The 72,089-nt window shown below is 39.3% G+C and overlaps 1 protein-coding gene across 1 annotated transcript; it reads right to left on the bottom strand.

The window, feature by feature from the left end:
* Positions 1 to 44,849: 44,849 nt before the first annotated feature.
* Positions 44,850 to 46,723, bottom strand: LOC141627786 (uncharacterized). The gene is made up of 3 exons (XM_074441007.1): positions 45,919 to 46,723; positions 45,467 to 45,820; positions 44,850 to 45,400 (listed from the first exon to the last, which is right to left on the bottom strand). The coding sequence occupies exons 1-3, from the start codon at positions 46,721 to 46,723 to the stop codon at positions 44,850 to 44,852; spliced, it is 1,710 nt and encodes a 569-aa protein (XP_074297108.1).
* Between the last annotated feature and the right edge of the window lie 25,366 nt (positions 46,724 to 72,089).

The following is a 72,089-nucleotide window of genomic DNA, read 5'->3' as shown; positions in this document are numbered from 1 at the left end:
ATAGGAGCATAATCAAGCTTAATACCTGTCCCTATGCATGCATTTAGGATATTAGTTGAGTCGGAGCCTTAAGATTACTATTTTGAGATGCGCAAAGAAGTAACTTAGCTAGGCGAGCAAAGGAAGAACTTCAAATTACTAGTGCCTAATTTGAAGAATCATACCTTGTGTTCTACAATGGATTTTCAGGTGATTCTAATTGGAGATGAATGCTTGTCCTCTTAGCTTTCCAACGCCACTGGAAACGCCCTATTTGCCGAAGTAACGAAGAAATGGCAGCCGTTTGAAGTTCAGTGCGCGAAGTAGGAATTGTGCGCTGGAAAGTACTCGATCGAGTATAATTGTGTTCGATCGACTCCTTTTTCTACTCGATCGAGTAATGCCTATTTAATAAGTGTTCGATCGGGTACTCGATCGAGAGGTTTTAGCTTGGATTTGCTCGATCGAGTGATATAAAAGTCCTCGATCGAGTATTTAGCTATTATACTCGGGATTTTTATCCCGTGATAGGTTTTGTTTTGTTAATTTTCACTTCCCTATATAAGGGAGTCGTAACTAGGTTAATAAAAACTTATTCTTTGACCTTTTAAGACTTCTCTTAATACACTTTACTCTCTTAATCTTTCCCTTAAAATTTCTACTGTAACTTTGCTCTTGGATTTCTTTGCTCGGATTTGGGTTGTTCTTTATGCCAAAATTCTTGTGATTGTAATCCCTTGTGTCTCTTATCATTAATTTCTGCCCTAATTTCATTTATACATTTTTATTGTTATTTCATCATGCTTTCAATTAGTTCATTTACTGTTATTAATATTGACAACATTAGTAATATGAGTAGCTAATTTCTCTTATGTTAGGACTAGAGAATCCATGGTAAGATTGTGACGATCTAGCGAATAGACTAGATGGTTTACTTGTAAGAATCTGTCCCCATAGCAATATAATTGTACACCAATTTAGTTGAATGCATGCTTCTAAATTACATTAATCTGGTTAATTTTGTTCCTCGATCGGAAGATTGGAATGAACAGACCTGCTATGAACAGTAGACTACCCTAATGAGGACAAAAGTTAAGTTAGCGGAAATCTAGGATAGAAACTGGACCGGAAGGACCTTTCCTGTATCCTTCTCACAGTAGATTGTCTAGGCTATTTGCAGCTGAGTCGATAGACTACCATGGTGAACCGAAATCCTGACATACCTCTTTTATCTGATCACTTGTCTACTATTTTTCTGCCTTATTGCTCTTTCCCTATTTCTCTTTCCCTTAAACATTTAGTAGTTTAAAAAATCAATTACAAAACCCCCATTTGTGACTTAGATAGACGGACTTTCAGATAGATACCTTGCCTCCCTGTGGAGATCGACCCTACTTATCACTAGCTTCCGTTAGTATATTTAGGTTTATTTTTGGTACAGAAACGATCGTATCACGGGTCTCACTCCGCCCCTTTAACTCATAATAAGACATCCATGAAGTAAGATGCCTTCTTGCAAGGCAAGGTGGAGCTTGCCAAAATGGCGATACATCCAAGCATTAAACACACAAAACAAGTAATGGATGTATCTATAAAAGAATAGCCACTTTCCTCATCTAAGTGGCGAAAATCGCTTAAGGGGGAAGCAATCTAAGGGTACACACTCCATCATAGATATGGTTTCTTCAAACTACTAAGCCTAGAAGGATACCAATAAATTAACTCAAAGTTATGTCAAGCTAGGGTACCTTTATCCTCAATTGTTAAATGCTTTCATCAAGAGTAGACTCCCTATGGAGTTAGAAACAATAGAGGATCACGGAATTCCCCTTCTTGCCTAGACAAGAAGAAGGGTCGTCCCTACTCTACCATGCACAAAAGTGGATTCGTTGGAAAATGGTCAATAGATTTTGAGTTTCTTATGGGAGGTTGCTTTTGTTGTTATTTATCCCCCCAATTTCTTGTGGTATTTGGCATTTTGAGAACATTTCTTTGCCATTTCTTTTGATGTTTGGCATTTCAATACTTGACAATTTCAACTTTTTCTTGCATTTTCTTTTGAACATTTTCAAGGTCACCCCATTTGTAACGAGGGTGCTTATATTTGAAGCATAGGAGTTTTCATTTTTGTTACTCCTCTTTTCTTTTGATGCAATTTCAAACTTTTTGACTTTCATTTCAATACTTGAACTGAAATTTGAACAATTTTTGTGCTCATTCCCTTTTTGATGACAAAATGTGGTATAACATGGAATATGGTTGCATGGTTTCAAGGGTCACCTTGGAATAAACGGTAGCCAAGGAGTTATCACACCACCAATCCATGGGTCAAAGGATACTAGCATGACACATCTTAGGGTGTTTTACAAGTATTCTAATGAGCAAAGTCTTAAGAAGAAAAAAGTATCTACAAGGGCCTTATATACACTTGTCAAGCTTCCCAAATAGATGTTTTCACAAAAAAAATTCCTAAATGCAACTATATGCCATGATGCAACTATCATTTATACAACCTAATGCATATGCTTCTACCAACTAGTATACCAAATAATCTAAATGCAATCCTATAATCACATTGTTTATACCGGATCAATCAAAAATAGCCACATTGTCATTAACGTATAAAAAGGAGGAAGGAGATTTGGAAAGATCATACCATGCGGTGTTCTATTTCCTTCATACCTCGAATATGGCATAGTCGAACCAATGGGATAAGAGTTACTAACAAGCAAACAAATATATAGAATATATACAATTCTACACTATAAAGGAAAGAACATGTTTTTGGAATTTTTAAATGTTCAAATTTTTATCGGTTTTATTTTTATGAAATTGAAGAACATATTTTTGGGATTTTTTAAAAATTTTCAATTTTTTTTATGCATTTTTGAATATAAATTCCCATCCCCCACTTTATTCTGGACATTGTCCTCAATGTACATGTAGGAGTAGGAATTAAAAATAAATACATGTTTTTGATTTTTAAAGTTTTATGGAAATTAAAGTACAAATGCAATGATATGAATGCATGATCTAACTAAATGCAATTCTATATGACATATATAACAAATGAATGCAATCTAAACTACACTATATGATGCATGTTTTCTATTGAGCTATGGTCACCTATGATAAAACCCGCCCAAACCGGTTTAAGCACTATTTCTAGTGTAGAAAGGAATAGGTTTGGTCATTAGTGACTATGTATGAATGCAACTATCTATATGAATCATGTGAGATATATATTACAATGCAAAGTATACTATATGAACTAACTAATTTAAATGCAATATGAAATATTTCACAAATGCAAGCTAAATGTATATGTATATATCTAAATAAAAGTGTAAATGTAATGCAAAGTCAAAGGATAGGATATCTTACAAATGGTGGTTTGAGAGGGGACTCCACCAAACTCATTCCTTGTTGCCATGGTTATTGATGTTGTCCATGTTTCTCAATGCTCTCAATAATCTGTCAAAGGCTTGAGCACAATCTACAAACACGCATGGATACGAATTGTTCCAATTCAATATGAAGCTTGGCCTAGGGAGCTTGTCACTTATTCTGTCTTTCACCTTGTCCTTGGCACTTGAATATTTGCAATTCTTCAAACCAACATGCCCATGATTCTTGTCAACACTAGGTATGAAGTATGGTTCATTTTCATCCGTAGACTTCCACTTACCACCTTCTCCTCTAAGTTCAGTGATGATTATATCACTTTGATTTGTCAATCCTTCCAAAGTAGAAGGAGAATTATCATAACATTGATGATCGGATACCTTAGGAGTTGAGATTGTCGGTGCCAAATCTCCACAAGCACGTTCATTTGCAAGTTTGTTCTTGAGCTTTTTCACCAAGTACCCTTTATATGATGTTTTGACCTTTTGGAGAAGGTGCACCATATCATCTCCAACAATCATAGGCTCCATGGTGGGTGCGAAAAGGTCTTCATGGTCAATAGGAAAGAGACATTTATCTTCCTCGTGGAAGCATACCTCAAACTTCTCAAGGATGGGTCCTCAAGTGAGGCAATATCAAAAATCTATTCCTCTTCTTCATTCCATAAGTCCTTGCAAGACACATATTTCGCATAAGCTCCTTCCTTAGGCTTGTCATCATCGCTATCTTCATACGAATCATAGATAGGGGCTTCACTCTTCTTCATTAACTCTTTCTCCAACACCTCAATGTTCACATAAAATGATACACTCTCATACTCACAAAGGCTAAGAGTATTTGGCTTACTCAACCTCATATCTTATTCATCAAATACCACACTTTCATACTCACAAGAGCTCAAGGAGATTGGCTATTCCCACTTCACATCTTCTTCATCAAAGGTCATTACCTCAAATTAACATTCATGGTCAATGCTCAAGGATTGGTGGGGGGTGGTTGGTTGGGTGGTTTCTTGGGTTGCATCTATTTGGGAAACTCGAAATGCCGACTCCTCACCATAGGTAACAATGCTTTGGAGAACATTGTTCCTATTTTGGCTCTCTTCTAGCATTTGTGTGAAGAAATTTTGTTGGTCTCCCATCATTTGGAGGACCACATTTTGAATAATAATAATAATAATAATAATAATAATAATAATAATAATAATAATAATAATAATAATAATAATAATAATAATAATAATAATAATAATAATAATAATAATAATAATAATAATAATAATAATAATAACAATAATAATAGTAATAATAATAATAATTTAATAATTTTAATAATAATAATCATAATAATCATCATCATAATAATAATAATAATAATAATAATAATAATAATAATAATAAATATTAATAAAAATAATAAAATAAATAAATAAATAAATAAATAAAAATAATAATAATAATAATAATAATAATAATAATAATAATATTAATATTAATAATAATATTAATAATAATAATAATAATAATTTTAATAATTTAAATTTAGTAATTTTAATAATAATAATAATCATAGTAATAATAATAATAATAATAATAATAATAATAATAATAATAATAATAATAATAATAATAATAATAATAATAATAATAATAATAATAATAATAATAATAATAATAAAAATAAAAATAATAAAAATAATAAAAATAATAAAAATAATAAAAATAATAAAAATAATAATAATAATAATAATAATAATAATAATAATAATAATAATAATAATAATAATAATAATAATAATAATAATAATAATAATAATAATAATAATAGTTTATCCGAAAGAAAGGAAGAAGAAGAGAGAGTGAGGGAAGGCGATTTTTGAACGATTTGCTGCTGCCGACGTCATCGCTCTGTCCCTCATCTCCGGCACCGTTGCTCCTGTCTCACAACGGCCATCATCATGTCCGCTGTCAGGTTTCCCGGTGTTGGGTTTTAGGTTGTCTTGTTACGGGTTCGCGTGATGGTTTTTTGGTTTTTGGTCATTACCCTACAGTTCCTTCTGCCGCTATACGCCATCAACAACCACCCCGGGTCGACCTTCAGACCGCACGTCGCCGGTCAAGGTTGGTCGTTTGTTGGTTTTCTGTGTGGGTGTTGTTAGGGATCTGCGACGGGTGCACGTCGACGGGGGTTGTCGGTTTCGAGATCTTTTTTTTTCGGCTACTGCGTTGGTTGTTGCCAGCTTTCTTGCTCAACGATTTCTTGGCTGTCGCTGCCGTCGATCTTCACTGGATGTCGTCTCCGGTCAGGTTCGTTGTGTCAAGGCTTTCCTTTTGTTTTTTCGGCATTTCTGTTTTCCTTTTCCTCTTTGTGTATCCTCGGCTACCTTCTCCGGTGGTGGTGATGCCTTCTGCCCGCTGCTTTTCCTCGGTCTGTTTGGGCCGTGGTGTTTAGGGTCCAGTCTGTGATGGCCGCTTCTGGTTTAAGGGTTGCTTGGGTTCGGTGTTTTGGTGTGTTATAGCGTGGTGCGTTTAAGCGTGGTGCAGGTTAGCAGGGGTCTTCATGCGTGTCCGAATGATTTTGGTAAGGGCCTTACTAAGGCTGCATGGGAGAAGCATTTTCAGGACCGACATTGTCATGAGGGGGCGTTGGAACTTACGCGTTAGACTCTTACTGATAGTTTAACTGTTTATTCTAATGCCGAGAGTTCTTTGAGACGGATGGGGCTCTGGTTTTGTGCGGTATGTTTTAAAACCCGTACTACTCGAGCTAGATGTCGGCATAGTCGGGGTGATATTGCGAAGCATCCGGAGTGTGTTGATGGCCTCTACACCCTTCATATTTATGGTATTCCGAGACCTTTGGGTCCTTCTACTTCGGTTTCTTCTGATGATAGTATTGAGCTTGTTCAGTGGTCTATATCTTCGCTTGATCGTTTATTGTCGTGAAGCCTTCGCACCGTGAAATATATTCCTCCTAAATGTCGTCTTGGGTTTGCTCGGGCTTTGAAAGGGGCCATGGATGATGTGGCTGGATTACCTAGTTGTTAGGCCCAATTTAGTCTGGTCTGACTGTAACCTGGCCTGGCCTTACAAGGCTGATTGGGGCAAACGGAGACCGGACAGTTCTAACCACTGTCAGGCAGATGGAGAATATTACAGGATGAATAGGCTACTTAGTCCTAGAAGAAAGGCCGAAAGGTAAGAACGGAATAGCCTGGCAGTACACCTAAACAGGCTGGATTAAGCTGAAGAGCAACAAAACGATTATATGAATATGAATGTTCATGTCCTATTCTCAAGGAAGACTAAGTCTAACCATGAAGCTATATCACCAATGAACCTGGACATACAAGAGGAGAATGAGTTGAAGAAATAATCAAAGGAGAACGAGTCAACCGAACTAATAGGGAATGTGCCCTATTAATCCGGTAACAGCTCCAACAAAAGAGGAAGACGTTGAAGATCAATGTAACGTTTATATTTGTATAACTATAAATATTGTAGTCTGGCATTTGTAATTTAATTCTTCATTCATCAGTGTTAAACCACTTCACTACTTATTTTTCATTATTTTACGAGCACACAGTTACTTAAACAAATTTGTATCCAGCTTATCTAAATAAGATAAACATTATTCTTTATACTTAATCTTTCCCTGTTATTCATTTACAATATTCCAAACTTATAGAGCTAGATACCCAAATTATTCTTTAATCAAGCCGGACCTATTCAGGGAAAATCCTGCTAAAACAATTGGCGCCCACCGTGGGGCATCTAGTTCTTCAACCAATAAAATTCCCTTTATCATTTTTTCGTTTAATATTCACACACAAAAATGGTGGAACTCACCCCAGAACAACAATTAGCGGCTACCTTGGCTAAAATCAAAGAATTAGAGGCAATTCAAGAGAAGGTCAAGCGAAGTAAGTCAATAGTGAAGGAATCGAGTCTAGCTCGAGGAAAAATTCGAAAATCGGGCCTCGGGCTCCGGACCGATTCGAGCCAGGAACCCCATTCTCATCCATTATCAAAAACATTGACTTCTCCAATTTTGGAACCCTGGAGAAGGATACATTATCCGGTACCCCAACCATTTCCAATGATGAAACAAACAAAACCGGCAAAGAATAATGATGGCTATGCTTCAGAAATCCAAAAACTCCACAACAAAATAGAAAATATACTTGAGTACCGGACCCTGCGGCTGAAGTGGAAATTGATAGCTTTGCTGACTCGCCCTTTGCAGATGAAATTGCAAAGATCGATCTCCCCAATAAATTCACCGTCCCATCCATGAGAACCTATGATGGAACCTCTGATTCACAAAATCACGTTGCTATATTCAAACAGAAGATGTTGGCTGCCTCAATACCCACCGAACTCGGCAGTCCGCATGTGCAAAGGCTTTGGTACAATCCTGACCGGAGCAGCATTACAATGGTTCATTAATCTCCCAAATGGAGGTATCAAGAATTTTGCAGAATTGATCAATGCCTTCAATCAACAATTCGCAAGCAGCAGAGATATGGCCAAGAGACCCAGCAACCTGTTCAGGGTAAAGCAACTTCCTGAAGAATCTCTCAAAGAATTCCTGGCCAGATTTGTCAAAGAGAAGGTTGCCATTCCCAGGTGTGATGAAGAAACAGCGGTAGAAGCTTTCAGGCAAGGAGTCCTGCTTGACAGTGACATCTATGCAGACTTGACCAAGAAGGCATGCCCAACCTTTGCCACTGTTCAATCCATCGCCCTAGAGCATGTCAGATTGGAGGAAGATCTCAACTTCAGGATAAACTCGTCCGGAGGAAAGCAAGGCTATGGACACACTAACAGGAAAAGCTCCTACCAGAAAGGAGGCAACCCCAGATCAGCACCCTATTCCAGGCCTGAACGATCTGAAGTAAACATGGCACAAGAACACAAATGTAACCTTTCTAGCCTACCAACTATTCCTGAATATAACTTCTCTATTAATACTGCAGGATTAATCAAACGCCTGGAAAGCCTGGGAGATACAGTCAGATGGCCCACGAAATCCGACAACCCTAGGAAAGATCCAACGAGATGGTGTGACTTCCACCAGGACATTGGGCACACTACAGAAGAATGCATCCAACTTAGGAAACAAGTGGCATATCTTCTAAAGAAAGGCTATCTGAAGGACTTAATCCAGCAGCCAAAGAACAAAGATGAAGGACAAAACAAAAGATATTCAGGGAACGCCAGTGATCCACCTCCTCCTCCCCACATCTATGAAGTCAAGTTCATAAATGGAGGATCAGAGATCTGTGGTCTAACCAGCTCGACTACCAAAAGAATATCCAGGGAGTCTAGACTTCAGCCCCTTTCCAGGTCCAAGTCATTGCCCGCTATTACTTTTGATGACTCGGACCTGCAGGGAATATCATATCTACACCATGACAGCTTGGTAATCACCATGCAAATTGGCACAGCTAAGGTATCAAGAATCTTGATAGACGGAGGCAGCTCAATCAACCTGGTGATGCTTGACGTCCTAAAAGCTATGATGATAGATGAAGGAAAGATCATAAAGAAATCCAGCGTCCTGGTTGGATTCAACGGAGAAACAAAGAACACCCTGGGAGAAATCAGTCTGCCAACCTATGTGGAAGGCGTGGCTTCATATGAAAGATTTGGAGTAATGGATTGCCTATCCTCATATAACATAATCCTGGGCAGACCATGGATCCACAATGTCAAAGAAATCCCATCAACATACCAACAATGTGTGAAAATTCCAACAGAATGGGGGATAACCACCATCAGGGGAGAACATAGGACGGCTCAGGAATGCTACACCCAGGCTTTGAAACCTTCAAAGTCAGGAAAGTCCCTTGCATAGCAATTAAAGTCACCTGTCAGGGAAGAATATATTGCACAAACACAGATGGAAACAGGAGAGGTCATTTTGGATTCGAGTTCCCGATAGGAAGGTACTTGTAGGGTCCGATGCACGGACTCGGTCGGACCCGATCCGGTCAAAGCATTCTTAAAAACAAAATGTCTGTTTTGCTTGGTCGCATTTTGATATGATCGGCATAGATGCCGATATAATAACTCATAAGTTGAATATTGACAAATCATTTAAGCTCATGTACAAAGAAAAGAGGAGAAAATTTTTGCAGAGAGGCATGAAATCATCAACCAAGAGGTTGACAAGCTCTTTTGGACATGGGAATGATCAGGGAAGTAATGTACCCGATGGCTTGCAAATGTAGTAGTCGTCCAAAAGAAAACGGCAAATGGAGAGTCCGTGTAGACTACACCGACCTAAACAAAGCCTCGCCCAAAAGATCCATTTCCCGCCACACATCGATGCAATGGTGGATGCCCCGCAGCGACGAGATGTTAACATTCATGGATGCCTCGGGATTCAATCAAATAAAGATGCACCCTGCGGACCGGGGAAAAGCACGGCTTTCATCACCGAGAGAGGAATATATTGTTATCTTTGCTATGCCCTTTGGATTAAAGAATGCAGGTGCAACCTATCAAAGGCTAGTCAACATGATGTTCAAAGACCAAATAGGAGATACCATGGAAGTCTACATAGATGATATGGTAGTTGTTAGGCCCAGATTAGCCTGGCCTGACCATAACATGGCCTGACCTCACAAGGCTAACTGAAGAAGACGAAGACCGGACAATTCTAGCTGTTATTGCAATCAGCCGCCTTATCCCGGAAGAGAAGCCCGATGGTAAAAATCTTTGAATAGCCTGGCGAGTATTAAAGCAAAGCTAAATTAAGCCGAGGAAGAAGCAAAACGGTTATATAAAGATATATATTTGTGTCCTATCCTCAAGGAAGACTAAGTCTAATTATAAAACCATATTGCCCATGAACCTGGACGTGCAAAGGAAGAGGAAGTTAAGGATCAATCAAATAGGAACGAGTCAACCGGATTAATAAAGAATATGCCCTATTAATCCGGTAACAGGTCCGACAAAAGGGGAGGGCGTTGAAGACCAGTACAACGTTCGTTTTTATAATTATAAATATTGTAATTCTAGCATTGGCAAAGATATTGATTATTCATTAGTGTGAAACTATTCTATTACTTATCTTTTCATCATTTTACGAGCATTCACTTACTTAAACAAAATTTGTATTCAGCTTATCAAAATAATATAAACACTATTCTTTTCTCCTAGTCTTTCCTGATTATCCATATACAACATATCAAACTTATAGAACTAGATACCCAAATTACTCTCTAATCAGGCCGGATCCATTCAGGAAAATCCTGCTAAAACAATTGGCGCCCACCGTGGGGCATCTAGTTCTTCAACCAATAAAATTCCCTTTATCATTTTTCATTTAATATTCACACACAAAAATGGTGGAACTCACCACAGAACAACAATTAGTGGCTGCCCTGGCCAAGATCAAAGAATTGGAAACAATCCAAGAGAAGGCAGACAGTGGCGGTAAATCAATAGGCTGAAGGAATCTGAGTCTAGCCTGAGGAAAAGATTGGAAAATCAGGCTTCGGGCTCCAAGACCAGATTCGAACCAGGAACCCCATTCTCATCCATTATCAAAAACATTGACTTTTCTAATTTTGGAACCCCGGAGAAGGATACATTATCCGGTACCCCAACCATTCCCAATGATGAGACAAACAAAATCGAAGCAAAGAATAATGATGGCTATGCTTCAGAAATCCAAAAACTCCACAACAAAATAGAAAATATACCCGGAGTGCCGGACCACGTGGTGAAGTAGAAGTTGATGACTTTGCAGATTCACCCTTTGCGGATGAAATTGCAAAGATTGATCTCCCCAAGAAATTTACTGTTCCATCCATGAGAACTTATGATGGAACCTCTGATTCACAAAATCATGTTGCCATATTCAAACAGAAAATGTTGGCTGCCTCAATACCCAGTGAACTCAGGCAAGTCTGCATGTGCAAGGGCTTTGGTACAACCGACCGGAGCAAAGACATTACGGTGGTTCATCAATCTCCCAAGTGGAGGTATCAAGAATTTTGCAGAATTAATCAATGCCTTCAATCAACAATTCGCGAGTAGCAGAGATATGGCCAAGAGACCCCAAGAACTGTTCGGAAAAAGCAACTTCCGAAGAATCTCTCAAAGAATTTCTGGCCGATTTGTCAAAGAAAAGGTGGCCATTCCAGGTGTGATGAAGAAAAACGGTGGAAGCCTTGAGCAAGGAGTCCCGCTGACAAAGTGACATCTATGCGGACGACCAAGAAAGCATGCCCAACCTTTGCCATTGTTTAGTACATCGCCTTAGACCATGTCGATTAGAAGAAGATCTCAACTTGAGAACGAACTCATCCGGCGGAAAGCAAGTCTATGGACACACTAACAGGAAAAGCTCCTACCAGAAAGGAGGCAACCCCGGATCAGCACCCTATTCCGGCCTGAAAGATCCAAGTCAACATGGCACAAGAACACAAAGGTAACCTTTCTAGCTTACCAACCATTCCTGAATATAACTTCTCTATTAATACTGCAGGATTAATTAAACGCACTGAAAGCACGGGAGATACGGTCGGATGGCCCAAGAAATCGACAATCCCGGGAAAGACCCAACGAGATGGTGTGACTTCCATCAGGACATCGGACACACCACAGAAGAATGCATCCGGCTCAGAAACAAGTGGCATATCTCCTCAAGAAAGGTTTCTTGAAGGATTTAATCCAACAGCCAAAGAACAAAGATGAAGGACAAAACAAGAGAGATCCAGAAAACGGAGAGACCCTCCTCCTCCTCCCCCATCTATGAAGTCAAATTCATAAATGGAGGATCGAAATCGTGGTCCGACCAGCTCACCTGCCAAAAGAATATCCAGGGAATCCAGACTTCAACCTCCTTCTAGGCCCAAGTCATTGCCCGGTATTACCTTTGATGACTCGGACCTCTAGGGAATATCAGATCTACACCATGACAGCCTGGTAATCACTATGCAAATTGGCACAAAGAAAGGTATCAAGAATCCACGATAGACGGAGGCGTTCAATCAACCTGGTGATGCTTGACGCCCTTAAAGCTATGAAGATAGACGAAGGAAAGATCATCAAGAAATCCAGCGTCTGGTTGGATTCGGTGGAGAAACGAAGAAGACCCCGGGAGAAATCACCGCCAACCTATGTGGAAGGCGTGGCTTCATATGAAAGATTTGGAGTAATGGATTGCCTATCCTCGTATAATGTAATCCTGGGCAGACCATGGATCCACAATGTCAAAGCAATCCCATCAACATACCATCAATGTGTGAAAATTCCAACAGAATGGGGGATAACCACCATCAGAGGAGAACAGAGGACGGCTCAGGAATGTTTCACTCAGGCTTTGAAACCCTCAAAGTCAGGTAAGTCCCTTGCATAGCAATTAAAGTCGCCTGTCATGGAAGAATATGTAGCACAATCACAGATGGAAACAGGAGAAGTCATATTAGACCCAGAATTCCCTGACAAGAAAGTACTTGTAGGGTCAGATGCACCCGACTCAATTAGGCCAAATCTGGTCAGCTTTCTCAAAACTAAAATGTCTTGTTTTTCTTGGTCACATTATGATATGACTGGTATAGATGCTAATGTTATTACTAATAAGTTAAATATTGACAAATCCTTTAAGCCCGTACAAAGAAAAGAGAAGAAAATTTCGCAGAGAGGCATGAAATCATCAACCAAGAAGTTGACAAGCTACTGGACATGGGAATGATCAGGGAAGTAATGTACCCTGACTGGCTTGCAAACGTAGTAGTCGTCCAAAAGAAAAATGGCAAATGGAGAGTCTGTGTAGACTACACCGACTTAAACAAAGCCTGTCGAAAAGATCCATTTCCCCTGCCACACATCGATGCAATGGTAGATGCCACTGCAGGCCACGAAATGCTAACATTCATGGATGCCTCCAGCGGATTCAATCAGATAAAAATGCATCCAGCAGACTAGGAAAGCACAGCTTTCATCACTGAAAGAGGTATATATTGTTATACTGCTATGCCCTTTGGATTAAAAAATGCAGGTGCAACCTACCAAAGGCTAGTCAACATGATGTTCAAAGACCAGATAGGAGACACCATGGAAGTCTATATAGATGACATGGTAGTCAAGTAAAAAAAGGCAGAAGACCACGTCAAAGACCTGGAAGTAGCCTTTTAAATACTGGAGAAATTCAATATGAAGCTCAACCCACAAAAATGCCACTTCGGAGTCTCAGCAGGCAAATTCCTGGGCTACATGGTTACAAAAAGAGGAATAGAAGCCAGCCCTGAACAGATCAAAGCTATTCTGGAGCTAGAACCACCAAAGACAGTCAAAGACATACAAAAGCTGACTGGAAGAATAGCGGCCCTGAACAGGTTCATTTCAAGATCATCAGAGAGGTGTAAATCATTCTACAACCTGCTAAGGAAAAACAAGGACTTTCAATGGACCCCTGATCATCAGACCGCCTTTGAAGACCTAGAGATATATCTATCCTCTCCTCCCCTGCTGGCAAAACCAATCAAAGATGAGCCACTGACAGTATACCTGTCAGTCACAGAAACTGCTGTCAGTGCAGTCCTGGTCAAAGAAGCAGACGGACAACAAAGACCTTCTATTATGTAAGTAAAAGTCTCTGGATGCGAGAGATCGGTATGGCCTACTTGAAAAATATGTTTTAGCTTTAATTATGAGTTGCACAAAATTAAGACCATACTTTGAAAGCCACCCTATAATAGTCGGAACCAATCTTCCTATCAAATCAGTACTTAGGAAGCCGTAATTATCCAGGACGAATGTGTAAATGGTCGGTCTGACTAAGCACATACAACATAACATTTGAACCAAGAACAACAATTAAGTCACAAGCACTAGCAGACTTTGTGGCTGATTTTAGTCCGACCCTAGAACCCGACCTAATAAAAGAAGTAAATAAACCGACCGGCGACTGAGCGGACCTAGAATGGACCCTATTTGTCGACGGTGCAGCCAACATGAGGGGCACAGGCCTGGGGGTAGTACTAAAATCACCACATGGGGATAAGATAGTACAGGCTATAAGCTGTGCATTTGAAGCCACCAACAATGAAGCAGAATACGAAGCCCAAATAGCTGGACTAAAGGTATGTATTGACCTTGGTGTACAAAACCTGAAGGTATGTACTGATTCCCTCCTTATTTCAAATCAAGCGAATGGGATATATACAGCTAAAGACTCAAAGATGATGCTTTATTTGGATGTTGTTCAAATGTTAAAATCAAAATTTCGCAATTTTAAAATTGACCAAATTCCCAGGGACTTGAATACCCAGGCCGATGCTCTAGCGGGCCTAGGATCCAACAGTCCCTAGACTTCGACAAAATACCCATTGTACATTTACTAGAACCTGCAATAAATAAACAAAATGAAAGCTTCCCAATTTATATTCCCAATTCTTGGACAAAACCCTACTATGACTGGCTACAACAGGGAATCCTTCCCCTAAACAAGCAAGATGCCAAAGCACTAAAAATAAAAACTGCTTCATATACTATTATTGACAACGTGCTTTTTAAGAAATCGCAGGCCGGGCCGTACCTCAGATGCCTGGAACCACAAGAAGCTGAGCATATATTATCAGAAATCCATGAAGGATACTGTGGAAATCATAAAGGTGGAAGAAGCCTGGCAAGCAAAGTACTTAGAACAGGATATTATTGGCCTACCTTGAGAGCTGATTGCCTGGATTTCAGCTCTAAATGCAAAGCTTGTCAGATTCACGGACCGTATATCCATCAGCCATCTGAGGAACTACATTCCATATCCGCACCCTGGCCATTTATGAAGTGGGGCATGGATATAGTAGGAAAACTACCTCAAGCACCCGGACAGAAAGTTTTCATGCTAGCAATGACTGATTACTTCTCCAAATGGATAGAAGCTGAATCATATAGGCAAGTCAAGGAGAAGAATGTCATAGCATTCATCAAACACAACATCATATGTAGATATGGCATCCCCTCTGAAATAGTATGCGACAATGGCACGCAATTCGTGGGAAAAAGAACAACAGCCTTCTGTGCTCAATGGAACATCAATCTAGTAACATCCACACCAGGATATCCAAAAGCTAACGGTCAGGCAGAATCCAGTAATAAGGTGGTAATCAGCTGCATAAAGAAAAAGCTGGAAAGAAGAAAAGGCAGATGGGTCAAGAACTCCCCTGGTCCTTCAATGGCTGAGAACCACGCCTAAAACATCTACAGTGCCAAACCCCTACTTCTTGGTCTATGGATGTGAAGCAGTAATCCCAGCTGAGGTGGACATTCCATCAGCCAGATATAGCCTGAACACAATAACAAGCAATATACCTCTGATGGAGGACAACCTGGACTTAACAGAAGAGCTAAGAGATGCAGCCAACATCAGATTAGCAGCATATCAGCAAAGAGTTGCGAAAAGCTACAACTAGACTGTCAAAGCCAGGGTATTCAGGGTAGGAGATCTTGTCCTCAGGAAAGTCTTCCAAAACACAAAAGAAAAGAATCTTTGGCAAATTGGCGCCAACCTCGGGAAGGTCCCTATCGATTGATTCAAGAATCGGCCGGGGAGCTTATAGATTACAAACCCGGACGGCGAAATGATCCCAACAGCTTGGAATATCGCACATTTAAAACTATTTCACATATAAAATATATCTCTCAATCCAGGTATAATTTTTCACCTTGACATTTCTTGCCTGGAAACTACATGTATGATACTTGCAATTATATGAATAAATGCCGTATATGATTTCTTCAAATTATTTGCTCAAGTACTTATCTATGTTCTCATATTTACTTAGTGAAATCTTCAATACTTGTTTTACATATTGCATTTTATTTAAAACAAATCTTAAAGATTGGGGGCCACCCCCACCAAATATCCAACTGATATCCAAATTTCAGTTGCAAAAAAGGCCTTTAAATATTCAGCTCTACTTAAACATACAAAGCTGGAAAACTCCTTCCTGACTTGTATAACATAGATGAGTCATAAGCCCTCCAGACAGGCAGGGGACGTAAGCCCTCCAGACAGGCAACAACCCCACCCATAACATACAATAAAAATGAGGACTGGCCAGATCCAGCACAAAAACTGGCCCGATCCAGTCAAAACACTGGTCAAATCCAGTACACATCCAACATTTCAAAAGTACCTTGTCAAAACACAAATAGAAACAAACAAAGACCAAATATTTATTCATCCAAAATAATTGGCCTTACCACACACCTAATAACCATCCATTCCAGGGACATCCCCCCTGGATGGGCCAAAAAATCTTTCTTAAATATTCATTTCAGGGACATTCCCCCAGGATAGACCAAAACCTAAAAGAAAAACAAAACTAAGTTATCTTTGAGCCAGTGACCGACTCACAACCATCCGCCATTTCCTGGTCATCAGACTTTGCCTTGGAAGGAGGAGAATCCACTTCTTCTTCTTGACCCATATTGGCCAAATCAGGATACTGAGCGTCCAAAGCTATCTCATCCCGGTCCGGATTCCAATTAGCCGGTCGATTAGGATCCCTCATAGCATCGACCCGGCCTTTCCCGAAGAAGTATTGAAAAGATCACCAACCTCGCCTCCACCAATTCCTTTTCAACAGCAAGCTCCTCATTTTTTCTCAATCGATCCTGCATTGCTCGCTTCTCAGCCTCCAACTCTTGCCTCGACAACCTTCTCAAGCATTTTTGCAAAGCGACCTCACAAACTATTGCGGCCACGGTTGCCTCCTAGTGTCCCCAACCGAGATTGAAGTACTACTTCATTACCCCGGATGTGGGCAGGTCACGGTTAAGTTTATCCAGTTTTTCCTTCAAACTAGAAACCCTGGCCTGGGCATCCCCGAGTGACAAGCGAGCCAACCCGGCATCCAATCCCTACATATATATAAAATCAATCAGCCAAATACAAGGCAAAACAAAAAGCACATGAACAATTAAAAATATCCCTTTACAACTAACCTCCCTAGCCTGGGAAGCAAGTTCAGCAGCCTTTGTCACAAGAGAAGTCAGAATAGAAACCACTCTGGTAGACGACTGAAGGGTACTAGCAGACAATAGCTGGCCGCTCATTTTTGCAGAAAACTCATCTATCCGTGCCCGGGCATCATCCATGTCATCAACCCTAGTAGGCACTTGCCTTATACTCCGATTGGCCGAGCCGGATAGGCTCTTTCTCTCCCTCCTCCTCTTCCAGGATAACATCTTCCCTCTTCCTTTTTGTGCCTCGGACGACCTCCGGTGACGCTACCCCGGGTGGATCTTGAGAAGGTGGACATCGAAACCAGGATATCAAGCGTTTTGTCACTCCCACTAGCCTCCTGGCTCTTGGACTGTTCAGCAATCTTAGCCACCCCAGCCTTCAAATCCTTTGCAGAAAAGCTGGCCAACCTAGCAGAAGACCTAAATACTGAATATATAAAAAATATAGGTTAGTATCAAACGAGAAATGACATAAAGATAACAGTTAACATAAAGACATACAGAAGACGTACAGGAAAGAGCAGTAGAACTAGGCTTGCCTTTGGGTACTCTGACCCCAGTCAGCATGGTCTTCATATACCGGGGCAACAATTCCCTGCCCAAACTAGCTGGCCAGGTCCTCTCTTCCTCAGGAATAGCAAGGAAAGCCTCTATCCTGGAAATAGCTTCCTCATCAAGAGGATCAAAACTCCAATCAGGAGCTGCAAAAACCGTCAAAATTACACAGGTAAGAATCAAAATCCATTAATCTCATGTAATATATATTGCAAAATAAAAGTGCAGGGAACCTACCACTCTCCAAGGGAGGATATCTCAGATAATCAAAGCCTGATCCCAGAGTCTCAGTCCGGATAAACATGAAAGTCTTTGCCCAACTTTTATCATCTCCAGAGTCCAGGTTAGTGATTAGTGGAGACATTTTTTACTTGATTCTCAAATTAAAACGACCGTCGACAGGATTTTTCATATGATATACTGCCTTGATATCATTAATAGTAATTACAAGATTGTGTTTAGCACATAAATTTTCAATAGAATGGACAAGTTTCCAAACCATTGGCATAATCTGAAAAGGTGATACCTCCATAGCACGAATGGTGTCAATCATTAAGGGAGTAAAAGGTAACTTACTGACCGCTTTGAACGCCCATTCAAAAATACAGAACCAGCCAGGTGACACCCGTTAGCCCCGATGGACAAGACTCGTGAATCCATACCTCGGTTGACTCAGGAATTATTTTCTTCTCCCTTAGAATCTTGTCATAGTTCGTTTTTAGTAAGTTTTCCTCAGGAAAAGAAGAATCCAGAGATTGAGGGCAGTGAAAATAGAATCCTGGTACTTAAAAGCCACAGCACGAGCAGGAGGATCAATTTCCCTCACCTCTTCCTCCTGAACATCTGAGGGTTCAGGCTCAGCAGCTGCCCTTCCGAGGTGCGGCGGTTTTTCTGGGGAACAGAACGTTTTTTTGGCTCCCATATCCTTTATTTTTTGATCTACTGTAATGGATGTTAATTATTGAATAATTGTAAGTTGACAAGGGAAGAATTCTAGAGAGAAGTTTAGCAAAGAAAGTGGAAGAAAATTGGTGGAAAACAAATTCGTCCCAAATACCGTATTTATAGAAGATGTATAACGGTATGAAAACCCTAGAAATTGCAAAACTCTCAGCATGACATCACCTAGCCGTTACAGTGTTCACGGTAACTAGGAGTATAAGAGTCATTGATTAAGTATAATTCTCTTTATTATTCAACCCGGTAAAGTTGACATCTCACCCCTGGCCTGATCCAGCATGGGTAAAATTGCAAGGGGCAATTGTTAGGCCCAGATTAGCCTGGCCTGACCATAACCTAGCCTGACCTCACAAGGCTGACTGAAGAAGACGAAGACCGGACAATTCTAGCTGTTATTGCAATCAGGCTGCCTTATCCGGAAGAGAAGCCTCGATGGTAAGCTGAGAATAGCCTTGTGAGTATTAAAGCAAAGCTAAATTAAGCTGAGGAAGAAGCAAAATGGTTATATAAAGATATATATTCGTGTCCTATCCTCAAGGAAGACTAAGTCTAATTATAAAACCATATTGCCCATGAACCTGGACGTGCAAAGGAAGAGGAAGTTAAGGATCAATCAAATAGAACGAAGTCAACCGGATTAATAGGGAATATGCCCTATTAATCCTAGAATAAATTCCCGACAAAAGGGGAGGGCGTTGAAGACCAGTACAACGTTCGTTTTTATGATTATAAATATTGTAATTCTAGCATTGGCAAAGATATTGATTATTCATTAGTGTGAAACTATTCTATTACTTATCTTTTCATCATTTTACGAGCATTCACTTACTTAAACAAAATTTGTATTCAGCTTATCAAAATAATATAAACACTATTCTTTTCTCCTAGTCTTTCCTGATTATCTATATACAACATATCAAACTTATAGAACTAGATACCCAAATTACTCTCTAATCAGGCCGGATCCATTCAGGAAAATCCTGCTAAAACATTAGTCAAGTCAAAAAAGGCAGAAGACCACGTCAAAGACTTGGAAGTAGCCTTTCAAATACTGGAGAAATTCAATATGAAGCTCAACCCACAAAAATGCCACTTTGGAGTCTCAAAGAGCAAATTCTTGGGCTATATGGTGACAAAAAGAGGAATAGAAGCCAGCCCTGAACAGATCAAAGCTATCCTGGAGCTAGAACCACCAAAGACGGTCAAAGACATACAAAAGCTGACTGGAAGAATAGCGGCCCTGAACAGATTCATTTCAAGATCATCAGAGAGGTGCAAATCATTCTATAACCTGCTAAGGAAGAACAAGGACTTTCAATGGACCCCGATCATCAGCCGCCTTTGAAGACCGAAAACATATCTATCCTCTCCTCCCGCTGGCAAAACCAGTCAAAGATGAACCCCCGACAAGTATACCTGTCGATCACAGTAAACTTTGTCGGTGCGGTCTTGGTCAAAGAAGCAGACGGACAACAACATCCTATCTACTACGTAAGTAAAAGTCTACTGGATGCAGAGATCAGGTATGGCCTACTTGAAAAATATGTTTTAGCTTTAATTATGTGTTGCACAAAATTAAGACCATACTTTGAAAGCCACGCTATAATAGTCAGAACCAATCTTCCTATCAAGTCTGTACTTAGGAAGCCAGAATTGTCCGGACGAATGTGCAAATGGTCACCCTAAGCACATACAACATAACATTTGAACCAAGGACAAGCAATTAAGTCACAGGCACTAGCAGACTTTGTGGCTGATTTTAGTCCAACCCCAGAACCCGACCTGATAAAAGAGGTAAATAAATTGACCAGCGACCAAACAGACCTAGAATGGACCCTATTTGTCGATGGTGCAGCCAATATGAGAGGCACAGGCCTTGGGGTAGTGCTAAAATCGCCACAGGGGGATAAGATAGTACAGGCCATAAGCTGTGCATTTGAGGCTACCAACAATGAGGCAGAATATGAAGCCCTAATAAATTTGGATTAAAGGTATGTATTGACCTTGGTTTGCAAAACCTAAAGGTACGCATCGATTCCCTTCTTATTTCCAACCAAGTAAACGGAATATATCGCAAAAAGACTCAAAAATGATACTCTATTTGGAAATTGTTCAAATTTTAAAAGCAAAATTCTGCAATTTTTATATTGACCAAATTCAGGGGACTTGATTACCAGGCCGATGCCTTAGCCGGCCTAGGATCCAACTTTAGTCCCCTTGACTTCGACAAAATACCCATCGTACATTTATTGGAACCCGCAATAAATAAACAAGATGAAAGTTTTCCAATTTATGTTGCTAATTCTTGGACAAAACCCTACTATGATGGCTACAACAGGAATCCTTCCCCTAAATAAACAAGATGCCAGAGCACTAAAAATAAAAGTTGTTTTAATACTATTATTAACAACGTGCTTTTTAAGAAATCGCAGTCGGGCCATACCTCGATGCCTGGAGCCACAAGAAGTCGAGCAGATATTATCGAAATCCATGAAGGATACTTGTGGAAATCATAATGGTGAAAGAAGCCTGGCAAGCAAAGTACTCGTAACAGTTATTATTGGCCCACCTTGAGGGCCGATTGCCTGGAATTTAGCTCTAAATGTAAAGCTTGTCAGATTCACGGACCATATATCCATCAGCCATCTGAGGAACTACATTCCATATCCGCCCCTGGCCATTTATGAAGTGGGGCATGGATATAGTAGGAAAACTACCTCAAGCACCGGACAAAAAGTCTTCATGCTAGCAATGACCGATTACTTCTCCAATCGGATAGAAGCTGATTCATATAGGTAAGTCAAGGAAATGGATGTCATCGCATTCATCAAACACAACATCATATGTAGATATGGCATCCCCTCCGAAATAGTATGTGACAATGGCACGCAATTCGTGGGAAAAAGAAAAAGAAATTTCCTTCGTGCTCAATGGAACATTAACCTGGTAACATCCACGCCAGGATATCCAAAAGCTAACGGTCGGGGCGCAGAATCCAAGAACAAAGTAGTAATCACTGCATAAAAAAGAAGCTAGAAAGAAGGAAATACAGATGGGCTAAAGAGCTCCCCCGGTCCTCCGGGTTTGTGAACAGTGCCTAAAACATCCACAGCAAAACCCCTACTCCTTGGTCTATGGATGTGAAGCAGTAATCCCGGCTGAGGTCTACATTCCATCAGCCAGATGCACCCTGAACACAATAACAAGAAATATACCTCTAATGGAGGACAGCCTGGACATAACGGAAGAGTTAAGAGATGCAGCCGGCATTAGATTGGCAGCATATCAGCAAAAATTCGCAAAAAGCTACAACAAGACTGTCAAAGCCAGGGTATTTAGGGTAGGGGACCTTGTCCTCAGGAAAGTCTTCCAAAACATAAAAGAAAAGAATGCTGGCAAATTGACCCCAACTTGGGAAGGTCCCTACCTAATTGACTCGATAGTCGGCCAGGGAGCATATAGATTACAAACCCTGGAGGGCGAAATGATCCCAAGAGCTTGGAATATTGCACACTTAAAACTGTTTCACATATAGAATATATCTCCCGGTCCAGGTATAATTTTCATGTTCATATTTCTTGCCTGACCTAACGTGAAACTAAATGTATGATACTTGCCATTATATGAATAAATGCCTTATATAATTTCTTCTATTATGTGCCCAAATACTTGTCAATATTCGTATACTTATTTTTACCAAGTAGAATCTTTAATGCTTGTTTTACATACTGCATTTTATTTAAAACAAATCTTAAAGATTGGGGGCCACCCCACCAATATCCAACTGATACCCTATTTTCAGTTGCAAAACAGGCCTTAAAATACTGAGCTCAACTTAACATACAAACCTGGAAAATCTATTCCTGGATTGTATAACATAGATGGGTCATAAGCCCTCCGCATGGCAGGGGACGTAAGCCCTCCGGCATGTGCAATAACCCCACCCATAACACAATAAACGGCCAGGTCCAAAGACAAAAAAATCGGCCCGATCCACCGAATAATCGGCGGATCCGAAGACATTCAATACTACAAATGCCTTATCAAAACACAAAAAGAAACCAAGGAAGACCAAATATTTATTTACCCAAAATAGCTGGCCTTGCCACAAACCTAATTATCCATTCCAGGGACATCCCCCTCTGGATGAGCCAAAAAATACCTAAATATTCATTCCAGGAACACCCCCCTGGATGGGCCAAAACAAAAAGAAGGAAAAAAATAAAAACTCCAAACTAAGTAGGTTTCTCAGCAGTAACCGACTCACAACCATCCACCATTTCCTGATCACCAGATTTTTCTTTGGAAGGAGGAGAGTCCACTTCTTCTTCCTGGCCCATGTTGGCCAAATAAGGATACTGAGTGTCCAATACTGTCTCATCCCGGTCCGGATCCCAATTAGCCCGGTCAGATTCCGGATCCCTCATAGCATCAACCCGGCCTTTCCCAAAAAAGTACTGAGCAACATCAGCAAGTCGCGCCTCCACTAATTCCTTCTCAGCATCAAGCTCATCATTCTTCCTCAGCTGATCTTGCATTGCCTGCTTCTCAGCAGCCAACTCTCCCTTAACAGCCTCTTACTTCTGCCTAACAACCTTCTCAGCATTCTTTGCAGCCACCTCACAAACTATAGTAGCCCTGGATGTCTCTCTAGCTGTCGTTAGCTGAGATTGAAGCACTACTTCATTACCTCTGGATGTGTGCAGCTCACGGTTAACCTTATCCAGTTTTTCTTCCAAGGTAAGAATCCTGGCCTAGGCATCCCCGAATCGGCAAGCAAAGAGCCAACCCGACATCCAATCCCTACAAGAAGCAAAATTAATCAGCTCGATACAAAGCAAAGACAAAAAGCACATGAACAATCGAAACATCCCTTTACAACTAACCTCCTTAGCCCGAGCAAGCGAGTTCAGCAGCCTTCGTCACAAGAGAAGTCGAATAGAAACCACTCTAGTAGACGACTCAAGGGTATTGGCAGACAAAAGCTGGCCGCCCATCTTTGTAGAAAATTCATCTATCCGTGCCCGGGCAGCATCCATATCATCAATCCTGGTAGGCACTTGCCTGACACTCCTGATGGGTTGAGCCTGAATAGGCTCTCTCTCTCCCCCTTCCTCTTCAGGAATAACGTCTTCCCTTCTCCTTTTAGAAGCTTTAACAACCTCCGGTGATACTAGCCTGGGCGGTTCTTGGGGAGGCTGGACATCAGAAACCAAAATATCAATCGTCTTATCGCTCCCACTAGCCTCCTGGCTCTTGGACTGTTTAGCAATTCTAGCCACCCCAGCTTTTAAATCTTTTGCAGTAAAGCTGGCCAACCTAGCAGAAGACCTGAACACTGAATATATAAATAATGCACATAAATATGAGAAGAGAAGACATAACAAGACAATAAACAAACACAGAAACATGCAGAAAACATACAGGAAAGAGCAGTGGAACTAGGCATGCCTTTAGGCACCCTGACAGCGTTCAGCTTAGTCTTCATATACCGGGGCAATAATTCCCTGCCCAGACTAGCAGGCCAGGCCCTCTCTTCCTAAGGAATAGCGAGGAAAGCCTCTACCTTGGAAATAGCTTCCTCATCGAGGGGATCAGATTTCCAATCAGGAGCTGCAAAAATCATCAAATAAAAAGGTGAAAACTCAGAACATCCTAATTTCGTATAATATATATTGCAAATTAACAGTACAGGAAACCTACCACTTTCCAGAGGGAGATATCTCAGGTAATCAAAGCCTGACCCCAGGCTCTCAGTCCGGACAAACATGAAAGTCTTTGCCCAGCTTTTATCATCTCCAAAATCCAGGATAGTGATTAATGGAGACATCTTCGACTTGATTCTCAAATTAAAACGACCAGGAGAAGGATTTTTCATATGATAAATTGCCTTGATATCGTTAATGGTAATTGTGAGATTGTGCTTAGCACATAAATTTTCAACAGAATGGTTAAGTTTCCAAACCATTGGCATAATCTGAAAAGGTGATACTTCCATAGCACGAATGGTATCGATCATTAAAGGGGTAAAAGGTAACTTAAAGCCTGCTTTGAACGCCCATTCAAAAATACAGAACCAACTAGGTGACACCCAGTTAGCTCTGACTGGACAAGATTCAGGGATCCATACCTCAGTCGAATAAGGAATAATATTTTTTTCCCTTAAAACCCTATCATAATTTGTTTTCAATAAGTTCTCTTCAGGAATGTATGGATCCAAAGATTGAAGAGCAGAAAAGATAGAATCCTGATATTTAAAAGCTATAGCACGAGCAGGAGGATCAATTTCAACAATCTCCTCCTCCTGCACGTCTTTAGGTTCAGCTTCATCAGCAGCTTTCTGGGGTGCCGGACGTTTTTTGGCTCCCATATCCTTTTCTACTTTAGTTTATTATGATGAATTTTATTTTATAAGTTAGCAGAATAAGAACTCAGGAGAAATAGGAAAGAATTTCAGAGAAAAATTTAGCAAAGAAAGTGGAAGAAAATTGGTGGGAAACAAACTCATCACAAGAATCGTATTTATAGAAGGAGTTTAACGGTGTAAAAACCCTAGGAATTGCAAAACTGACAGCATGACATCACACAAAGTAGCCGGTGCAAGTGTTTAACGGTAACTAGGAGTCTAAGAGTAATTGAGTAAATATAATTCTTTTTATTGTTTAACCCGGTAAAGTTGACATCTCACCCCTGACCTGATCCAGCACGGGTAAAATGTCAAGGGGCAATTGTTAGGCCCAATTTAGCCTGGTCTGACTGTAACCTGGCCTGACCTTACAAGGCTGATTGGGGCAAACGGAGACCGATCAGTTCTAACCACACTGTCAGCGGATGAAGAATATTACAGGATGAATAGGCTACTTAGTCCCAGAAGAAAGGCCTGAAGGTAAGCACGGAATAGCCTGGCAGTACACCTAAACAGGTTGGATTAAGCTGAAGAGCAACAAAACGATTATATGAAGATGAATGTTCATGTCCTATTCTCAAGGAAGACCAAGTCTAACCATGAAGCTGTATCACCAATGAACCTGGACATACAAGAGGAGAATGAGTTGAAGAAATAATCAAAGGAGAACGAGTCAACCGAACTAAAAGGGAATGTGCCCTATTAATCCGGTAACAACTCCAACAAAAGAGGAAGACGTTGAAGATCAATGTAACGTTTATATTTGTATAACTATAAATATTGTAATCTGGCATTTGTAATTTGATTCATCATTCATCAGTGTTAAACCACTTCACTACTTATTTTTCATTATTTTACGAGCACACAGTTACTTAAACAAATTTGTATCCAGCTTATCTAAAAAAGATAAACATTATTCTTTATACTTAATCTTTCCCTGTTATTCATTTACAATATTCCAAACTTATAGAGCTAGATACCCAAATTATTCTTTAATCAAGCCGGACCTATTCAGGGAAAATCCTGCTAAAACACTGGTGATCTCTCCCGCTGGGTTCGTTTGCTTATTCTACCGCTGTGTTTGCTTAAGACTTTCACTCCTCGGAGTAATCATGAGTGTAGGACTGCTATTCGGCGTCAGCGTCAGGAGGAGAGTATTGCTAGGGCTATCCTTGCTTGGGGGGTACCTGGGGGGGGAGGGGTTGCAGCTGTTGTAGGAGTGTTTCGATGAGGGTCCTTCTTCATTTACTGTGGACGAGGATCTGGATTTGAGTGAGCTTAACCTCCGCCAATGTCGGCGGAAGATTTGTGACGACCACTATACTGCTGCTGTCAGGGTGCTTTCTTCCTCTGGTGTCGCCCTCTACTCCGATGCCACTCTTGTGGCCTTGCGTGAGAAGCATCCTGTCGTCCTGCCTCCTACTTTGCCTCCTTTGTCTGGAGATCATCATCCTCTAGTTGCCTCTTCGACGGTGGTTTTAGATATGATTCGTAGCTTCCCACGCGGAACTTCTTGTGGGCGGGATGGTTTTCGTGCCCAGCACCTTATGGACTGTTTGAGTGGCGCTGCTGTGGCTATCTCTGATGATTTGATCACTTCTCTTATTAGGGTGGTTAATCTTTTTCTTGAGGGCCGGTGTCCTCTTCCTCTGGGTGAGTACATTGCCAGCGCCCCTCTCACGCCACTCGTTAAACCTGGTGGTGGGGTTCGTCCTATTGCTGTTGGCACGGTCTGGAGACGGCTTGTCTCTAAGGTTGGTGCTTTTATGGTTGGTCCTTCTTTATCTTCATATTTTGATGGGCTTCAGTTTGGGGTGGGTTTGTCCGGTGGAGGAGAGGCTATCTTGCATTCCTTGAACCGGCTCATTGAGGGTCGGGGTGCTAAGGTGGGGCTTTCTATGTTGCTGGTTGATTTCCAGAATGCGTTCAACCTTGTTGATCGTGTGACCATGCTTCAGGAGGTCCGCCGTCGTTGCCCGGTTCTTTCCCGATGGGTGGAGTTTTGTTATTCCAGCCCGGCCCGTCTTTTTTATGGGGAGCACTGCTTGTGGTCTTGTCAGGGTGTTCAGTAGGGTGACCCGTTGGGCCCTTTGCTTTTCGCTTTGGTTTTGCATCCCTTAGTATGCAAAATCCGGGACACTTTTGACCTCACTATGAAGGCATGGTACTTAGATGATGGCACCATTGTGGGTGATACTTTGGAGGTAGGGAAGGTCTTGGATTTGATTTTGGTGGATGGCCCTCGTTTTGGACTGCATCTTAATGTCTCCAAGACGGAGGTCTTTTGGCCTGTTGAGGATCTTCAGAGTCGGCTCCCTGGGGTTTTCCCCCCTTCTATTTCTCGGCCATTGCGTGGTGTTACAGTTTTGGGAGGACCTATCAGTACTTGTCCTGGTTCTGGCAGTGAGATTGTAGCGAAGAGAGTAACTAAGACCATTGAGCTAATGGACTTGATTGCGAGGATTGAGGACCCGCAATGTGAGTTGCTTCTACTTCGAGCCTGTACTGATATTTCTAAGCTCTATTTCTCACTTCGTACTTGTTCCCCTAGTGTTTTTAGGTTTGTCCATCTTTCTTTTGATGCCGCTCTTCGTTCCAGCTTGGAACGTATTGTCACCGCGTCTGGCCCGGGTTTTGGGGATTGGCAGTGGCGCCTTGCTACATTCCCTTTTCATCTTGGTGGTCTTGGTGTCTATGCGGCGGGGGATGTTTTATTTTATGCTTTTATTGCGTCCCGTTTGCAGTCTGCTGGTTTGCAGGCTAAGCTCATAGGCCCTTCTGGTATTGTAGCTGTTGGCCCTGCTTTTGATGATGCTGCACAGCTTTTTACTACGACTACAGTCTCTGGTATTTTAGGTAACCCTAGTGAAATTGCTGCCCCCAAACTTATGAAGAAATTGGCAGACATTTATTTCGCGACGGTTGTTGCTGCCTCAGAGTCTGTTTTCACTTTGACACCATGATAGCTTTCTTTATGGCAGTCTCAGCAGGGTTCTCACTTCTCTGATTGGTTACGTGCGGTTCCTATCTCAGGGTTGGGTCAGACTATGAACGGGAGGACTTACCGTAGTGTGCTGGGGTATCGTCTCGGTGTTCCGTTATTCACGGTATCTAGGCCCTGTCCGGCTTGCTCTCGGGTTTTTGTTGAGGATGTTTTTGGGGACCACGCTGTTTCTTGTAGTGGTACTGTGGGCGTTAAACATCGGCATAACCTTGTCTGGGACACTCTTTTCGACATCTGCTTTAGATCTGGGATTACTGCGGGAAAGGAGGTTGATGGGCATGGTGGGTCTCTTCGTCCTGCGGATTTATTGTTTTATTCTTGGGACAGGGGGCGTGATGTGTGCGTTGACTTGACATGTTCTTCTCCTTTGACTCAGACTGGGATGACGGACTTTGTGCCTGGCCGGGTTGTCGCCGATCTTTGCTCGCGCCGAAAGTGTGCTAAGTATGGGGATTTGTGCGCGGTAGCGGGTTATGGTTTCCTTCCTTTCTCTTTCTCTTCACTTGGGGAGCTGGGTTCGGATGTTGTCGCCTTGCTCAAGCGGATCCAAAAATTCTCGGTATCTCAGGATGTGGGGGCTCGGGTGGCCGCTTACATTTTTACTAGACTTAGCTTTGCTATTGCTAAGGGTGTAGGAGCCCAGATTGTCTCTCGGCTCCCCACCAATTTCATGTAAACTTTTATTTTCCTTTTAATGAAAGCTGTGTGCATCCTTTTATAAAAAAGAAAATAATAATAATAATAATAATAATAATAATAATAATAATAATAATAATAATAATAATAATAATAATAATAATAAAAATTTTAATTTTAATTTTAATTTTTAATAATAATAATAATAATAATAATAATAATAATAATAATAATAATAATAATAATAATAATAATAATAATAATAATAATAATAATAATAATAATAATAATAATAATAATAATAATAACAATAACAATAACAATAACAATAACAATAAGAATAAAAATAATAATAGTAATAGTAGTAATAATAATAATAATAATAATATTAATAATAATATTAATAATAATAATATTAATAATAATAATAATAATAATAATAATAATAATAATAATAATAATAATAATAATAATAATAATAATAATAATAATAATAATAATAATAATAATAATAATAATAATAATAATAATAATAATAATAATAATAATAATAATAATAATAATACATGTATTATACACTCCCACCTACCATTCTACCCTTATATACATACCCCCACCCATACTACCCTATCCTTATAATTTCATTCATCGTTTCCACCACACAAAATTAGAGAGAATCCTAGAGAGAAAAAGAGAGAAAAGAGGAAGAGAAAAGAGAAGGAGAAGATTTTGTCCCTCCGCTTCGAGTTCGTAAGGTATGACCTTCATGCTACCCTTTATGTTATTTATTTTATGCCGTTGACCCGCCTCGACCTTGACCCTACCCTGACCGCCTTTCACCGTAGGTTAGACCACCGTCGACCACCCAATACGAGTTTGGCCGAGCACATACATGTTTATAGCTGTTTTGTGCGAGGGTTTTAAGAGGAAATTTTGCCCACCATTCGTGGTTCTTTTGGCCGGACCTTGGGTGGGTTGTGTCGAGGGTAGTGAGGAGGAGCTAGTGGTGGTCTTGGTTGGTGGTTAGAGTGGCTGTGGTGGTCGAAAAACCGTGGGAAACAGGGGGTGTCGGGTTGTTGATGTTGTTTGTGTTTTGTCGCCATTGTTGGTTGCTGTGGTTGTCGTGGCTAGTTGTGGTGGCTGGTACCGACTAGAGTCAAGGGAGACACGATGGTGGTCGGCGTCAACGGTAGGGTCGACTGGGGGCCGTTGTTAGGTGGTGTTGCGGGTTTTTGGTTGTTGCGGGTTTTTGTTGTTGTTGTCATTGGTTGTTGTCGTTGATGTTGGTCGTGGCTGCTGCGGGCCGTGGTCCACCATGGCTGGTGGTGATGGCCTTGGTGGCGGTAGTGGCTGGTGGTGGTGGTTGAGTTTGAGTCAGGTTTTAGGTAGTGTATAAGACGGGTTGAATTAGCCGTATTTGTATAAATAGAATAATATATTTATACGTATTTGAATACGTATTATATTAGTATGTTTATACATATTTTCATACGTATTAGATTTGTATATTTTTACGTATTTGTATTATTAACGTATTTTAGGAAATGGGTTTTGTGAGACGGTTACGAGACGGGCCTTGTTTGTGTGACGGATTGCTTTTGCGGATTTGCTGCGAGGTAGGTTTATCCTACTCAGTCGTCATTATCGTATTTGTTTATAAAATGAGTCTTTTGTCATTTAATTGCATCGAGTGAGTCGTATTGTATGTTGGTGGGTCATGACGACTCGACGAGTCGGGATTTTAGGAAATGATATCTGTGGCATGTTTGGCATGTCATGGTGTATATGGTCTGTCATGCCTTTCATATTTTGACGGTTGTGACAGTATATGTTGGAGGATTCGTGTTGTTGTTGTTTTGGTGACGTAAGACAGTTGGGAGACCGTCTTGCGCTTAAGTCGCTTCTTGGAGCTTCCCACTCCAAGAGGGATGTGCACACTAATGGCTTGAGTTACGGAAGGACTCGTGTGATTGAGGCACGTCGTCTGGCAGAGGATCCGGTTGGCTTCCGGACCCGGTACGTCTGGGCGTGTCTCGGTACCTATTTGTGGTTATCGATATGTCTGTGGGTGTCCCGGTGCCATTTTGGTTGTCGGTATGTCTAGGCATGCCTCGGTACCATGGTGGTGGTTGTTGGTAGTGGTTCATTCATGTTATGGTCATGTTGCACGTTCTCATACTCTAGTCATGTCACTCTTTATTTATTAAAACTGACGTTTGTCTGTCTGTGTAATTGTTACCTATTTTTGTGGTTGCCTGTGTCGATCCATATGATATTTTCGATCATATGGGGAGAAGTATAAGTACAGGTTGTTTGGATAGCACGCGAAAGACGGGACGAGCTTGATGAGTCACGAGACGCGTGTAGTTGGCTAGAAGAGTACAGATGTCATCAGTTGTACTTTTATTCATTTGTTAACGTTTATGTAACTCATTAAACATTACATTAATAAAATATTCTTTAATTGATGTTTGAAACACTACCTCGGGAAACAGAGATGGTAACGTTCCAATTATCTTGGCCAGATAGTTGGGTTGTTACAAGTACAGAATAGGTTCAAAGATGCGTGTGTTAATACCAAATGGCTGGGAAAAACAGGTGAATATACAATAGCTGAGGGCTATGCTTAGCTATCTCAGGATAACGGTGTTAAGGTTCCTTGGTGCAAAATTGTGTGGAACAGATTTAACATCAGCAGGCATACTTTCAATGCTTGGCTCATCAAGCATGAGAGGCTGCTGACATTGGATAGATTAGATAAAAAGGGAATTACTACTCAAACATTGTGTTATGTATGTGGAATGTATAATGAGGATCATAATAATCTATTTGTAATGTGCCAGTATACCAAGCAATGTTTTGAGAAGCTGATGGATTGGGTCAATACCAGTATACGTGGGAATATATATATTGAGGGTATGCTTAAGCTAAGGAAATGTTCGGGGTTTGTGCTCTATGGTGGTAGAACACAATACCAGATTTATAATGAAAGAAATACTAGTAGATTGGAGCAGTATGTGGTACATCCTACCAAACTCATAGCAACGGTGAAAGAGGAGTGTAGCATGAAGGTTATGTAATCCAATATGGGAATGATCAGGCGTAGGGGTATTCTATGGTGTAGGCTGAGAGGATTGATATGATAATGTTCTTAAACTGTAATGTGTTTCAATGTTGCATTATATTTAGATGAATGTAATGTATGTAGCTAAAATTTTTGGGTAGTGGATAGGTTGTAAACAAGTGATTGCCTTTGGGATGTGCTTATATATTACTTACATTTCCACCCAAAAAATGATTGAAATGAAGAATAAAAAAACACAAACATTTGGGGTAATATTAATATATCTTCATTTGATAAGCTCGAACATATATTTGCAAACATAATATCCGCATAATGCGCTCCCAAGAAGTTGTATAAGACACTAAAATAAAAACCCATAATGAGATATACTTATTATAAACCACTCACGAGAAACTAAAATGGAAAGAGCTAAATAGATAATAGATAGGAGTTATTGTCCGTGCAATTCCATCGCTAATATAATGGCTCTGCATATGCAATTGGAACGCAGGCAATGCATGTGGCACAACTGCAGATGCCAATACAATAACCAAAACTTGACAAGAAGTTTATAGACAATAATCAATAGGGGATCTGAGTCCATAGTCCATGTTGTATGTATAGTAGTGATAACACAATGGTAAAACGATATCCTAGACGATAACAAGTGGCACAAAGTTATATGCTCCCTGAAGCACAGAACAAATAGAGTGGACAAGGAGATAGTAGTTGGTAATATACATGTGATGAGATCAGGTTTGATGTTCAAGTTTTCTAGTGCGAAAAATCTCGACACCCAAATAAAAGTCGTTGAAAAAACAAACTACTCCTAAAAACTACTACTCCCAATAACTTTCAACTATACAGACAAACTAATGGGGTTAAATCACCACTTTGCGCCAAAAAACAATTATTGAAATACTATAATAATGAATATCGACAAGATAAAAGATATACCTTAATTAATTTCCATGTAAGTGGTTTTGCTTTAAACCCGGCAAGTGGATCGATAGAGTTTCTTTTCTCAAAGGCTCTATATTTCTTTTAACTAAAATTAGTTGTTACTTCAAACATAATTCTAATCAATAATATCAAATATACATGATTTACCTTGTAACTGTTTCCACGAAAAACTGCCGAGGCTCCTTATATCTAGCAGGATCACACCAATACATGGTACTTTCGGATGCACTAATCGCAGCCAACATCTAGTGAACACTGATTAAAAAAAGCGAAGAATGAGAATATTTTCACATAACTAGCAAGGAATAAATAAAAAGAAGTTTGAAAAAGGGAAAGTTTATGGATACCTTTCGTGATAAGTGATACGTGCATATTATGTAGTCTTTTTAGCCTATTTCAGCACGTATTTCTATGCATTTTTGTCCTATTTATATAGTATTATGCCCCGAATTGGCTACTTTGGTTCGTTTTGTCCATTTTGTAGAAATGAACGCGAAAGTAGTGGAATCGTACCCTTTTCTGCACTTTTTTCATGCATTTAGAGGAGACGGGATTTTTCTTAAGTGAGATACTGCATTGGGAAGCGTAAAGGCACGGATTACGAGGCAGTCGGGCATGGACTTGAGCTGAATTGAAGACAGAAGACTTGATCGAGTAGTTTAACCACTCGATCGAGTGGTTTTTATGGTCCCAGTTGGTCGATCGAGTAGTTTTCTACTCGATCCAGAGGTGCTCTAAAGATGGGTTACTCGATTGACTGATTAATCTACTTGATCGAGTAGATTGTCCTGAGTTTTGCTCGATCGAGTGGCATTATTCCACTCGATCGAGTGGTTTCTGCTGTCATGGGCTTTAATTAGCCCGTGAGTTGTTTTATTTCGATAAACTTAGTTATTTTCCTATTTAAGCACGCTTTAGCTAGGTCATTAGTATCAGAATTCATTCACTACTTAGCTTTTATCTAATTTTCAAGACTGCGTTACTTTTCTCCTTTCTCTGTAACGTTGTTCTCGGGATTGTTTTGCTCGGATTTTGTGTTCTTTACGCCGGATTCGCACGATTGTAATCCCATCCTCTTTTCTTAATAATAATCTCTCTTTTGTTTGCTTTAATTCTTCGTTTAGTCATATTTAATTTCTGCCCTAATTTACTTTTATGCATTTAATTTGTTATTTCATCATGTTTATTGTTAATTCATTGTTGATTGTTAGTTTTGATATTATTAGCGATATGAGTAGCTAAACTTCTTTCATGTTGGGATTAGGGGAGCTACGGTAGAAATGTGACGATGTAATAAATTGTGGTCGATCGAGTGATTCCAGTTCACTCGATCGAGTAAAGCACATATGGGGAGTTCTCGACCGAGTAGATTTCTACTCGATCGAGTACAGGGATCATCAAAGTGCTCGATCGAGCGGTTCTAAACCACTCGATCGAGTAGATTGGGAAAGGACGCAGGGAGTTTCTACTTTAACTCTTTACTTTTTGTTTTCTATTTCATTTCTTCCCCAATTTTCGACACCCTCTCCTTAATTGCGATCAAAACATCCCCAAATCCCCAATTTTCTTGCCCATTCACCAAATCCGTCACCTACAAATTGTTACTTGTTAATTAATCATTCAAAGCCCTCTGTTTTCCCCTTGATTTGTGCCATTTTACACGGTCTATTAGCGGGTTTAGGGTTCGCGTTTTTTCGATCGAAAAAATCGCCATTTTAGCTTGTTCTTTGAAGATTAATTGCATTTAGTAGGTTTTTTCTCATCAAGTAAGTCATTACTCCATCCTAATTGCATTTTAATTTCGTTTATTTCGAATTTTTATGAGGTAATTTAAAATTAGGGTTTTGAAATTCTCTGTTTAGTCGAATTCTTCGACTTACACTGTCATTGTTTGCCCTTCTTTTTTATACTTGATGATTAATCCCCTTTCCTCACTGCTTAAACATGCCTTAATTCGAATGTTACACGAATTCGCATTTAGGGGTTCTTACAGTCAAAATTTTTGACTGAAAGTTGGTATTTGCTACTGTCAAATACCTAGTTAATTTCAGTTGTTGTTTAATTGCTGCTGTTGATACTTGCTATCCCGCCCCTATCGCTGTTTACATTCTTTAATTCGAAATTTTTGAGGAATATTTGGAATTTGTGGGCTGAAGTCGAATTTTTTCGACTGTTTGGGAATTATCATGCAGTTACCATGCTGGTTTTCTTGCTGTTAACCACTGTTATCTTATCATGTCCCCTACCCTTTGTATACAGGATGGATTCTAGCTCTCTACCCTCCACTAGCTCGTCTTCTAGTCCATCCTTGGCTGAGACGGTGGTCACTGCTGTTACCACCGCCTCCGCTTTAGTTAGTACCGCAGCCCCTGTTTTCCTAGTTTCAGCTGCCGGTACCATTTTTACCCCAGCTAGCTCTACTGCTAGCTCTGTTTCGGCTGCCACTTCCGTTACGGCCACCACCACTACTAGCACCGCTGCTAGCCTTTCTTCGTCAGTGGTGGCCACAGCAGCCACACCCTCTACTCCAGCCGTTGTTTTCACACATGTGGCGGACTCGCCGGCAGTTGCAGCTGCCTTTAGAGCGGCCCTAGTCCCTCACACAGTCACCGCACGGGCTTCTGCTTTGGGTTCTAGAGGCCGGGGCCGAGGTCGTGGACGTTACCGTTCTACACCAGCTCCTGCTACCTCTACTTATGCCGCTCCCTCTACTTCAGCTGCTTCTCTTTCTGGCACGGTTACGGTCCGAGGGGACACATCCCTCGAGTCTCACCCCGACTATCCGCAGGTACTTTTTATTAACGTTGTTCATCGTAAGAGGTTTTATCGCCTCCTAGGCTGTGAGTTTGTACCTTCCCGGTTTTTAGATAAACCGGCACTTGAGAGACTCGACATTTACGAGTCGGTTTGTGAGCTTCTACGGAGCACGGGGATGACCAGGGTCATCACTATGAGCAGCCGTACCTTTTTGGAGCTGAGTCTTGAGTTCCTCAGCTCCTTCACCTTCTCCTCCGGGGCACACGATGCTGACCCCGCTACTTCTTCTTCATTGTCTTTCCGGTTGTTCAACCGGACCTTTCCGATGACTTTGGAGGAGTTTGGTCGCAGACTTTGCCTTTCCTCTACGGGCGACACTACAGCTCCTAGGAGGGTCATCCGTCAGCTTTGGAGGACCTTGGCCCAGACCACCTGTCCCGAGCGAAAGCTCGCCCAGGTCCACCTGCCCCTGCCCATTACTTTCTTAGGATGATGGGGAGTACCATTTTCGGCCGAAAGGAGCCAAACAACATCACAAACACCGAGCTCTCCATCTTGGGCGGTTACCTCAACGTTGACTATGAGGGTCCTTTTACCCTCAACATTGCCTACTTGACCGCCCAGTACTTTCAGGCCCAGGGGCTGAAGGAGACGGGATCTATTGCCTGCGGTGGCATAGCCACCATTCTTGCCCGTTCCTTCTTCCCCGTCTGGCCTCGTGACTTGCAGTACCTCGAGGGAGAGAGGTTTCTGAGTCTGGATGCCATGCTTTCTCAGCATTGGCTGACCCCAGACTACCAGACATGGAAGATAGACGGCTCCTTTTTTGTAGACTTACCTTGTGACACTCTTTCCCGTCTAGCCTCTTTGCCTACTGTCGCTAGGGGTGACCGACTGCCACCTCCACCGGTCTACCACCTTTCACTCAGACCACCTCCCACTATTCCCGCCACCAAGAAGCGGCGTAGACTTGAGAATTGAGAGGGGTCCACACCTTCAGGCAGTACCCAGCCTTCCACGGCTACTCCCGTCCCGACCCCTACTCCTACTCCCACTCCCACCGACCAGATACAGGCACAGCCGGTTTTTCCGGCTACTTTCGTACCACCTCCACCCTTTGTGGTGTCCGCGGTCATGGACCAAGGGCGCCGTGACGGTTTGTTTCTAGAGATTACAGAGCGACAGACTCGTATGGAGAGGGACATAGCTCTTACCTTGCACCCTTTGTACGAGTAGCACTTGAGGCGACACCGTCCGATCCCAGAGGGTTGGCTACACCCTTCCTTCTACCGGTACCCAGCTGAGGGGTACCCGGAGTCTGCTGAGGAGGAGGACGAGGACGAGGATCCTGAGGTGGCAGTGGAGAAAGCTTGCGCTGAGGAGCGGAGGAGGAGAGAGGAGGAGGCCGATCCTGAGTTCACAGTGGAAGACGTCCGTAACGAGGACGCTGATGAGTAGCTACTGGTCTACTCACTTCCCCAGTTTTTTGGCTGGTTTGGGGAAGTTCGTGTTCTGTATGTATCTCTTACTCTTTTATTTTTGTCTCCTTTTTATTTTATTATTTTTATTCTTTCTTGGTTGTATATTCCCGTTCCCCTGTATATATCTGCTGGTGTATGCTGGAGGACAACGAGGGCGTTGTCCGTTTTGGTTTGGGGAGGGTATTGCATCCTTTTTAGTCTGCATTTGCATTTGTTTTGCATTCACATTTATTTTTCCGCTTGCATTTGTATTTATTTATTTCATTAAAAAAATAAAAAAAAAACCAAAAAAATTAGAAAATTTCAAAAAATCCAAAAATATTCACGTTTATTTTTGCATATAGGTTTAGTCGGAACGGTAGATTTTCGTGATGAAACTGCACTATAACTTGTCATTCTACTTGAGCCTTGCACTTCTGTTGATAGTTATTAGCTTTGTCATACGCATAGTCTACGGGTTTTTGTTCAAATATAGCTGACTGTTTAGACTTGACCTGATAAATTGACAAACTACTCCATAAATTCTGAGTTTTAGAGCCCATAACTGGTGACATTCATGGCCGGTTCATTAGGAATTGAGAGTAGTACTCCTTGCATAGCTTGTTCATCATTTTCGCACTTTTATAACATTCAATTTCTTGTAAAATGCACTTATTCGGGTTTGTGGTTGGTGTCACATGCAGGGAGGTGCTTGTAAATCTTCCCTTTTTCTTATATTTTTCACCTATTTAGCTCCACATAAGCCAAAACTTGCCTTTTTTACCCATTAGCTACATCCAAAACTAAGCCTGCCTAGTCAAGCTAGTTTTAGTATGTTCTTTTGTGGTATGATTTTCTGTCTGCATTTTGGCTCGTATTTATCTGTATGGAGTTTGTGTAAATAGAGGAATGAGAAAAAGAAAAAGAAAATTTGAAAAAGCAAAAAAAAAAAAAAAAAAGAGGAAAAACGTGAAAGAAAGAAAGAAAAAAAAAATGAAAAAAAATGAAGAAAAAGAAAAGTTGTTCACGTGTACAGTGAAGAAAAAAAAAGAAGTTTGAAAAGGTTTGATTTGTTTGTTGTGATTCATTCAGACGGTGTTTAAAAAAGGAAAGTTTGTGACCGTTTGACTCCTCCATTCTTATTCCATATTTTTGAGGAGATTGTGTATGAGTTTAGTGAGTTGTGTGCCAAATGAAGGGCACTTGTACTTAGTTTTTCAGTCAGTTGAGATTCGGATGGTCTTATATGGTCCTATTAGGATAGCTTGACGCTTTTACCTCCACATTACCATAACTTGTTTTGCTTTTTCTCACCTGAACCTCACTATTCCCATATCATTTGTAAGCCCTCGGCTGTGACAGACATTATTGGTTGGAGTGTAGGCATTAGTACTTGAATTGTCTTTCATTTTTGTTACATGCATGCAATGTAGGTCGCAGTTAGGTGAGTGTCTGTCTTTCCTTCTCTCTTTTACATATAACATTCACCCTTTGCTTCATGAGAGAAGAGTGACCACGAGAGAGTCCAATTTTGTTGGTCTTGCAAGGTCGATAGGTCGGCTATATTTCTGAACAGCTCATAACTCGTTTGCGTATTGACTGCTTAGCTTTAACTGTTAGTATTTGTTGCATTAAATTGGTTCAAGTAGACAAGTTAAGCTAGCTCTGAGTTTTCATTTCCGTTCCATTAGTTGCATTTTAGTTTACTCGAGGACAAGTAAAGGTTCGGTTTGGGGAGATTTGATACGTGCATATTATATAGTCTTTTTAGCCTATTTCAACACGTATTTCTATGAATTTTTGTCCTGTTTATTTAGTATTATGCCCCGAATTGGCTACTTTAGTTCGTTTTATCCATTTTGTAGAAATGAACGCGAAAGTAGTGGAATCGTACCATTTTCTGTCCTTTTTGCATGCATTTAGAGGAGACGGGAAGCGTGAAGGTACGGATTACGAGGCAGTCGGGCATGGACTTGAGCTGAGTTGAAGACAGAAGACTCGATCGAGTAGTTTAACCACTCGATCGAGTGGTTTTTATGGTCCCAGTTGGTCGATCGAGTAGTTTTCTACTCGATCCAGAGCTGCTCTAAAGATGGGTTACTCGATCGACTGATTAATCTACTTGATCGAGTAGATTGTCCTGAGTTTTGCTCGATCGAGTGGCTTTATTCCACTCGATCGAGTGGTTTCTGCTGTCATGGGCTTTAATTAGCCCGTGAGTTGTTTTATTTCGATAAACTTAGTTATTTTCCTATTTAAGCACGCTTTAGCTAGGTCATTAGTATCAGAATTCATTCACTACTTAGCTTTTATCTAATTTTCAAGACTGCGTTACTTTTCTCCTTTCTCTGTAACCTTGTTCTCGGGATTGTTTTGCTCGGATTTTGTGTTCTTTACGCCGGATTCGCACGATTGTAATCCCTTCCTCTTTTCTTAATAATAATCTCTCTTTTGTTTGCTTTAATTCTTCGTTTAGTCATATTTAATTTCTGCCCTAATTTACTTTTATGCATTTAATTTGTTATTTCATCATGTTTATTGTTAATTCATTGTTGATTGTTAGTTTTGATATTATTAGCGATATGAGTAGCTAAACTTCTTTCATGTTGGGATTAGGGGAGCTACGGTAGAAATGTGACGATGTAGTAAATAAGTTAGATGATTTAATTGTGAGATTCTGTTACCATAGCAATTTAATTGTATTTTACCGACTTAGTTGAGTGCACGCTTCTGAGTCACCCCATTAATCTGGCTAAAATTAATCCTAGATCGAAAGATTGGACTAAATAGGCCTGCTATGAACAGTAGACTACCCTGACGAGGATGAAAGTTAAGTTAGTGGTAATTTAGGATAGAAAGTGGACCGAAAGCACCTTTCCATATCCGTCTCACATTAATCTGTCTAAGTTGTTTACAGTTGAGTCATTGGACTACCGTAGTGAACCGAAATCCTGACATGACCTTTCTCTATCTGATAGTTTAAATCTATTTCCTTGCTTTTACTGCTCTTTTCTCTACTTCTCTTCCTTTAAATCTTGTAGTTTAGAAAACAATTCAAACAACCCCCCCCCCTTTTGTGACCAAATAGACGGACTTCTACAGATATCTTGCCTCCCTGAGGAGATCGACCTGACTTCCCTAGCTATATAGTTAGTTTAGTTAGTTTATTTTTGATAGGTATACGACAGACGTATCAATAAGCTGCAAATATAAGTTTTCGACCCCTTCCACACTTCGTACATATCATAGCTCTTCCAATATAATCTGATCGATAATTTCACTTACAGCTGCAAATTTAGACAACGGCTCGGGGAAAAAGAGTCCGTAGAAACTAGTAGACTTCATAGTGTCACTAAGATCAGTCAAATACCTACAACAATTTGAACTAGAGTCCGTAGAAACTAGTAGACTTACTATTAATGTTAAAAAATGTTAAAAGTTCTTACCTCATGAAATAGAAATGTGAGAGGCACCTATCTCGCCTTCGTCACACCAATGAATAACTTGCTCAAAAGAAATCAAAGAAGTCTATTTATCAAGGTGTAATACATGGTCATCAACAGGAACGTTAATAAGTGCTCCGCTCGTATTGAATATGCGAGCCTCGAGAACTAAAAAATTCATCAGCGGGGTTCTCATCTTTTGCTTAAACTCACTACTAACTTCTACACCGAGAAAAGTCGAAACCAAAAGTGGTGGAGACGTTGATGATTCTTCTTCCTCTTCTTCTTCTTCTTCTTCTTCATTACGATCTAGATATGTATTTGTCTATGCATTAGACTATTCGTATGAGGAAGCTAAGATGTATTTGTATAAGCATTCATTCTCATTTTCTTCCATTGCCTTAGTAATCAGTACCTAGAGATGGTTTAACTATTTTCTTTTGTACCGCTTCTTGAACTGATATTCTAAACTTCTCGTTGCCTAGCTCTAGTACTCGGTCTGCCTTAGTAAGCTAAGATGTATTTGTCTTGCTCTTATTATTTGTTTTTTCTTAATCAAATATTTTGTTTAGTTCACTTTTAATTCATTATTTTTTTACGCGAAAGATCTGAATCCGTTGTTATTTCCCCCATTACGTGAACTAGGTGTCACCCCCTCCCCTTTCTAGTCTTCTAGTAGCTATTGGACTAGCTATGGAGTGAAGTATGTTATGCACGCAGCAGGATGAAACATGTTAGAGTATTAAAACCACCATAGCTTCAAAGCCCAAGCCCTTGAAACCGCCTAAAATAATTAATTGTAGTGGATCTCTTTATTTCGGTGTTAAATGATTTACTGAAAATTGTTGTTTTCTTTCTAACTAGTTGAGTGGATCCCTTTATTTCGGTGTTAAATGATTTACATGAACATTATGTGAAAAATGGATATTCAAATCTAAAACACGTATGATTAGAAACCGAAATGTTACTCCGATTTTATTTTCTAACATATGTTACTCAGCCTTGATTAAGGCATTTAAGCATCTAACACAGGTTCTTGTTTAGGTGACGGACACCGTTTTGTTATAGATAAATTTATGTTTTGTTCTAAAATGATGTGTCTTAAGTTTCATGTCATGTCTGAGGGTCGACAGTCCGATGCAAGTGGGAGAATGGTATAGACAGTTGGACTGCTAAAGATTAGCAGTCTCTAATCTGCAACAACTGCAATTAAGACCATAATCAATCAACAGTAATTAGCTAATTTCCAACAGTATTAGCATATGAAGTGTGAAGCTATGATCTCCATTGACATGAGGTAGAAGAACAGAGTAGTTTGTTATAGAGTGAGAAAGTTAGTTGTAGTGAGAGAAACAAAAGTAAATAAAATAAGGATCTTATTATTACCAAATGTACAATGAGTGTATTTATAGTACACCTTTTATTGACCTCAATATGATAATTTAACTAAGTTCTATATTCCCCCCTCAAGCTGGACTTCCTTTATAGGAGTGAAGTCCAAGCTTGTGTAAAAAAAAGGAGTGCTGTTGAATGCCTAGCCCCTTGGCCATGATGTCTGCAATCTGCAGACCTGTACGCACATGCTGTGACATCAAGAAGCCTTCTTGCAGCTTGTTTCTAACATAATGGCAATCCACATTCAAGTGTTTTGTCCTTTCATGAAAGACAGGGTTCTGAGCTATGTGTGTTGCGGCTTGATTATCACAATAGAGGGAAATAGGTAAGGGTACCTGAACATGTAGATCTTTGAGCAGAGCTTCCAACCAAACCATCTCACTGGCAGTATATGACATACTCCTGTATTCGGCCTCTGCAGTACTTTTGCTCACTGTTTTTTGTTTTTTCGTTTTCCAAGAAATTAAAGATGAACCAAGGTAGATGCAATATCCACTTAGGGATTTGCTGGTGAAGGCACATTTGCCCCAATCTGCATCACTATAAGCCTTGAGATGTAATTCAGATGAAGAGGGGTAATGCAAGCTCACATTGATTGTTCCTTTGAGATATCTGACTATGTGAATTGCTGCCTGCATATGGGGAACTCTAGGCTGAACCAAGAATTGACTTAGATGCTGTACTGAATAGGATATGTCTGGTCTAGTGAGGTTTAAGTACAGCAACTTCCCAATCAGTCTTCTATACCTCTCTGGTTCCTGTATCAGTTCACCTTATTCCACGGATAATGTTGTACCTTTTGCCATGGGAACTGCAGCTTCAGTACAATTTTCCATGTTCAAATCCTTAAGAATGTCAACAATGTACTTCCTTTGATTCAAAAGGATGCCTGAATCATTTCTGGCCACTTCTAGGCCAAGAAAGTATCTCATATGGCCAAGATCTTTAATGGTGAAGGTAGCATCCAAGCCCTTTTTGACTGACTGAATGCCCAACTCATCATCACCAGTGAGAAATATATCATCCACGTACACCAAAGCAATGATGAGTGAATCATTAGGTGATTTTTTAATGAACAAAGAATAATCTTGTCTGGATTGGGTAAACCCAATACCTAATAAATGCTTTGTAAGCTCTTTGTTCCACTGTCTAGAGGCTTGCTTGAGCCCATATAAAGACCTCTTGAGTTTACACACTTCTTTATCTTTGGCTTTGCTATAACCCAATGGTGGTGTCATGTAAACTTCTTCTTCCAAAAAACCATGCAAGAATGCATTATTGATGTCAAGTTGATGTAAAATCCACCCCTTTGCTGCTGCCAAAGCCATCAAAGTTCTGACTGTAGCAAACTTAGCTACTGGGGAAAAAGTATGTTTGTAGTCTTTGTCTTTTACCTGGTTGTAGCCTTTAGCTACCAACCTGGCTTTGAATCTTTCAATTGTGCCATCTGGGTTGTGTTTTATTTTGTACACCCATTTGGACCCTATGGCCTTCTTACCAGCTGGTAAAAGCATCAAATCCCATGTATCATTAGATTCCAATGCTTGTAACTCTTTATCCATTGCTGCAACCCACCTGTCATCTTTGACTGCTTGGTCAAAAGAGACAGGTTCATGAATATTAAGAACATTAGCCAGAGTGGCTGTATAGGCAGGATCAAACTCAACCAGATGTTGTATAACAGCTGTATTGACAAATGTGGAAGAGGATGCATCAATGTTGGATGCTGCTGCAGATTGAAAGGGGAGCTTTATTGCACATTGAAACCCCTGTAGATTCTTGGAAAGCTGTTTTGCCCTGGTGGACCTCCTTGGTCCAGGCACAACAGTCTCTGCTTCACCTGAAATGTCAGGCACCTTGTCCTGAGTGCCAAACTCTGGATTTGAAGATGTAAGGGATTGTGTAGGGATAGTATGTGAAGAATTATTATTTGTATTTATATGAATATTAGTTGTAGAAGCTTGTATATTTGAAGTGTTAGTAGGATGCAAAGGTGTGATTGCATCAGGTAAGTTGGAATCAACAATTGCTATTTCTTGTAGATGCAGTTGAGGGTCAACAGTAGTATGAGAAGGGGACTGGAGTTTATATGGAAAAATATCCTCTTTGAAAACCACATCCCTATTGACAGAAATAGTATGAGTGGAGAGGTCATAGACCTTGTAGACTTTCTGGCCATATGAATAACCCAAAAAAATGCATTTCCTGCCTCTGTTTGCAAATTTATCAGTGTTTGGCTTGGATAGTGTAGCATAGCAGAGACAACCAAACACCTTGAGATCTTGGTAGGGGACCTTTTCTTTGAATAAAATCTCATATGGACTCTTCCATGTCAAGGTCTTAACTGGCATTCTGTTAATCAAGTGGGTGGCAGCAAGAATACACTCTCCCCAAAACTTCAATGGCAAACCAGCATGTAGTTTTAATGCCCTAGCAGTGTCAAGGAGGTGCCTATGCTTCCTCTCAACCCTGCCATTTTGTTGAGGTCTCCCTACTAGACTCCTCTGATGAACTATACCCTTATCCTTGAATAGTCTATGACAAACTTTTTGAAGGAATTCAGTTCCATTGTCACTTCTAACAACCTTAACTGCCATACCAAACTGGGTGTCTACATAAGTTAAGAAATCCTTGACCAAACTATGAACTTGGGTGTTGTCATGGAATAAAAATGTCCAAGTACTCCTTGAATGGTCATCAACTATAGTTAAGAAATATTTGGCACCATTTAAGGCACATACCCTGTATGGACCCCAAATATCCATATGTACCAACTCAAAACAAATAGGAGCATGAGAAATACTCCTAGTAAAAGGAAACTTGTGATGTTTGGATTAAATGCAAGTTTCACAAAAGAATCCATTAACATCTGAATAAGGAAGATTCAGTACATGTTTCATTTGCTCAATAGAAGTATGGCCTAACCTAGCATGTAAAACATGTAAATCTTTCATCTTATGCCTAAGATCTCTAGAACAATTAGCCATATTGCTAGATACATCATGAAAAGGAAAATGAGCATCTAGACTAGAACTAGCTTTATTAACAGCCTTATAAGACTTCAACCAGTAGAGATCTCCACACTTTTTAGCCACTCCAAGGATTACCTTACTTGTAAGGTCCTGGAAAACACACTCAGTAGTGTTAAAACTGACCACAATATTACTTTTGCCAATTAATTTGCCAACAGACAAAAGATTTTGTTTAAAATCTGGGACAATGAGCACATTATCTAGAATGATATTTGGTGCTACACAGGCTTTACCTATTCTGTGCACCACTTTAATAGTACCATCAGGCAGACTGACAATAATAGGTTTTAGCAGGATTTTAATATCAAGAAGCACATCTGTTTTAGATGTCATATGATCAGAGGCTCCAGTGTCTACAATCCAGTCAGCAGATGGCAAGCATTTAGAAACTTAACATACATGAGATTGTGGAATTATACCTACAAAATTGATATGAGAAACAGCTGGTGGTGATTGCGTTTCAGAAAAAGCTTGAACAACCTGCTTGACCACAGTCTGAACAAGACCATTCATCATGTGACTGTCAAATGCCAAAGGTGCAGATTGCTGAGCAGCATATTTATCCATATCAGGAGGAAATGCAGGCTCAGAATGGGAGGTAAATGGTGTGTAATCAGCAGTCTCATCTTCATCATCACTGTCAAGTGTCTTAGCATTGTTAGCATTTCTTCTGTAAACATTCTCCCCATTCTGAAAAGTGACCTTGCCCTTGCCTTTCCAGCTCTTTCCTTTTCCCTTATTCTTGTAGATATAGCAATGTTCCAACTTGTGACCTTTTTTACCACAGCATTCACAAGGTTTCAGTTTGGGATAGCTGCTAATGAGATGAGAAGGATCCTTGCAATAGTTGCAAGCGAGGAGAGTAACGGACTCGGTGGATTTAGTTTTGCTTTCTTCCACTCAGGCTGCTGTGTAGATGTAGAATAAGCAGTTGCTTCAGCCAAAACTTCAACTACATCAATAATTTGTTTCTGCCGTTCTATCTTTTGGAGTAAAGATAAGGCTTTGTTTATGGAAGGCAGCGGTTCCATAGATAAGATGTTAGTGTTGACCATCTCATAGCTGTTGTTAAGTCCCATAATGAACTGAATGAACTTGGCATTAGACTCCCTGTCTAACATTCTCTTAAGAAGATGAAAGGTACACTGATCTAGTGCACCACAACTACACAGAGGTACAGGATCCAAAGAAGCCAGGCTGTCCCAAATAGTCTTCAGTTTACTATAATATTCAATCAGGGAAGAATTATCCTGAGAAATGTGTCCTAAATCCTTCTTTAGCTGGTAAACTTCCAAACCATTCGCCTGACCATACCTTTCATTGATTTCTAACCACAACTCTCTAGCATTGTGAATGTAATCCAGAGATTCACGAATTTCAGGTTCAATGGAGTAAAGAATCCACTTAGCAACAAACAAATCACAACGAACATACTGATTGAAAGATCGATCAGTTTTAGCCGGAGTTTTCAAGACTCCGTCCATAAATCCATCCTTATTCTTAGTTATGTGTGCAAGATAAACGTCACGCTTCCATTTAGTGAAGTTCTTGCCATTAAATAAGTAAGAAAGAAGCTTAAGAGAAGGTTGATCAGTGGGAGAAAGGTAAAACGGATCATCATAAATCGCATAACTAGGAGGTGATGTAACACTAGAATCAGCAGTAATTTCAGGCATGATTAACCGAAGAAGAATCAACCGAAGAATTCACAAGAATTGATGAAAGAATTCAACGAGATTGATCAAAGAATTTCACCGAAAAAATTCTAGGTCAAACAATTTGGGGAAAAACAAGTCGAAGAACGAAGAACGAAATGCGATGATGAAAGAGAAGCTCACACAATGAAGATCCACGATGCGGAAGAAAAAATGACGAAAAAAGGATCACCAGATGATCGTAACCTGTCGTCTGATACCATGTGAAGCTATGATCTCCATTGACATGAGGTAGAAGAACAGAGTAGTTTGTTATAGAGTGAGAAAGTTAGTTGTAGTGAGAGAAACAAAAGTAAATAAAATGAGGATCTTATTATTACCAAATGTACAATAAGTGTATTTATAGTACACCTTTTATTGACCTCAATATGATAATTTAACTAAGTTCTATATGAAGGCACAAAGTGATTTAGTTTTAAACACACAATTATCTCTCACCGTACTCACTTATCCACTTTTAACAATGGTTTCCAACCACCAGAAAAACGCAATAGAAGATACTCCATAAATCATGCACTAAGAGGGGTAATTGTCATGCATAATAGATAGTTAATGATTTTCTAATATTTATGTCTTGAAAAAAATACGATTTTTTTAGGAAAAAAAAAGTATTATTGTTATGATGTTCGATGTTACAAAATTATTGTTAATGTCCTTGACTACAACATAGTAGACGTACTAGTTAAACCTAGATATCCGTGGTTGCTTGGTTTACATATGGACAATGGTATAATCAGACGTTATAGTTCGGAAGTAAAATTTTTGAATGGATATAACTATATAACTAATAAAGCAAAACAAAAGTGAAAGAAAAAAATAAAGTTTTAATAAAAGTTTTAATCTCTCGTTACATTGTGATTACTCTTACTTAACACCTCGTTGCTAAGTTGTAATTTAAACTTATCCACTGCAATTAAACGTATAATCAACCAACAACAATTAGCCCGTTCCTCTACTAGAATTTCATGGTTTATGAAAAAACAAATTATGAATATGTCTAATACAACTGCAAAAATACTAAACCCCAACATCACCATATACTAACCCTAACATCACCATAAATTCAATTAATTATACATGGGGCTCCATGTTTAAGCCATGTATATCGTCTTAAGGGTATCAATTTAATGAATTAACTGAACAATATAATGTCAATTTTAGTATTATCTTAAAGCTAACATTAAAAAGTAGTGAAAAATGGTCTTAGCAACAGCAAGAACGATCGGCAACGAGAAAGGCGAGCGAGCAGGGACAACCAGGTGGTGGTCAGAGTACGAGCGACCACGGACAACAAGGGGCGAGACCGTGCTAGATAGGGCAAAAGCGATGATTGTTGGTGTTTGAAAGAAAGCTATGGATATTGTATGTGTTTAAAAGAAAGCAATTGAAGTGTGAATGGGAAGTTTGATAGTATTTAGGGATTTACAAATAGAAATGTGGATAAAGGGACCGTGGTCTTTGTTTTTTAAGAAGAACGGGTCTAGATATTAGCTGGTCTCTCTATTATTTTAAGACGGTGGGTCAAAACTAACCGTTCTCTTTGTTAAATTACAAGCTTGGTTCGAGCAAACAACCATTCTCTTTTGGAGTCATATATGCACGCCATAACTAAAAATAAGAAAGACACCAGTTCCGCTATAAACGGTTCTTTTAGTGGTGTTCTCGTAGCCTAAAATTTTAGTAGTGAAGCATGCGAAACGAGGTTAATTAGGGAACTAAATGTGCGTAAATATGAGCCACATCACCACGATAAGAGGAAATCTCCAATGGATAAGGTTTGAGAGTGTTTCAGAGGGTTTAAGGTGGTAGAGATAGTGAAGAAAAAAAATTTTGGGTTTTAAAAATGAAGGAGAAACTGAAATGGAAGCTTATAAAGCAAGGCCCAAAAAACAGAACCCAACAAGCGGAAACGGGGTCCAAACTCGTACCCTTGGTCGAGTGCTCGAAGGCACTCGGTCAAGTGCTCCAGCCACTCGGCTGTGTGGCACCAAAACAGAACATGGGTTAAAACTCAGAAGAAACTCGGTCACTCTACTCGGTCGAGTGAGTGCCACTCGCTCGAGTACTCTGTTTTACTCGGCCGAGTGCACAGCTAGAAAATCAGAGGTATTACAGTCTTCTCTCCTTAAAACTAACTTCGTCCCTGAAGTTCACACCCGTCCCTCACAAGACACCTCTAACACTCCTTTCTGTGTCCCAACAACAACAACAACAACAACAACAACAACAACAACAACAACAACAACAACAACAACAACAATAACAACAACAACAACAACAACAACCCAAGGTAGGTCTTTACAACATATAACACCAACTCTACGGCGTAGTCAACCTCACACGCGACTCACACTATCGTAACACCCTTAATACTACCTATCAAGCTCCATGACAGCAACACTACTAATTCACTAATCAAACACCGACTCCCAAGCATTTTACCACCATCGTCACGTTCGACCTATAATCATCATTATGCATTGCACAAAACTAATACCCCAATACTAATGGCATTTACTAAGCAAAGACATCTACCAAAATAAAATGTTACATTCTTCCCTCCTTAAAATGAACTTCGTCCCCTATGTTCGCTCACACATGACACCGTCAAGGTTCGCTCACACTCAACACCCTCAATACTATCACAATTATAAACGACTGCAACTTTACTTTATGATTCCTTTCCTTTACGACAAGTAATACCACAAGTACCCCAAATAAGTAATACCACATGAGGCTCCAATATTTTTAATGATATACACACTCAAGTATATACTCGATTTTACAACTAAGTTCCATCATGTTTCGTGCTCAATAGTACCTCAATAGTAAAATCAGAGAACGAAGTATACCACAGAATGTCCACCCCGTACTATATCCATGACTACTTTCGTTCATTAACACCATTCCGACCCACCGATAACCGGTTATCGCTTAATATAAACACTGATGGCTACTTCCACCTGTAACTTTCTCTATATTAATTGTCATAAATCCAACCATATCTCTCACCACCTAAGGTTTACGGCAAAATCCCCAACATAACCCACTCAGTTAACCCTTCACATAACCACTCAATCACATCCTTCGTGACTCACGCACCTACTCTGACTACATAACACGTGACCAAAGATTCTTGTACATATAAGAGATCCTCCAAGGTTCCTTTTTATCACTACCGAACTCGCCCATACATTAATGTGACACTCATTCTCATCACTCTACTCCTACTATCCCAACAAATGGTTATGGACCACATGTAGCTTCTAGCTCTATACAACTCATATTCCATTAACTACTTGTCACTAAAAGTCTTTGAATGATTCATCCGAATCAAGCTTGTAAGTGCTCCAACAACTATGTCTTATTAACAAATATGTATGAAAATATATTAACACAACAACCATAGTTAGAACGTCCAATTCATCGTATACATACTCGATTATTTCATCCACAAGTAGGAAATTACAAAAGGTAAATAACAGTACTGAAAACACAATACCAAGTCATATGCCAACAATAAGATAACATGACATTTCAAATTTCGTTTCACAACCATCTCGTCTCCTTCGCCACAACTAGTGACGGTATCACAATACCGTCACCAACAACCGCACCGCAGTGCGAAATAAAACACCCACATCGGCTTCCATCGCACTCTATACAGTCTCATGAACACGGTCTCAACACCACATTATTCATAAAGAATAACAATAATATCACCACTCAAATAAGTAATTTACAATTAGATCACGATACATTACATGGATACTTCACATCATAATCAAAAGACAATTTTCCAAACAACATCCATACTACCACTCATTGTGTCAGAGTCGCACAAAACCACTATTCATGCGTTGTAAATACGTGTAATACCCGTATTTTATTTACCTCGGTCAAAGGCTAGTCAATGGTAAATGAGAAAATATATTTTATTAAATTATATTGGATTCTACGATTTATGATTATAAGACGGAATAATAAAATAATAATGATAGTAATAATAATAATAATAATAGTAATAATAATAATAGTAATAATAATAGTAATAGTAATAATAAAAATATTAATAATAATAGTAATAATAATAATAGTAATAATAATAATAATAATAATAATAATAGTAGTAGTAGTAATAATAATAATAGTAATAGTAATAATAATACTAATAATAATAATAATAATATGAATAATAATAATAATAATAATAACAATAATAATAATAATATGAATAATAATATGAATAAAAAAATAAAAAAAAATAAAAAAAATAAAAATTATAATAAAAATAATAATAATAATAATAATAATAATAATAATAATAACAATAATAACAATAATAATAATAATAATAATAATAATAATAATAATAATAATAATAATAATAATAATAATAATAATAATAATAATAATAATAATAATAATAATAATAATAATAATAATAATAATAATAATAATAATAATAATAATAATAATAATAATAATATCCCAATGGGTGGAGTTTTGTTACTCTGGTCCTACACGACTGTATTATGGGGAGCATAGCTTATGGTCTTGTCGGGGGGTTCAGCAGGGCGATCCGTAAGGACCTTTGCTTTTTGCTTTGATGTTGCATCATTTGGTGTGCAAGATCAGGGACTCCTTTGACCTCAGTTTGCAGGCTTCGTACTTAGACGATGGCACTATTGTTGGGGACACTTTGGTTGTGGGGAAGGTCTTGGATCTGATTATGGAAGATGGTCCTCAGTTTGGTCTCCATCTTAATGCTGCTAAGACCGAGGTCTTTTGACCTATGGAGGATCCAAGGAGTCGGCTTCCTGGTGTCTTCCCCCACTCTATTGCTCGACCATTACACGGTGTCACTGTTCTGGGTGGTCTTGTCAGTACGTGTCCTATTTTCGGCAGCGAACTTATGGCGAGGAAAGTGACTAAAACCATCGAGCATATGGATTTTGTCGCAAGGATCGATGACCCACTGTGTGAGTTGCTTCTACTTCGGGCCTGTGCTGGTATTTCTAAACATTACTTCGCCCTGCGTACTTGTTCTCCTCGTGTCTTTGGGTCGCCCCAGCTTTCTTTTGATGTGGCACTCCGTTCTAGGTTGGAAAGTATTGTCACTGCGTCGGGAACTGGTTTTGGGGATTGGCAGTGGTGACTTGCCACCTTTCCTTTTCATTTTGGTGGGCTCGGGGTTTATGCGGCTGGGGATGTCATGCATTATGCTTTTCTGGAGTCCCGTTTGCAGTCTGCTGAGTTGTAGACTAAGCTCTTACGTCCTTCTCATATCATTGCTGCTGGCCCTACTTTTGATGATGCTTTGCGTAATTTTAATGAGGTTACAGGTTCTGATCTTCTACGTGATCCTAGTGAAATCGCTGGCCCTAAATTTATGAAGAAATTGGCATATATATATTTCGTGAAAGTTGCTGCTACTTCGGACTCTATTTTCTCTTTGACTCCGCGTCAGGTTGCATTGTGGAAATCTCAGCAGGGGACTCACTCTTCTGATTGGTTGCGTGCGTTTCCTATTTTTGGGTTGGGGTAGACTATGAATGGGAGGACATATCGTAGTGTGCTTAGCTATCGCGTGGGTGTCCCGTTGTTCTCGGTGTCTCGGCCCTGTCCTGCTTATTCTCGGGTTTTTGACGGGGATATCTATGGTGATCATGTTGTGTCCTGTGCTGGTACTGTGGGCGTTAAGCATCGGCATAACCTCGTTCGCGACACCTTATTGGATATCTGCTACAGGTCGGGGATCTCCGATGTTGGGAGGTTGATATCGATTTAGAAGATAGACATGGTAGCTCCCTTCGTCCGGCGGATCTGCTTCTTTATTCCTGGGACAGGGGGCATGATGTAAGTGTCGATCTGACGAGGTCTTCCCCCTTGTCACAGACTGGGTTGTCCGATTTTGTGCCGGGTCAGGTTGTTGCTGATGCTGCTTGGCGAAAGTGTGCCAAGTACCGGGTTTTTGTGCATGACGGCTGGTTAGGGTTTCCTACCCTTCTCATTCTCTTCGCTGGGAGATATTGTGGCTTTGCTCAAACGGATCCAGAAATTCTCTATTTCTCAGGATGCAGGAGCTCGCGCGGCCGCTTACATTTTTACTAGACTTGGCCTTGTTATCGCTAAGGGAGTGGGGGCCCAGATTGTATCTCGGCTGCCCACTAATTTCTTGTAAACTTTTGCTTGATTAATAATAATAATAATAATACTAATAATAATAATAATAATAATAATAATAATAATAATAATAATAATAATAATAATAATAATAATAACAATAATAATAATAACAATAATAGTAATAACAATAATAGTGACAATAATAATAATAATAATAATAATAATAATAACAACAACAACAACAACAACAACAACAACAACAACAACAACAATTCGGATGTTGTTGCCTTGCTCAAGCGGATCCAGAAATTCTCGGTATCTCAGGATGCGGGGGCTCGGGTGGCCGGTTATATTTTCACTAGACTTAGCTTGGTTGTTGCTAATGGTGTGGGAGCCTAGATTGTCTCTCGGCTCCCCACCAATTTCATGTAAACTTTTATTTTTCTTTTAATGAAAGTTGCGCGCATAGCTAAATAATAATAATAATAATAATAATAATAACAACAACAACAACAACAACAACAACAACAACAACAACAACAACAACAACAACAACAACAACAACAACAACAACAACAACAACAACAACAACAACAACAACAACAACAACAACAACAACAACAACAACAACAACAACAACAACAACAACAACAACAACAACAACAACAACAACAACAACAACAACAACAACAACAACAACAAAAACAACAACAACAACAACAACAACAACAACAACAACAACAACAACAACAACAACAACAACAGTAATAATAATAATAATAATAATAATAATAATAATAATAATAAGAACAACAACAACAATAACAACAATAACAACAACAACAACAACAACAACAACAACAACAACAATAATAATAATAATAATAATAATAATAATAATAATAATAATAATAATAATAATAATAATAATAATAATAATAATAATAATCGTAGTAGTAATAATAATAATAATAATAATAATAATAATAATAATAATAATAATAATAATAATAATAATAATAATAAAAATAATAATAATAATAATAATAATAATAATAACTCAGACTGGGTTGGCAGATTTTGTGTCGGGCCGGGTTGTCGCTGATGCTGCTCAGCGAAAGTGTGCTAAGTATGGGGATTTGTGCGCGGTAGCGGGTTATGGTTTCCTACCTTTCTCTTTCTCTTCACTTGGGGAGTTGAGTTCGGATGCTGTTGCCTTGCTCAAGCGGATCCAGAAATTCTCGGTATCTCAGGATGCTGGGGCTCGGGTAGCCGCTTACATTTTTACTCGTATTAGCTTTACTATTGCTAAGGGTGTGGGAGCCCAGATTGTCTCTCGGCTCCCCACCAATTTCATGTAAACCTTTTATTTTTATTATAATGAAAGCTGCGCGCATTTATAATAATAATAATAAAATAATAATAATAATAATAATAATAATACATAACACATAATACATAATACATAATACATAATACATGTATATATATACTCCACCCACCCATATTACCTCACCTTATCTTATCCACTCACCCTATCGATAATCTTATAACATCACATTTCCAACAACAATTTAAAGATATAGGAAAAGAGAGAAAAAGGGAGAAAAGTGAAAGACACTTTTTGTCCCTCCGTCTCAAGATTCTGAGCTAAGACCGTTTAATACTAGTGTAAATCTTAATTAAGTTATACCGTTGAACCTCGACCTTGACCCACCCTAGACCCGCCTTTGACAACCTCATGACCACCCTTGACCGTGTATATGGGGGTTTGACTGAGAATTTTCATGTTTGTTATTGTTGTTGTTGTTATTGTTGTTATATCTTTTGATGCGTGACTTATTTATGCGTTTTCTCTATCATTTTCACGCATTTCTATGCATATTAGGTAGCGGCTAGCTATTATTCTCGCGTGAATTGGCTACTTTGGGTTATTTTGTATTCTATGCAAATATTGAACCTGAACGTGCGATTTCAAGCAAAAGAACTGTCCCCGGAGTTGCATTTTGGACAATAGTGATGTGATATGATTTTAAGCATAGGTATATGTGTATGGTTATAGAAAAGTGTGATGGTATGTATTTGGGGAGGCATAGTTATGATTAACATGTGTGGTACTATGGAAAATGCGTGGAATTGTGAAGAATGTGACCTGGTTGATTTCTCGTAATTTTATCCTTGATTGCTTTGAGCTGCTTAATTGGATTTGCTCGCCAGGTAGGAAACTACTTAATCTTGTCTTATTTCTGTTATTGTTAAAGATGGATTAAATGTATGAGGCGGTGGATAGGTGAAGGTTGTATTTAACTATTTACGGCGATCTTTTGTTATCTTTCTGGATTTTCTGCCTTATGTCAATATTATTGATTGTTGTTGGAGTTGGGAGATGAGTTTTGTGTGTATCCGTTTGTGTGTCCGAGGCGGGACTGTGTGTCCAGTATATCCAGATTTGTGTGTCCGAGGCGGGGATCGTGTGTCAATATATCCGCATCGTGTGTCCGAGGCGGATTTGTGTGTCCATTGGAGTATGACTGTTTGTCTTGAAGAGGAGTATGACTGTGTGTATAGAAGTGGAGTATGACTGTGTGTCTAGAAGTGGCTGTGTGCGGTGGTGTGGAGTGAACGGGATTGTGGTGGTAGAGTTTATTTGTGTACCAGTGATATTGCAGGTTGTTTTATTCTCGTTCATTGTTTAGTTTCCTACTCAACCATTGGTTGACGTGTTTGCTTCTGTGTCAAAACAAAATTGATGCCTGCTTTAATTGATGTCATTCTGTGGTGAACCATTTAATATTTCCGGTTATATGGGGAGCAGATTTAAATAACAGGTTTTGAGTTAGCTGGATATGGGGAGCTTGGGCGTGTGAGTTTTCGGACCTGCAGGTGTAATACCCCGTATTTTATATAATATAATCAATTAAACGGATATTATTATATATTAATTATTATACATTTTATTTTACTAATTATGTCGGGTTAATTGTTGAGTCGATAATTACGTTGAGCTATCGCAAGTTAATTGAGACGGGTTTATAAGAATTCGAAATGAGAGCTAACCCATTTGAGCTGGCCCAATAACATGTTCAGCCCAATTAACCCTAAGCCCAACTAACCCTATTTAACCCTAACCCTAACCCTAAACCTAATAGTACCCTAATCCCTCAACCCGCCTCCCTCAACCCGCCTCCCTCACTTCATCAGCTGAAATGGCAACCTTCACGCAAAACGAGAGAGAGAGAGAGAGAGAGCATGGGTGTTGTCGGCACAGCAAGGAAGGCTTTAGGGTGTTCGTCGACGACCGTGGCCAACCCTGGTGGCTGTTATGGCGGCAGGAAAGGTATGGTACAACCGTCCCTTCTGTTTTCGCATTTTTGTCGAGTTGTTGGATGTTGTTGCGTGTCTTAGGGAGGGGATGCTGGTGGTTGTTGGCAGGGTAAGGGGGTAGTGTGGTAAGGGTAGAGTGCGGTGGTGGTTGTTAGGTAGGCTTTAGGTGGTGGTGGTGGCAGAGAAAGGCGGCAGCGACGGGGGGTAGCAAACGAGTTTAAGCAGTAGTTTTCAGGCGAGTTTAGAATGGGTAGGTTGGGGTGGCGCCACCGTGGACTTGGGGGAGGTCGAAATGGCGGCGCCACGACGCCTGGGTGCACTGTTTGACGGCGAGCAAGGCAGTGGTGATTTGGCAAGGGTTAGTTAATGGTTGCGGTGGTGGAGAGTCGTGAAAATGGGACGTTTGGTGAGACTTGGCGGTGAACCAGGCCAAATGACGCCCCTGGTTCGACTCGCCGGCGGCAGTCGACTAGCTTGGGGTCGGTGGTTGGTAGTGGGGTCGAAGTGGGCAGCAGGCCTGGTGGTTGTCGCGGTGGTTCAGGCGGCGCGTGAGGAGTTTGGGCGAGTGAGAAGTCACGGGTTGTGGAGTCGGGTTGTTTGAGTTGTTCGTTTGATTCGGGTTTTTTCTTAAATCGTTTAATTCATTAAATTAGTTATTTAATTTAATTCCCGAGTTATTTAAATAATTAAAGACGGGTTTTGAGTCGGGTTGTTAAAAGAGAAAAGTTACTATAACGGGAAAGTTTCCATTTTAAGAGATTCTACTTTAGTAACTTTCTATTTTGGGAAGTTGGGCGAGATACTAATCGGGTTATTTAGTTATCGGTTGGGCATAAGTTTGGTGTCGGGATTGTATTTCGGGAAAGCTTCTATTTTGGGAGATTTCTAGATTTCGTAGTTAGTAATTATAAATATTATAATTGTTTTAGGTGACGGATTCGTGAAGGATCGATAATCAGATTCGTTGCTTTATTTTTCGGATCGCTTGAATCGCTTTTAATTGGATTTGGCACTTTGAGGTAGGGAAATACACTTGACTTATTATCGTTATTGTTTAATTGTGTTGACTTGATTCGTGGTTGTTGATTTATGTTATGATTCATATATGGGAAGGTGATTGACTGAATTGAACGTATTGAATATGATATCACAACATCGGGTAACCTTAAGCATGATTTTATGATTTATCGAGTTGAGTGATTTTATATATATATATATATATATATATATATATATATATATATATATATATATATATATTGTGTTGCATTAATTTCTGTTGAGAATTTCATATGCATTGGAGTTGGAGGATGGTGTAGGAGTGACGATGTTGAGATACGATGTGAGTTGTGATAAAGCCCGGGCGGGTTGCAGACATGCCCTGGTGTCCTCTCTTTGCGAGTGGCGGATCGGCTACGGTCGATATATATAGTCTAAGGGGATCGGTATGGCTGGGTTATGCGGGGTATGAGATATGAGATATGAGTTGAGATGGAGATGGAGGTGACGGAGGAGCATGCATATCATATTTTGTTGTTTTATTGTTTTCCCTACTCAACCTCGTGGTTGACCCTGTGTATTCGTGAACACCTGTGATGACCCAAATATTGGCGAGCAGACTTGACAGGTTAAGAGATAGAACGGGAGCTGGATGGGCGTGAGACACTGGATCAGACGACTTAGTAGCTAGATCATCATCTAGAAGACTTTCACTTTTATTTATGTTAGTTCTTGTAATTTGACGTAAAGAGGTTTTGTAATAATTAAGTTAAAAATAATTATATAAATTGCCTTGGAGTTTAATTTGTTATTCACTACCTCGGGAAACCGAGATGGTAACAGTCCGGTTTATTAGGGAATGTCTTGACGATGGCTTCTTTTATAAACCGGGGTGTTACAAAGTGGTATCAGAGAGAACGATCCTCAGGCCTAAACCAATGAGCCCAATGAACCTAGGATGTGTCTAATTAAAATGAACCCCGGGATAGAACTGTTAGGAGCACACTAAGGTAAGGTATGAGTTAGGGGCCCTCTCACACCGAACCAGCGGCCCTCTCAGTTTGACCCGGAAACCCTGAGTGTATATGAGAGAAAGGGTAGAAAAGTTGCTTGAGGTTGAACATGAAATTCAAATATCGTTGCCTAAGTATTAACTGATTGATACATTGATTATTGCATAATTGAGTTGATGTATACCTTAAGATCCATATATTCTAACCATTCTGCAGGACAACGCTACGGTAAGTATTTTGTATGAATGATGGCGTGATCATATAATGTTGTGGAAATGAGAAATAAAATTTCGAGTTCAGGTTAATAATCAATGAAGTGTTGTGCTAGTCGTGAGCATGAAAATAATTGCGAGTCGATGATAGTTACCTAGGTGGATGTTGAATGATGTGCTGATAGTACTATTATGTCTAGTAATATGCGGTTATGTGATCTCAAAGCCATGCTAGTATAGTCTTGTGATAGTAATTAGAAACACTGTTGAATTGCATGTTTATAGTCATAGCAATCGTGATTTAGATGTACGGAGTAGATCGAGATGCGAAGGGATTCTATGGGATAGATGTTTACGTAAGTACAGTGTGAGATTTAAGTTAGGATGAGTTAGTATCGATAGTATGGTTGTAAGAGTTTGAAACATAGAAAATGAACGACTTAGTGCTGAAACGCGTTTTGTTTGATTTTACTCTTTAATTGATCTTACTGCCATTTCTTTTCTGTTTATTGCCTATGGATGAAAATTTTATGAGAAATAGCCTTGGGAGTTAGTGTTCATTTGGCGTTAGTTTCATGCTTATAGGATATACGGATTAGGAGTAATAAATATTTTAGTGGGCTGTGGTCAGGAAGTTTCTGTGCAGTGATGTTTTGACCCACGATTTTGTAAAAATCCTCATTTAAATTATATTAATAATTTTCGCATAATTCCAACTCCATCGATCATAAAATTCGCATATGTTTTCAAATTGATAAGCCACGAAAAATCTTGATGTCTCTATATTAAATAATAAGTTTTGCAAACTGACCCAAGTTTCAGACCAATTGCTGTCACATACTTGTTTGGACCAACTGAGTTGTAAAATTCTTTAAAAATGGAATTCTTGTGCTTTAGACCTAATTCTTTTTTTCCCTGTGTTTTAACTCTCTGTATTTTATAACGGTAATATAAATCAAGTTTTAATCGACCGGTTATTTGTTCGTAGGCTTTGGAAGTTACAACGTGAATCATGATTTGTAAAATGTGTGTTCTAGATTGAGATTTCATACAGTTGTTTGATTAATTCAGGAGCTTTAGTAAAGTGAATTTATAATGTCCTTATATGATGATAGTAGCCCGCATGTCCAGTAGTTACGTATCTTAACAAGTGATAAAAATTAAAGTTTAGTTGATAACATTGTTGACATGATAGTAGGAGTAAAATTGAATAGCTTAAATTGATTCTTAATCAAGGGTGAAATATTTTATACGAGTCCAGTTGTTTGCATATTTTACATACGTTTGACATGTTGTAATATCTCTGGTGTGTTCATCATATTTGCATAGTGGTCGGATATAAATAAATATAAAACTCTATTGACATATCTTGGTAAAGTTGATGGCATTAAAAGTTAATTTGATGGTTCTAATATACTCGCATGAATAATTATAATAATTATGTTTAAATGTTTACACATGGATGGTAATAATGAGTATGTCTAAATGTTCACACATGTAGGATGCATCTGAGTTCTAATGTCTTTCATATGAGTTGTGTGCCCATAGTTATATTTATTACCTTCATCGCATTAAATTATTTCAGTTAAACCTAAACCTATGACATGATAATAAACAGTGTGTTCTTTCTTATTGAATATGTTCGTTATCATATTGTCATTAAATGCTAAAATGATTCCTGCAATTGTATGGGCGTGATATAAAAGGAACTGTTTGATATAACACGACATTTGGCATATCTATATTCTCGAGTCGTTACTATCAAGTATATTATAATAAAAATAAATAAATTGTTCAAGATAACTGTGTTGGCAATTATAATGGGATAACCCTTTGATGATTCACATGATATGCATTGGTTTAAATGATAGTCGTTACAGTTACATTTAATTGAGCCTACGAGTTGCCTAATTATTCAAACCGTACAAATCAGAGAAGTTGTTCAAGTTGCTAATCTTTTATCATAGCTAGTGTTCTACAAAGTATATGATGGCAAATGTATATGTTAAACTATTTATACAATATCTTTTGTTTTGCTGAAAATGAATTATACTAAGTTGCTGGACACAATTGAATGATATGGTTGCTAAGATGTTAAACACATGAGGGATATGGAAGTAATGTTGTCGTTGTTATAGATCATATGTTGTTACTTTTATTGGGAAACATGTTTTCAGAATTGATATCGTGCAAACAATCTTGATAATTTAAAATATGAATGATGAGTATGTTGTTCATTGCTTAAATTCATCGGCCTAATTCGTGACCTAAACCAGTGAGTGGGAAAATAGTTGTACGGACATGTCAATAAGATCCTGTGATTGTGAGGGATAGCAGTGGTAGATCTGTTGTCTGTGATATGTTTACAAATGTGAGAAGTTCTTAAATTGTTTTGTTGATTTTGCTCTCTCTCGTTCATAGCCTATAATTGATCATCAAATTTGTTTAGTTGTGAAACCGTGTAAACCTTGGTTCCTTTCTAGTTGTTTTTTTAGTTTGACGTTGTGTTTTTAAGTTAAGCATGAGCTAGTAATAAATGATACTTGTTGACAATCAGTTAATTCCTTAATAAAACCTTGTTTCGACCTTAATGTTAATGCGCAATCTCTTATCACGTGTTCTTTCCTGTCACATGTGATTGATAATGATTTTGTTGCATAGGTATATGAAAATTGAAAAGAGGTTACAAGGACGTAACCATGTTTCTAGTCGGGTAGGATTGTAAAATCTTAATGTTTATATTGCACTTGTTTGTAGATGGTGGTTTTGATCAAGTAGATATTTCGTTGTGGGGTACCTATGCAAATGAGTTCTATATGTTCTATTCCTACTTCTGTTAGTTGGTTGAGGTGTAAAAGGAGAGTATAGTTAAACTACTGGTATTGAGTTATGAGTTGTGGGGCCTTTGTGCCGAGTTACGTTTACGGTCCAGTGAGACCATGGTTATTGAGTTGTTTGAGTTTGAGATCGGAATTTAGATGGAAGATGACGGTGTTCTCAGGTGATTATTTAGTTGTTATACATTTGCGTTTTCAGGTAGTTATTAGTCGTAGTTAATTGGGTTAAGTGAAGATGGTTAAACTTCGGGACGAAGTTTATTTTTAGGAGGGCAGAATGTAACATTTCATGTCAACTATGTTTAATTGATGGTCAAAAGTGTGTGTTAACCGTGTTAGAAATGCGTGACGTCCGTATGTACGATATACAATACCCTTCTGAGGTTTGAGTACGGGAGCGAACTTCGGGACGAAGTTCATTTTAAGGGGGGAAGACTGTAATACCCCGTATTTTATATAATATAATCAATTAAACTGATATTATTATATATTAATTATTATACATTTTATTTTACTAATTATGTCGGGTTAATTGTTGAGTCGATAATTACGTTGAGCTATCGCAAGTTAATTGAGACGGGTTTATAAGAATTCGAAATGAGAGCTAACCCATTTGAGCTGGCCCAATAACATGTTCAGCCCAATTAACCCTAAGCCCAACTAACCCTATTTAACCCTAACCCTAACCCTAAACCTAATAGTACCCTAATCCCTCAACCCGCCTCCCTCAACCCGCCTCCCTCACTTCATCAGCTGAAATGGCAACCTTCACGCAAAACGAGAGAGAGAGAGAGAGAGAGAGCATGGGTGTTGTCGGCACAACAAGGAAGGCTTTAGGGTGTTCGTCGACGACCGTGGCCAACCCTGGTGGCTGTTATGGCGGCAGGAAAGGTATGGTACAATCGTCCCTTCTGTTTTCGCATTTCTGTCGAGTTGTTGGTTGTTGTTGCGTGTCTTAGGGAGGGGATGCTGGTGGTTGTTGGCAGGGTAAGAGGGTAGTGTGGTAAGGGTAGAGTGCGGTGGTGGTTGTTAGGTAGGCTTTAGGTGGTGGTGGTGGCAGAGAAAGGCGGCAGCGACGGGGGGTAGCAAACGAGTTTAAGCAGTAGTTTTCAGGCGAGTTTAGAATGGGTAGGTTGGGGTGGCGCCACCGTGGACTTGGGGGAGGTCGAAATGGCGGCGCCACGACGCCTGGGTGCACTGTTTGACGGCGAGTAAGGCAGTGGTGATTTGGCAGGGGTTAGGTAATGGTTGCGGTGGTGGTGAGTCGTGAAAATAGGACGTTTGGTGAGGCTTGGCGGTGAACCAGGCCAAATGACGGCCCTGGTTCGACTCGTCGGCGGCAGTCGACCAGCTTGGGGTCAGTGGTTGGTAGTGGGGTCGAAGTGGGCAGCAGGCCTGGTGGTTGTCGCGGTGGTTCAGGCGGCGCGTGAGGAGTTTGGGCGAGGGAGAAGTCACGGGTTGTGGAGTCGGGTTGTTTGAGTTGTTCGTTTGATTCGGGTTTTTTCTTAAATCGTTTAATTCGTTAAATTAGTTATTTAATTTAATTCCCAAGTTATTTAAATAATTAAAGACGGGTTTTGAGTCGGGTTGTTAAAAGAGAAAAGTTACTATAACGGGAAAGTTTCCATTTTAAGAGATTCTACTTTAGTAACTTTCTATTTTGGGAAGTTGGGGCAGATACTAATCGGGTTATTTTAGTTATTAGTTGGGCATAAGTTTGGTGTCGGGATTGTATTTCGGGAAAGCTTCTATTTTGGGAGATTTCTAGATTTCGTAGTTAGTAATTATAAATATTATAATTGTTTTAGGTGACGGATTCGTGAAGGATCGATAATCAGATTCGTTGCTTTATTTTCTGGACTGCTTGAACTGCTTAATTGGATTTGCTGGCACTTTGAGGTTGGGAAATACACTTGACTTATTATCGTTGTTGTTTAATTGTGTTGACTTGATTCGGGGTTGTTGATTTACGTTATGATTCATATATGGGAAGGTGATTGACTGAATTGAACGTATTGAATATGATATCACAACATCGGGTAACCGGCATGATTTTATGATTTATCGATTAGTTGATTTATATATATATATATATATATATATATATATATATATATATATATATATATATATATATATATATATATATATATATATAGATTTAGGATCCGGTGAGAACGATCACTCAGTGCAAACGGTGAGAACGATAACTAAACAAACATTATAATCAACCTTCGTCTATATTTAAATAAAAAAAAAAAAATTCAACGTCTCTAACCAGACTCCCACCACCCGTCCTCTCTCACACCTCAACACCAACACCACCATCACCACCATCTTAACTGACGGTAGCCCCACCACGACCCTCACTGTCGGCCGGCGAGTGAAGTTGTCGGAACACCTCAGGCGACCCCATAAATTTTAGCGACGACCGACCTCAAATCCCCACGGTCTCAGATATCAAATCGAATTTTCACTTACATACTCCATAGTCGCTCACTCTTACTCCAATCACCACCGCCGGCGAAGAATAACGCCGACTAATCTCTCTGACCTCTCACAACTCCATCCTCGCGCTTTGAACCATTGTCGCATGCTCCTTCGTACTTTCAGATCTGATATTGTGGTTTGTTGTTGACGATGGCTTAGGGGGTGGTTGCCTGGTAGTTGGTGGTGGTGGTGTGTGCAAGTGCGACGCTTCTGATGATGGTGGTGTGGCGATAAGTGTCAGACAAGTCGTCGGCAACAACTACCTCACCTCTCCCCCTTCATCGATTTCCCGTCTATTTCAATGCATCTACACCAATTTTTGATGTATCTAAACATTGTTTTAATGTATCTAATATAGATACACAAAATTAATTTCTAGGTACATAAAAATTGGTTTGAGGTACAATAATATAGAACCCAGATACACTAATTTCCAAAACTCGATCAATCACCACTATACTCCTGCCGCGACATCACCGACACACCAGATGGCACCGGCGCACCATGAAACCATATACATACCACGCACAACTCTACTGTCTCTCTATCTCGAGCATAATCAATGAATTCGAATTATGCTTTGTCGGAGATGGTGATATCCGACATTACAGCCACTTCGACACCCTGATTTATCCTTAAATATCGCTTCCAATGCATCGCCGGCGGGGAGAATGATGGAGATAGGGTGGTCGAGGAGGTGGTAATCATAATCGGACGAAGGAGAATAGAGATCTAAGGGTCACGAAACACGAAATGTCGGGGGTTGGTGATGCTGAATGGTGTCGCCACAGTTACGACGACGTCTGCGGTGGTTCTCCGATGTTGATGGTGATTGCCGGCGGCGGTGACGGCAGATGATGGGTGGTGGTAGATGGGAATTAGAAATGGCAGATGGGTGTGTTGCTGAGTGAAAATAAAAGACACGATTGGTTTGGTTATTTTTTTTATTGAAATCAGAGCCTTTAATTTGTATAATCCTATGGTTAGTGTTCGTTCTCACCGTTCTTACCGAGTGATCGTTCTCACCCGATCCCACCTCTATATATATATATATATATATATATATTGTGTTGCATTAATTTCTGTTGAGCATTTCATATGCATTGGAGTTGGAGGATGGTGTAGGAGTGACGATGTTGAGATACGATGTGAGTTGTGATAAGGCCCAGGCGGGTTCTGCAGGACTTGCCCTGGTGTCCTCAGCTGCGAGCTGGCAGATCGGCTACGGTCGATATATATAGTCTAGGGGATCGGTATGGTGGGTTGTCGGGGTATGAGATATGAGATATGAGTTGAGATGGAGATGGAGGTGATGGAGGAGCATGCATATCATATTTTGTTGTTTTATTGTTTTCCCTACTCAACCTCGTGGTTAACCCTGTGTATTCGTGAACACCTGTGATGACCCAATTATTGGCGAGCAGACTTGACAGGTTAAGAGATAGAACGGGAGCTGGATGGGCGTGAGACACTGGATCAGACGACTTAGTAGCTAGATCATCATCTAGAAGACTTTCACTTTTATTTATGTTAGTTCTTGTAATTTGACGTAAAGAGGTTTTGTAATAATTAAGTTAAAAATAATTATATAAATTGCCTTGGAGTTTAATTTGTTATTCACTACCTCGGGAAACCGAGATGGTAACAGCCCGGTTTATTAGGGAATGTCTTGACGAAGGCTTCTTTTATAAACCGGGGTGTTATAGCAGGAGTCTAGATCACAAATGTAGTTATATCACTTATTTAATTTCCGCTGCGAGTTGTATTTATTTTTATATTAAGTTATAGTTGATTAAAATTGTAAAACTTATGTAATCATTAAAGTTTTTAATTAAAGTACTTTGGTGAGTTGGACTTTGTTATCTACTACCTCGGGAAACCGAGATGGTAACAGTCCTATTTATTTGGGAATGTCTAGCTAAAGGCTCCCAAATAAATGGGGGTGTTACAAAGTGGTATCAGAGCAAAACGATCCTCAGGCCTAACTAATGAATACTAACGAACTTAGGATGTGTCTAAATAAAATGAACCCCGGGTAGAAACTGTTAGGAGCCCCTCTTAGTGCGGTTAAGAAGGCGCCCTTAATTCGTACCATGGCCCTCTCATTTTTGAACCGGGAACCCTGAGAGAATACTTGAGAGTGTGGGGTAATTTAAAACGAATATTGTTTGTTTTGTGTTGAAAGTTCTTGTTGCCTTGTGTACATGTTGTTTTCGTTGATGACTATGGTTACGAGGACATAACTTTGCTTCTAGGAAGAGGGGATGTGATATGATTTTAAGCATTGGTATATGTGTATGGTTATAGAAAAGAGTGATGGTATGTATTTGGGGAGGCATAGTTATGATTAACATGTGTGGTACTATGGAAAATGCGTGGAATTGTGAAGAATGTGACTTGGTTGATTTCTCGTAATTTTATCCTTGATTGCTTTGAGATGCTTAATTGGATTTGCTCGCCAGGTAGGAAACTACTTAATCTTGTCTTATTTCTGTTATTGCTAAAGATGGATTAAATGTATGAGGCGGTGGATAGGTGAAGGTTGTATTTAACTGTTTACGGTGATCTTTTGTTATCTTTCTGGATTTTCTGCCTTATGTCAATATTATTGATTGTTGTTGGAGTTGGGAGATGACTTTTGTGTGTATCCAGATAGTGTGTCTGAGGCGGGACTGTGTGTCCAGTATATCCAGACTGTGTGTCTGAGGCGGGACTGTGTGTTCATTGGACTGTGTGTCCTGGAGTATGACTGTTTGTCTTGAAGAGGAGTATGACTGTGTGTCTAGAAGTGGAGTATGACTGTGTGTCTGGAAGTGGCTGTGTGCGGTGGTGTGGAGTAAACGGGATTGTGGTGGTAGAGTTTATTTGTGTACCAGTGATATTGCAGGTTATTTTATTCTCGTTCATTGTTTAGTTTCCTACTCAACCATTGGTTGACGTGTTTGCTTCTGTGTCAAAACAAAATTGATGCCTGCTTTAATTGATGGCATCCTGTGGTGAACCATTTAATATTTCCGGTTATATGGGGAGCAGATTTAAATAGCAGGTTTTGAGTTAGCTGGATATGGGGAGCTTGGGCGTGTGAGCTTTCGGACCTGCAGGAGTCTAGATCACAAATGTAGTTATATCACTTATTTAATTTCCGCTGCGAGTTGTATTTATTTTTATATTAAGTTATAGTTGATTAAAATTGTAAAACTTATGTAATCATTAAAGTTTTTAATTAAAGTACTTTGGTGAGTTGGACTTTGTTATCTACTACCTCGGGAAACCGAGATGGTAACAGTCCTATTTATTTGGGAATGTCTAGCTAAAGGCTCCCGAATAAATGGGGGTGTTACAATAGTGAAGCTGAAGCTCGGAAACTATCGTCTTGGAGTGCGTGTAATACCTGGATATTTTGGGACCCAAAAAGGAACCTTGGGATGCATGAGAGGACCCTCGGGTTTTATGAGTCTACTCGAGTTTTATGAGTCTACTAGACTTAGTGGAGTTGTTAGAATGTCCGCCTATAGAATTGTCATATTAACACTGTCATAACTTGAGATGTAGACATTTTATTGATGTGATTCCAATAGGAGGTGATAGCTTGCATTGTTCTCTTACGATTGTAACGGTATGTCACACGCCCAAAATGACTACGAAACGAGTGAGATATGACAGTTTTACGACCATTGTCATTGCTGAGAACTTCATTGCACTCGACCGAGAGAGGGTCACTCGATTGAGTGGACTCGGCACTCGATCCGGTGAGTGACACTTGATCGAGTAGACTCGTCATTTGATCGAGTGGCGTTGAGTCACAATAGGGGATTTTTTACTCACCTAACCATAATCTCCTATTCATTCTATCTTATCTATTCTGACTCCAAATTCTCTCCCTTTTCTCTAAAAACCCCATAAACACCTTTTTTCATGGATCCAAGCTTGCTTTAGGGGAATATCTCACCTTGTTCTTCATCATATACACTTTGTAAGTTGAATCTCACTCCTCTTTGTTTAAGTTTTAACCCTAATTTTTTGGGGTTTTCGCTTGGGTTAATTAGTTAGTAGTTAATATGAATAATAAGGGTAATTAATCGGTAATAATAAGGGGTTTTGTGTTGTATTTGGTGGAGTAGTTGTCCTCCACAATAGTGCGTGACCATATTAAATCTCATTAAGGAATATGCATGGGATATTCATTGACAATACTAGTCATCTGATCAACGTATCTCGGTAACGGTTTGCTAACTAGGGTTTGACGTTACTGTCGTGAGACGGCGGTGTTCAGCTGATCCCTTTCAGTCACACCTAAAGGAACGAGCCCCAACACCAAAGCTAATTAATTGAATGAGATACAGTTTACAAGATGGGTGATTGATGCGTGTCATTTATATGATGTTTTACACCCTATTTTGCACGCATTTCAGAGCTCAATTATGTAGTTTAAAGCTACTATTTGCCCCATTTCATCTACTTTCGTATTTTTATGTAATATTGCAGATTTATGCGGAAATGAGTAGATATTGAGCTAAATCCGTCCCCGAGTATCTTGCATTGCATTTGACGTGAAGTATTTACTTAAGGGACGAGCTTGGTGCGCATTTCGAGGCCTGAAAGATAATTTTATGAAGAATTAGAAACGGACTATCAGCTAAAGCAGTCGATCGACTGGCCTCCATGGTCGATCGACCAACCCATGAGTTCCAGTAGCTACTGTTCAGCGAAGAGCAGTCGATCGACTGCCTTGCATGGTTGATCGACCAAGCCGCTAATTCTGACGTGAATTAATAGAACGAGAATTAAGAAGCCCATAAGTAGTTAGGTTTTTAGGAATAAGTGTTACGTATATTCCTATATAACGTAGCTTAGGTTTTCAGAATAAACATCAAGTTTTAATCAAGTTTTATTCAGTTTTCAGTTTATCATCAAATTTTAGGGTTCATTAGTTTAGAACAATTTCCTTCAATAAAAGTTACTTTCGCTTTCGGTTTTGATCTCTATTCCTGCTTCCATTTGGTAATCTTCTGCTCTTATTTTCAGTTTATTACTCTGTTTGCTCGTAGTATAGAATTGCTAGACTAGTTTCCCGAAGCCGAAATTATCGTTTTATGTTATTTGCTTGTTTAATTATTTCAATCATGAATTCAGTAGTTTTATTCCTTAATTTTATCGTTGTTTTCGTCGTGGTCATGAGTAGCTAAATACCTTGTGCTAGGAAGTAGGGAATTTGTAGTGTAGGCGGCATTAGAATAGTACGACCTAAATCGCGCCATGGTCGATCGACTGGGTTCCTTGGTCGATCGACTGGCCACGTGAGTATTAGTTTCATTTTAATTAATTTAATCTCCATATTTGACGAACCGAGTGCACGCGACTAGTTGAATGCCTAGGATTTGACCGACCCAATAAAGATCGAAAGATAGGGAAGGGAAATAGCCTACCTAATTAAGACGACTAGATTAATGGGATCGAAAGATGAGTTAATTTAGCCTTTTTAGTCACTTTGCAGGACGAAAGTTAGTATTAGTGATATTAGGGACCTGTAGCGAGATCGAAAGATGCTACCTGTAAGAATGGACCGAGAGGACTTCTTATTTTCCCGTCTCACGTGTTTGTTTTATACCTACCTAGTACACTGTCGCCGAAACTACAGTGAACCGAGCATCTTAGCACCGTTTTAATATTTGTTTTATCCGTTTATTTAGTTTATTGTCTTTTATTGCCTTTAGCTATAGACCAAATCAAATCAAACCCCCCACATTTGTTACCTTGGACTTAAAATTAGACAACTAATAATTGCATCGCCTCCCTGTGGTTCGACCCTGTTACCACTAGCTTCTGTTAGTTTTAATAGGTATTATAAATATTATCTTTGGTTCTCACAACGACGGGCATCAATGATCGTGGTTGTGTCCAATATTACCATACTCAGTGTAAGGAAAATTGTTTTCCTCATCTTTTATTTTTAAAAGGCTTATATATTACATGCATATTACATAGATCCAATGATTTCTAAAATAAAGATTTTTTATAACCTAACTAGAGAAGTTTAATTTTTGGGTTATGGTCTTTAAAGTGATATCAGAGCTTTGGCTTGTATTATGCATGTTAATGTTAAGCATTTTTATCTAATTATGAGATAATTTTAAAATCAAAACTGGTGCTAAAATGAGGATTTTTGCACAAAAAGTTTTGCATGCATACCTTCTGATCTAAAAATATTTGTGGTCAAATTTGGTGAGTTGCGGAATTATTTTGCTATTTTTAATCAATTTTATGGAAAACCGAGTCGGAAATATCGTATTTAGGTGAAGAGGTTAACTAAAATAGTTAAACTTGGATTCTGACCTTGAAATTTTTATATGTTATCACATGCAATTTTTACAAATGTTCGGTAAAAGTTTGTAAAAAGTTATGAAGATTTTAATGCTTAATGATTTTTAATGGTTAAAAATCGATAAAAAACGATTATTTCTTTTCAAAAATAATAAACGGAATTTTCTGGGTATGAAAATTTTGGTATATTCCAAATTATGGTTTATATGATAAATGTGAAATTTACAAAAAGTTTTCACACTTTTTGATGTTTATTGGATTTTATTCAATAAAAACCGATAAATATGGATGTTTTTGTTCATAAAAATAATTCAAAATTTTTGGACTAAATTTTTGACCTTTTTTATGTCTCTGGGAGAGTCCCGGAATGTACAAAATTTTGTGTCAAAATTTTGTAATGGTCAAACTTATTTTTGAATTGTTTATCAAGGTCGTGATAAAAACCAATTTAAATAGCACATGGATAATATCAATTCAAACTAATTCTTATTAAGAAATTAGTGTGGACTCATTTTGAGTTTTAAATCAGTTTACATAATTAGTTTGAGCTTAAATGAGATTTAAGTGTTGATTATTGATTTTTAACGAATAAAAATCGATAAATTCCGCAAAACCGAGCATTTTTAAAAGATTATGTTAAAGGGGGGATTTAGGCATGAAAGTTACAGCATTTTATTTATATTTTTATTGTTGAAGGAATGAACATCATTTATTTAATTTTTTATGCAAATTTTTGTACCTAGTATGGCCTAGTTTATTTTAATCGTTATTACCCGAAATGTAAGGGAATAACGGTTTGTTTGTAATTTAAATACGATCTCGTATCTTCGGTTTGTAATTAATTAATAGTTTTTTTTATTTAATTGATTAATGTATGATAGGAATACCTATGTAATTTGATTGTAATAGTTATTTTTACCGGCGTTTCCAAAAGACGGAATTTATATCGAGACGGAGTCTATTTTGGAAGAGGTTCCAAATCCCACAAGACGGTGCATGCTTGGAAGATGTTCTAATGAAGATTCTAGGAACCAAGGAGTTGGTTTCCGAATATGTAATAATCTAGTTAATTTGATTAGCTAGGTGGCCATGCTAGGATTTATCCGTTTTTGCATGCTTATTTATTTTATTTTATGCTAGTTCATCATGCCGAAATTGCCACACTTGCATTTTTTTTTTGTTACATGCTTTTATAATTCTATTGTCGATTTAAAGTTATCGAAGATTCACCTAGTTAGTTCACTTAAAGGAGAATGATAACTAATTGACAAGATCTCTCACATTCTTTTAATTTAAAATTGAGATTAGCCTTACCAATTATTAACAATATTGAATCCCTTCTTCATTAGAGCCACGCTCGCCCAAGCGGGGTGTTCTCTTTTTACCTCGGATAAGTAGGGTGATAACGGTTATCACGTGCCAAAATTGGTTGGACTCAACGGGGTATAAGACGGTCTTGTATTCCGGGGCTAGTAGATGGATTTGTTGAAATTTCTCGACCAAGAGTTCTAAAGATAGAATTAGTCAAGCGTTAACTTACCGAATTTACACAATTATGGGATGTTTCGCCTAAGTGATGCCTATTTTTGTCTAAAGACGGATCTTGGTTTCATTTTATAATTTACTGAGAGGTCATTATAAAAATGGACTTGTTAAAACTGTTTATCAAGTTTTTATAATATTGAATGTTAATTTTTCCTATTTTTTCATTTATATTCATAAATGTATTTACTATGACATCGCGCATTTCATCCTCCTTTCATCCTCTATTTATTATTATATTCATTTCGTTCTTTCATAGAAAGCGGTTTCTTTGAAGGAATTCAGTAGCAATGATTGGAAATATGATTTACCAAATCACCTACATAAGCTTACAACGATTTTTGCGATTATTATACAACTTAACGTCCATACATATTAAAAAGGGATTTCATGATGCAAACTCTTATTACGAGTTTAAATGGGAGTCACATTTTATCAAGAGTGTCTTGATTTCGAAAGT

Source organism: Silene latifolia, chromosome Y (assembly GCF_048544455.1).
Source record: "Silene latifolia isolate original U9 population chromosome Y, ASM4854445v1, whole genome shotgun sequence".
Lineage (NCBI taxonomy): Eukaryota > Viridiplantae > Streptophyta > Magnoliopsida > Caryophyllales > Caryophyllaceae > Silene > Silene latifolia.
Note: the sequence above shows the minus strand (reverse complement) of the source record. Positions and strands in the feature narration are given on the sequence as shown.

Coding starts and splice junctions, on each gene's coding strand:
- LOC141627786 (XM_074441007.1), bottom strand. CDS start 46,723: ATGCCTGAAATTACTGCTGATTCTAGTGTTACATCACCTCCTAGTTAT. Junction 45,821..45,918: donor AGCAAAACTAAATCCACCGA/GTCCGTTACTCT, acceptor GTGGTAAAAAAG/GTCACAAGTTGGAACATTGC. Junction 45,401..45,466: donor TTCTCATATCAATTTTGTAG/GTATAATTCCAC, acceptor ACTGGATTGTAG/ACACTGGAGCCTCTGATCAT.